This window comes from Carassius auratus, chromosome 50 (genome assembly GCF_003368295.1).
Source record: "Carassius auratus strain Wakin chromosome 50, ASM336829v1, whole genome shotgun sequence".
NCBI classification, from domain to species: domain Eukaryota; kingdom Metazoa; phylum Chordata; class Actinopteri; order Cypriniformes; family Cyprinidae; genus Carassius; species Carassius auratus.
In genome coordinates this window covers 17,773,814-17,845,902 of record NC_039292.1, presented here as the reverse complement: position 1 = coordinate 17,845,902, position 72,089 = coordinate 17,773,814, and the positions used below count along the sequence as shown (strand labels likewise).

Sequence of the window (72,089 nt, the reverse complement as noted above, 5' to 3'; positions counted from 1 at the left end):
ATTACTGTTTCCACACACATGTCCACTTTGGTTAAAGTCAAATCATGCTCACTGAAACCGATAAATTCCATCTGCAGTCCCATGACACAGTGTGCCTGGTTATGACACTCGGCTTGATGATGTGGCTCACAGATGCTGCACATGGGATGTGGGATTGGCTGAACACAACTGTGCGGGACGTCGGTCCAGAGTTGATGGATCATCATGATGGGTCTTTTTTTTCCTGTTTAAGATTCTTTTCTTCTTAAGATTAAGATTCATTTTTCTACTTTTTTCAAGCTATTACTATGAACATATTCGCACTCAGGTTTGCTGGAGGTGTGGTATAGTGGCAAGCATGTGACAGCTGTGGCACTCATTTGGGAGACTGGAGTTCAAGTCAATCCTATGACAAGTCCTGGTTCCATTTTTTATTTATTTTTTATTTTTGGCCAAAGAATTCCAAAGTTGATACTTAATTAAAGTCTGTGCGAACCAGAAGCCGTCAAACTGACATCATCAGAGAAGGAATGCCATTTCAAAGCCAAGCAAACAATTTTGATTATTGTATTTTTTGCAGTACATTCAATTTTTATTTTTTTTTCACTACAAGACTAGCAATGTGCACAAAGTAAATACATACATTTAGATTTCATGTAGACTTAACATTTTGTAAAATTGCATAAAAGAATTGGTTGCATCAGTATTTTTTATCATGAAATCTCAAAAACTGTCAGATCAAGATAGGTGGTGCTGGGGAGGAGGAGGGCTCAGACAGTTGTCATTGTATGCAGTGCTGAGGTGTACCAGATGAGATGGATGTAAATAAGATAAGAGACAGGAAAGAGTTGCCAGCTTAGAAGAACCAATCAGCTACTCTAAAGATTTTCTTGACAGATGATGTTTGACCAAACAGTGTCATTTATATGTTCTGTTCTGTTCTGGTTTTGTTGTAGGTTTTCTATTCGACCTAATTTCTTATGTCTTTTTTCCCCCACCACTAGTTTGTGACCTTAGTTACTCATTTATTTGATTAGTGTCTGCATCTGTGTGATTGGTTTGTGTCAGTGTTTTAAGCCGTGTTTTCTTCTGTTCATCGCCAGTTAATATGAGTTATGTGAGATGGAGTCGTATGTTCCGTTCTGGAGTTATTTTTTAACACAAACAAACAAAACGATGCTGCATTTAGATCTTGCACTTATCTTTATTTTGCAGACAAGCTGTGACAAGCAGAGGTTTTTCAACCTGTCTTTTTGAGGCTATAACTGTTTAAAAAATACTGTACCACAACGTTTATTTAAATATATTATTTTGCACCTCTGTGATGTTTCTAGAAAATGTATAGAACAGAAATTATATATAATATAGCACTTTTACGATAAAATTGACCTGCACTCAAAATGAGATGTGTTGACATATATATATATATATATATATATATATATATATATATATATATATATATATATATATATATATATATATATATATATATATTGAGAGAGAGAGAGAGAGAGAGAAAGAGAGATGGTGCAGGAAATATAAAAAGCAAATGTGCAAAGCGTGATGCACTAGAGAGGGAGGAGCAGATGGGTGTTGATTCCCCCTTCATTTATCAAATGTGGCCCACCAGTGCTTCTCTGCCTCCGCTCTCATCATCCTGCCCCCTGCTTGCCCTAAAGCCCCTCATCGTTTAGTTCAAATGCCCATTATCATGTAATAGCCTATCTTAAATAAGCCCACGTACCCCCTGCTGCTGGCTCCTCCAGATCGCTGTCCGCCCGGGCAGATGACAACCACCTTTAACTCGGGTTATTCAGAGCTTTATGCTGGCGGGTCAGTGTAAGGTCATTTCCTGGGTGGGTTTGGAGGTGTCAACCAGGGTCAGGGGTCACAGGTCACACACACACACACACACACACACACAAGACTTCATGGTGCGAGTGGGCCATAGTGAAAGGTGCTGTCACTAGACCAAACAAAGACACAAAGTCAAAGGTCTGTCGCAAGGGAAGAGATCTGTTTCTCAGATTTCCGTCACTTTCATGTGTAAAAGATAAATCGGATGCTGATGTGATTAACTCACAATTGCGCACTTGAACTAACAGAAGTTCTTTAAATTTCATATAATAACAAAATATAAATGATAAGATACATTTTATTATTGCAAATTAAGGGGGGGGGGGGGGCAATAAAAGTGATACATTTTAAACTTGATAAAGCTGTTTAAAGGAGGATTTGTCAAAAGGTGTTTTAAACCTCAGCATTGAATGTTTTGTAGTGGTATGTGACCCCTCTGTGAACCACACGTCCCATCCAAGCATGTCTAAACCATCGCAATAAGCCCGTTGACAGGCTTTGAGTAACGCTTGCTCATGCTCACACCAAACAGACACTGAATTGGTCTTAAGATATCCTCTGTCAGCACCAGCCTCTTTAGACACTGTGTTTATGGACAGATGACAATACCTGTCTTCTAGTGTAGACAGAAATGCAACTTTGTGACTCAGGATTGGGTTCAGGGAACGGCCATTCAATGTATGTATTTGTAAAATCCCATTTGCAGAATGCAATTAAATAAAATTCTGTTATAGTTTGAATTTATATCAAATGCATTTATCTGTGCTTTTATATTTACATAGTTTACATTCAATTTCATAATATACTATCATTATCTTGGAATATGGTATACTGCCAAATGTACAAACAATTATTTATGTTAAACTATGTAATTACATGTTAATTATGAAGGTGCAATTTAGTTACAATCACATGTGCATGTGATATGTTAGTCGACACATCAAATTAAGTGTACTTCTTTGAAGCATGAAAAAAGATTATTAAAATAATGATCAAAAATTGACTTTTGGGGATTCATAATACACTTTGACTAATGCAAACAAATGTGAACCTTATCAAATGTCACCTGACTAAACCTTAAGAAATGAATAGGCCTAATCAACAACATCTTTATTAAAAAACAAAAATAAAAAAAATTACATGGAAAATAAATTCCCACACAATGTATGCCTGCTTACTAGTTAGTCAAAAGGAAATCAAAATTGATCTGTAATTCTTAATATACAACACATTCAAATTATTCCAAAGTTCCAAAAACTCTATGTGTTTGTCAGTTTCAACCTGTAATTCAAATGTTATGACTCGCTTTCGTGTTGTGACTTTAATAGTAAAGCGTTTGAAGAATCTCCTCCAACAGCAGACGCTCTAAACTCAGCAGCGCTCCATCAGTGTCCAAGTGTGCCGGACACATTCAAAGCGTTAGATGAGGTGTAAAAGATTTAGAAACATGCTTCTGAATGCTGAAAGAGGCACAGACAAAAGTGTCTCTCAGTGGTCGATCATCAACAGACTGGCGCAGTTAAACATCATCCTCCTGTTTGAGATGCCAGTGAACAGGGCACTTCTCTTTGTCCACTTCTGGAGATCTTCACCGAACCAACTGTTGACCTCACGCTTTGCCATATGCTGCCTAAAGAAGAGCTCTTTTCTTCTCTTTTGTGCTTAGGAAAGAAAACCTGTTCAGGTTTCAGTCCAACAAGAGTTAGTGATGTTGAGTGAATGAAGTTTATAGAGCCTTTTCTGAAGAATCACAAAGAAGCACAATGTGAGATTCCAGGTTTATTGTCATTAGACACGGAAACCAAAAGTAACCTCTGATAGCGACTAGATAAGGACTATCAATAACAAATATGAATTTATAAAACATATTCTGACTTGGTGTGAGCTCCACAACCCCCCCCCCCCCCCCCCCCCCCAAAAAAAAAGAAAAGAAAAAAAATAACATTATGAAGTGCACATAGTGCAATTAAGGTAGTATAATTTTAATTATAATATATAATTATAACAACACAGTTCATCTACAGTACATTCCGCACTTCCAGGATTTCCCCATATCTTGACTGAATAGATACATATAGCAAACTACATTAAAGTATAAATGTGCCTAAGGACAGTCCTTAACCATGGAAAAATCACTGTGATGCTTGATTTGCGTCTCCACAATGCAAATGACATGTAGACTGCTATTCAGGAAACCATCAACAAAACATGAGTCGCAGAATATCAATCTCCATCAGCGACAAAAGCATGTTAAACACATTCGATTAAACTAGTTGTGCTGATATCTCGATACGTAGAGTTTGAATCGCTTGTTCCACTTGCGTGGACCAGGCATCAACGATACGATGGACATCACTGATGCTTACTTTAGACAGATCTCTAAAACATCTAGAAAATACTGACAATTAGGGCAACGTGAAAGTTAACCGGAAACTGATATCCCGACTTCTTCTTCCATAATGCTGTGATGTCGTGATAACCGTAATTATGAGATGACTTCCTTTGGTGTTCAGCTCAGAGTTGAATGAATCTGCTGAAGTCATGTGGTACAAAATACCGTACTTTCCGGACTAGAAGTCACACTTTTTTTCATAGTTTGGCTGGTACTGCGACTTATAGTCAGGTGCGACTTATTTATCAAAATTAATTTGACATGAACCGAGAAAAAATGAACCAAGAAAAATTAACAAATAGAAAACATTGCCGTCTACAGCCACAAGAGGGCGATACTGCTCCTGTAGTCTACACTGAAGACATAGAGCGCCCTCTCGTGGCTGTAGACGGTAATGTTTTCTCTTGGTTCGAAATAAATGCAACTTATAGTCCAGTGCGACTTATATATGTTTTTTTCCTCATCATGACGTATTTTTGGACTGATGCGACTTATACTCAGGTGCGACTTATAATCCGAAAAATACGGTATGTGTAACAATTTATGAATTGGAATTTTGTATTCTAGGTAATTCAAACAAAGTGTAAACACAGCTCTACAGCACAGCGCCCCCTATCTAGGGTAATTCTACAGGGTTGTTTCAAACAGGCTCTCGAATAAACTTTAAAGTTTTATTGTGCTGAGCATATCTAATTCTCTCTCTCTCTCTCTCTCTTTTGAAGCATCAGTCCATTATAAACAGCCTTATTATTGTTGACAACTCAAATTGACTATACTTGTTTCTCTGCACACACCAATTAAAAAGGATATCATCACATGAGCTTGTTTGTATTTGTGGAGTGCCAATCATGTTGCAATATTAGTTTGACGTCCCTGGCATCAACATCTCGGCAGGAGAACTGTCAAAACTGTCAAAGTGAGGAGACAAGCTGGCGCAGGGGCACCACATCAATCCCTGCCACGTGCACTTCCAGCGGATGAGAGACCGGGGTCGTCTGAAACAAACACTCACTCACTCTCAATTAACACACGCGCCTGTCAGACAACTGGCTAAAACACAAATGGAGCTCAAAACAGATCTGCATAGTCTGAAGAGTAAGAATGTATTTCGTTTCTGTCTATTCACAAAACTTTCCACATTTCCAGGCTTGTGTAAAAAAACAAAGCCCTTTCTACGTTTGCAAAATTAAATGTACCTACACATAAAATTCCCATGCAGTTCCCAGCTGGCATGAACATCAGCGGTCGTAGAAGCAACAACAAGTTTTATTCCTTTTCACAAAAATTATAATTACAGAGGCAGATTACTGATCAATAAAAACGTACTTTCACAAGCAGTTCTCATATGTATGGCCTCGCTGATGTGGTAAACTTGCTCGGTAGCGCACCTGGTACAGTTTAACACTAGCGATGAGGAGCATTCGAGTACGAGTCTGTGAAACACAAAACAAAAAAAAACAAAAAAAAAAAGCTTGAAGACTTGAAGCAATCCGAAATTGCTTGGTTGCTTTCAAATATATTTTTATCTCACGTCTGCTTTTCTTAACACTGTCGGTTTGATTTAGCGTAGGTGCTATGTTATTTTCACACGCGATAAAGCATTAAGACTTTACTCCTCTCACCAGACATGTCATTCCTTTTCAAAGTGCCACAATACGTATAATATAAAACTGAATGTGTTTTGGGTGCCACTCACCTTATTCCATTCCTGCGTCTAATATTATATACAGTGTGATTGCTTTAAAAAAGTAACAGCACAAACAGAGAAATGGTTCTGTTCTACTTTGCAGTCATTTACCATCATTAATTTCAATAATTACAATCTCCTAGGTTGTTAAGTTTAAAAATAAAATCCCATGTAGTTCTGTAGGTGAGGTGTGGAGTCGACCCCTGACCAGCTTACGTTTGATTTGATTGATTCTGTTGCTATATTTTCTCTCTGTTGTATCATTCTCTCAGTAGAGGTTTATGTCATAAAGGCAGGAGGAACACAAGGGCCAAGCGGGCGGCCCACCACACTAAGACAGCCATAAATAATGGATATACTGACTCTCTGCCCTCCAGGGTAAGTGGAAACAAACGGTTCAATCAATCATTCCAGCCAAGGATATAGTCTGCCGAGCTACTTTAGCTGCCGCGGCTAACCAAAACAAACACTTATCTACAGCACACTACTATCTGATAAGCATCTAGTGAAACCAGTAGATTTATTAAATAAAGAAAGAGAAGTATTGTGATTGGCTATTAACATTGATTAGTTAAATGCTACATTTGATTAAAATATTCTCGCAAATACTTCTTCTGTATGAGCTACTATATGTTTACATTGCAGCAACTCAAAAAAATACATTCTTATAGACTCTTACAGACAATTTCTGTTTAAGATTTTTTTGCAGTAGGATCCGAATATTTTCATTTACTCTTGTTGTCATTCCTATAATGTAAACGAACATTTGATTACCATCATTAAAACTGGAGGTTATTACAAATCAAAAAGGACAAAGATGCGCTATTTATTTTATTATTTTAATTGTATTCAAGAAAGTGTTTTATCCCCAGTGACAAATTGTCATTAAATTGTTTGTTTTTTTTTAGCATCAAAACATAGCATAGCAAAACACGCATTACAAAACTGATCACACTAATATGAATACATTACTCAATTAAATAATTTAAGGGAATATATTCATGAGCAGCTAGTTCAGTCATACAGAGTAACACACTGTAGATATAACTAGAATATTTCCAGTGTGATGTGACTTTGTTCCCAACACAGCTGTCATCACACACGAAGCTGGGTTAATAACACAAGTCTGCTAGCATGCTTCACATGTAGCTACCTCTGTACAAACAGGAAGGAAACCGAACCTGTAAGACACGCTAGAACACATTCAAACAGTTTGTTAAAGACAGAGTTTGTGTCCGTGAAGGCTTACAGACTTCTGAGAAATGTCTCAGCACTGCAGCTGGATCCTCCGTCCCCCGGCGCAGTGGGTGCCAGTAGATTGTGAGTGTGTTTGGCAGCTGGCAGACAGATCTCTGTATTTACTCAGTTAAGCTGTCATATACACTAGCTACCTGACACCCGTCCCAGAATCGCCCTGATCACATAAAGCTGTCAGTGGAGACAAACTGAAGGCTGAACCTACATCAAACCTGAAGTACATTTACCTCCTAGTTACTAGAAATGTGAGGCTAGTGCTACTGGAGACCACACACACACACGCACACACACACACAGAGAGAGAGATGCTCGCTGGGGTCTCAGGGGTCAGAGGTCATCAAACAATGTGAGACTGTGCAAGGTGTCAGTCAGATGACAGTGCTGATTTGAATGTTCACAAGACATTTAGAAAATCAAAAAAATGTAATATTACATGGGCAATTCTCAGGAAATGGTTTGACTGATAGAATTAATATCAGGTGTGTCTCCGTTCAACAACAATATGATGTAGCTTTCCCAGACATGATGTTTTAGGAAAGCTTTCAATCAAATATTTTTACTGCATGCTTCAAAATGTGGTAACTCTCTAGTAACAAGTATAGTCTTTATTGCCATTTCTTTATTTTTTCACTTATCTCAACCACGTGAATCTCAATAGTTCAGCTCTGTTGCATCTGGGATGGACCATCACACAGTGGAAACGTGAACTGTGGTCAGATGAATCCGTTTTTCAGGTATTTTTTGGGAAGAATGGACGCCGTGTGCTCCGGACCAAAGAAGAAAAGGATCATCCAGACTGTTACCAGCAACAAGTCCAAAAGCCAGGGTCTGTCATGGTATGGGGTTGTGTCCGTGCCCTTGGCAAAGGTAACTTGCACTTCTGTGAAGGCATCATTAATGCTGAAAAGTACATAGAGATTTTGAAGCATAATATGCTGCCTTCAAGAAGACATCTTTTCCAGGGACGTCCATGCATATTTCAACAAGACAATGCAAAACCACATTCTGCACACATTACAAAGTCCTGGCTGCGGAGGAAGAGGGTACGGGTACTTGACTGGCCTGCCTGCAGTCCCCACCTTTCTCCAATAGAGAATGTGTCAATGAAGACCCCGTACTGTTGCCCACCTTAAGACTTGTTTGCAGGAAGAATGGGACAAAATTACACCTGAAACACTTCATCACTTGAGCCCCTTTCACACTGCCATTCCGGCAAATACAGGGGTAAAGTGTTCCTGCAATTGTTCCCGGGTCACTAGATTTGGCACTTTCACACTGCCAGTGATGACCCGGGATATGTGCGTGCTTTCACACACAACCCTTGAAGATCCCGTAACGACACGTGACATCAGCGCGTGACGTGTAATGTACGAGTCGAAAACGCTAGGCACGTTATACTTTCACTGAAGCAAGCGAATGATCTCGGCGTCAGCGCAGAAAGTGAGGAACTCACTGATCTCTGCTTCATTACAGTTTGCACATATGTTTTCGTTGCGAACGTTGAACTTCCTTCAAAACAGCCGGTAAAAGAGTCACGCGATAACGCCCGTAATCACTTCGATACGGAATTAGATCTGGCTTTTGTTCACACAGCGCTTGTCCCGGGTCGAACCCAGCAATGTTACTAGGTCCCCGACCCGTATTCAATACGGTAATCAATCCCGGGACGTGGTTGCTTTCACACAGAAGGCGACCCGGCAATGTTCCCGAAATATTGCGGGTCCGCCGTGCAGTGTGAAAGGGGCTCTGGTGTCTTCAGTCCCTAAACGTCTTTTAAGTGTTGTGAAAAGGAATGGCAACATTACAAAGTGGTAAATGCTTTACTGTCCCAACTTTTTCTGATTTGGGGTTGTAGATAAAATATTGTGCTTGAAAAAAGAAAAACGAACACTGACTGTAATTCTAATAATTTTGCCAGCTAATGTTGTTACTAGTTGTTTTTGCACTGATATTCTCTCATTGACAGGAAGTAGAATTAATAGTAATAGAATTAAAATAGTAATAGTAGAATTTTAAAATAATATTGACTTCCCATATAAAAATTTGACAAATTGTCGTGTTATTATAAGCCACTACTAAATATTGTAGAAACATAATTTTCTGTAAAGTTGCTTTGTAACGATTTGTATTGTAAAAAGTGCTATACAAATAAAACAGTGGAGATGATCGTGGACTTCAGGAGAAACCCACCTGCACTCTCCCCACTCACCATCATGAACAGCACTGTGACTGCAGTGGAGTCATTCAGATTCCTGGGAACCACCATCTCTCAGGACCTGAAGTGGGACATTCACATTGACTCCATTGTGAAAAAGGCCCAACAAAGGTTGTATTTCCTTCGCCAGCTGAGGAAGTTTAACCTGCCACAGGAGCTGCTGAAACAGTTCTACTCAGCCGTCATTGAGTCTGTACTGTGTACCTCAATAACTGTCTGGTTTGGTTCAGCAACAAAATCAGACATCAGAAGACTACAGAGAACTGTTTGGACTGCTGAAAGGATTATTGGTGCTCCCCTGCCCACCCTTTAAGAATTATATACATCCAGCGTGAAGAAAGGGCTCAGAAAATCACTCTGGATCCCTCACATACAAGTCACCCCATCTTTGAACTTTTGCCATCTGGCCGGCAAATACCAGAACTATTTAACTATTTAACCCTGTTAGTTCAAGAAATTGTGCATAACATATTAACTATATTAATGTATATTACCTCAAACCAACATTTAGTTCTAGATTAGCTCACTTATCACAAGTGAGGTGATAGTTTAAGAATCAACAGTTTAAACCCCATTTTTGTTGAATACTAATCTGAAAATTGGGACGATGTGTTACAACCCTGATACTTTGGTCCTGAGGTGAGAAAATATGATTTCTCAAGAGTTCAGCTGTAATTTCTCAAAATCTTGTGTCCTAGAGAAGGTTCTAGTTTAGATGGATGGACCATTAAACAAAGCAAGCCACACACATTCATGTCCACATTCAGTTGAAATTAATAACTAACACTTAGTACCCTCTCGTCCGAAGCAAATATGTCTAATGTCTAACCCAAAAGGCAATAGCCTCCTTAATTTATTCTGCTTATTCTCTTAAGGTGTGAAAAGGCATATTTATTCATGCACGTAACCGTCACGAGCGCTATAATAACGCTAACTATCGGTCGTTCATTCACAGAGCTAGTGATACAGTTGAGAAGCATGCTGGCCCTTCTTCAGTGCAAGAACACCTTTTGAATGTTATGATCAAATGATTCAGCGTAAGCAAGTATGGTTTGTTTGGATTGTGAAATGAGAATAACGGAAGTATCACTTCCTGTTGCAGGCGTTAACAATTAACCACTGGATTGAAAATATGTCATTAAATTCAAACTGTGAGTTTGCACATAAAGTCATATCTCTGGTGATGAATCAAGTCTCATACTAAATAACCATCATTGCAAAGGAGGAAAAGCCATATATATATAATCAGCTCTGATTGGACAAATAAAAGGTGAATAAAATATCTTAAATAATCAGCATTTTTATTTATTTATTTATTTTTTTTTTGGAAAAATTGGCAATGTTAAATAGATTTTATTACATTTTTTTAATTGTTATTATTATTTTGACTTAAAAATTTTTTTAATTTTTTTTATAAATTTATTTGTAGGCAAGGTTTTTTTATTTTGTTTTTAAAAAGTTAAAAATATTAACCCCCTCCCCCCAAAATAAAAATTATTATTTTGTGTGGGGGGGGGGGTGTAATTTTTTTCAACTATATATATATATATATATATATATATATATATATATATATATATATATATATATATATATATATATATATATGTTAAATATATATACATTTAAAGAAAAAAAATGTCTAAAATTAAGAACAAAGGTAACAGAGTTGTGATTAACAGGGTTTTAGATTTAACTTAAATTAAGTGATCAATGATTACGCGCTAGATAATTTGGAAGCAAATGTTGGTTTCTAGTTAATAAACAAAAAAAATATTAGTTTCATGATTTTTCTTACAATAACAGGTTTGAATAGTTACATTTGATAAATGTATTAACACTACAATTTGTATAAAATTGACAGAGTTTAAAGCGATTATTACTTTATTATTACTAGAGGGTCCAATTATCACTTCTTCTTTTTTGCCATAATTTCATAAATGTATAATTTTTAATACAGAATATATATATATATATATATATATATATATATATATATATATATATATATATATATATATATATATATGTTCTAGAGTAAAAAATTTGAATCTATGCATGGTCTTTTCTATAATAGTTTGTATTTTATGAAAATATATCATTCACCTTTACACTTTCATAAATGCACATCTTTTAGCAAAACCTCCAGTTCATATATCACACACACACACACACATTCAGCCACTTGAAGTGTTAATCTCAGGTTAAACTAACCCAGGTGGCGATTGAGAAATGATTGCCAGCGGCGGCGGCGGCCAGCAGACAATGGGAGGGTATTTAAATGTGGATGGGGCAGAGTTCACCTGTCTCTGTAGAGATCATTAATATAAAGATTGATCTGTCAGTGCGTCTGTGTGTGTGTGTGTGTGTGTGTGTGTGTGCTGTACCTGTGGGGACTCCAGAGCTTTAACACAGCTGTAACATCCATCCCAATGAAAGCTGCACAGATCCATGGCTCTTGATCACTGAGGAATGCATCACTCAAACATCTTCTATCAACACAGATGCTAGAGAATCACACACGTGCATGGAGATTTGCATGTGTGAGTAAAATTGCACTAACCCTACATCTTCAAATTGTGATGTATTTCTGCAGTGGAAAATAACAGGATTCTGATTATAAAATATGACTGTGGACCCGTCTCAGTGGTCTTGGCATCCTCAACTGTATTAAAATCTTTTCATATTATTATCATTTTGAATTTTGTTCTATTTAATTCCCCAAAAAGTGATTTTTAGCTGTCCCACATTTTCTGTTCAACCCTGTTACTGCATGATTTTCCTGTATTAAAAATTATACATTTATGAAATTATGGCAAAAAAAGAAGTGATATTTGGACCCTCTAGTAATAATAAAGTAATAATCGCTTTAAACTGTCAATTTTATGCAAATTGTAGTGTTAATATATTTAGCAATTGTAACTATTCAAACCTGTTATTGTAAGAAAAATCCTGAAACAATTTTTTTTGGTTTATTAACTAGAAACCAACATTTGCTTCCAAATTATCTAGCGCATAATCATTGATCACTTAAATTAAGTTAAATCTAAAACCCTGTTAATCACAACTCTGTTACCTTTGTTCTTAATTTTAGACATTTTTTTCTTTAAATGTATACATTAATCATTTAATGCTTTATGATTATTTAACATTTAGTGCTTGAAAATCACACAGATCAGTCTATTCATTTTTTTGTGACGAGTAAAAAAAAAAATCTTATTTAAATAAACATAGAAATTTGAATATAGTTGAATGTTTAGTTCATAAGTGCAAGGAATTCACAATATTGACACTCACATTGGTGTAAAGTAATATTAACAATAATAATAATAATAATAATAATCACTTTTCATTTTCACTATGTCAGTTTCACAGAAATTGTACTGTAGACTGTATTCATAGTTTAACCATTCAACCCTGTTATCATAAGAAAAATTACAAAACTATATGTGGGATTCATTCTTTATGTCTATTAACTATAAACCAATGATTGGTTTAAAATGATCAAGTCTGTAATGAGTGATCAATTAATTTAAGCTAAATCAAACCTGTTACTCATTCTTAATTTTATAAATATTATACACTAAACGTTTTATTTTTATTTAATGTTTAGCATTAGAAAATAATGTGAAATCACACACGCAGGGCATTTATATTTCAAAATCTGTTAACAGGGCTGAAACTTTGCAAATCTCAAATAAAATCGAAAATGCCAAGCCTGTTTACATTAAACTTACATTGAACTCAGTTTAATGGCTTATTTTGTCCCTAAAGTGTCAAGTATACATTTTGTTCAATTAATTAATACATTATTTAATAATAATAATGAAACCACACATCACACAAATTTTAGTAACAGGGTTGAATAAATTGCAAATGAAAGTGGAAAATGAAAAGTTCATTTAATTTAGTAAATGCAGTTTGGATGCCATATATGTGTACTGAGCTGTTAATGATAGTATGACATCAATTACTGTTTTATTTCTTATTGTTGTTGGGTTATACAAAGGCAATCTATAAAAAATGTCATTTACAAAGCAATGCTTATACTGTATTCTGATTCAGACTTTCTGTGCCAATGGTCTCTAAGGACTGCTCTTCTTTTCTGGCTGTTAAGTGAATAATTGGCCTTGAACAGTATCACAGCCTGTGGTGTTAGCTAAGCATTGAGTGCAAAACAGATTAGTAACACAGTCCAATGAATTTAATGACTCCGATGGTGCAAGTGCAGTCAATAACATGCTAATGCTTTCACACTGCTCTTGATAAGAGTCTTTTTATGTCTGTGTTTAAATCAATAAGCTTGAATGAAACAGTGAAGGGCTTTGTAGCAGTGTGTGTGTGTGTGTGTGGGTGGCGTTGGGGATGGGGGGGGGGGTATGGATTGCGTGGTCTCAACACAAATATCACACAAACAGTGGAGTGAGTTAGTGCTGAGAGCTGTACAGTAGCTTAAACGCTGTGAACGATTAACAGTGAGATGAAGCATGACCGGGCTGATTTGAAAATGTAATTTCGGAGGTGACGTGCCACGCATACATTAAAGCGTTGTTAACAGAGAGCCAATGAAAACACAAGGTCAGGAACACATGGCATGAGAGTGCGTCACAGTTCTCAAACCTTAAACCAGGGCTCACTGGGCAAGAGGTGAACACATTACAATGTGTCTTGTGACAAAAATGCCATTGAGAAGCATTCAGTGTAAACGACTGAGAGGATGACAGGATCTCTATGGAAGAATGATGCTATAACGCCACCTAGAGGTGTTTCTGCACCTTCCATGAACCTCATTCAGTTCAGAGCACATCCCACAGTAACACCAGGTCTCCTGCCATGACTGTACCGTACCTTTAACAGTATAGCTGTTGAATGCTGATCAATATAGTACATTGTGCAACACAGTACAGTATACTGCCTTAATATAGTAGCATTTTAGTAGTATAGTACCATTTTTTTTTCATGGCAAAAACCATCATGCGTTTTTGAGTTTTTAATTATATTTTTCCATATTAATACATTTTCATATAAAAATTTGGGGCATGCAACATGTAATACCAAGATTTATTTTGGGTATGTATCATGGCATAACATCATTTATTCAAGCATTATTGTTAAACCATGTTTTCGTTTGTTATTTTGGCCATGTACCACAGCAATATACAGTATATGTTTTTTTGTTTTGTTTTTTGACACGCAAAATGGTAATATCATAGTTTTAGGAATGTATTATGGAATACCATGTGTTTGTAAAGGTTTACTGGGATAATACTTACGGGATAAATACCATGTTTTGGAAAGGTTTTTTTCATGATTAGCAGAATCACAAAATAGGTTTATAAGGAATATGTATACTTTTTTTGCAATTACTACGGTAATAGTTATGGGGTGTATACTATATTTTGGTGAATGCTATTTATTTATTCATTCATTCTCTGAATCATTTTTTTTTTTATCTTAAATTCTGGGGCATATCACCAACGACTAAGACCTCATTTTACTTTGAGATGCATGCACTTTTTATGTATGTACTGTTGCAAAAGATTAACCATGATAATACTGTGTTTTTGGAAGTATACCACAGCAATACTGTTTGTTTTGTTTTTTTGGATAGTAACTCCATGAAATTTGGACTATGGACGCTAGTTATTCCCAAAATAATGTGTAATGATAGTGTTATTACTGTGTTATTACATCTAATACCGCACTGAGCCGTGGCAATGCATCTTAAATGTGGTTTTATATTGTTTAAGTGATTATATAACTATTTTTGTTCCCACTTTCAAAACAAAAACAAAAGAACCTAGTTTTAACTGAAATATAAACCATTTATAAATGACCAGAAAGAGCTTAATAATGATGACCAGTCTGATCAGGTGTGTTTTGGACACTCTCACTCTGGTTCGTCTTCTTTGGCTCATCTAAATACACTTCCTCTACAGAATGAGCCATTTTAGGATAAATCTGCCTATATTAGGACAGAGGAAGTGTGATGTAGGCTCCTGTCTTCATGCACCCCTGATCATGCGGTTGACAGGCCTGCACCGCTGCTGGGCAGGAGCTTGAGTGAGAGTAATGAAACCCGCCGACAGGTCAGTCATATTTAGACAAGCTCGGACATACAGCTGGCCAGAACCAGAGCACTTCTGCTAAATACAGCACCGAGTCAAAGGTGAGGAGCCGGGGAGACAGCGGTGAGGGCAAACATCACGCCTCGGTCTGTCTGTCTCGGACATGCAAAGTGCTGCACGTTTGAGCTTTAAATAACACCACAAGCGATTCGCGAAAGGGTTAAGGAAAGTCCTGACCAGAAAAGCAACAACAAGTTATTTATCTGTCATTTATTGTAAAATGTAAAATAATCACAGCCAGTTAAAATGTACTTGTATTAGCATGTGATTTAGCATGGGTTTCAAATTTATGTGTAAATAAGGTCTGTGGTTAACACTTTCATGGACTGTAAATACCTCAGAACTGCTTTACAATACTGCTTTAAAACTGCTATTACATAAGCACTACAACTTTAATTGCGCTTAAAGCAAATTACACTATATACTGTTTGATAATAATGTAGCCACCTATGTAGCTAGGTGCTAGCAGCTAACAGTTAGCAGGTTGTGCTTACAAAAGTGCTTTCTTGATCCATTTAAGTACTTTATATACTTTCATAATTCCATTGTCTTTAAAATATCTTTAATAAACTTTATTTAACAGTACATGCACTTACCTGTACTTAAGAGTGGATTAAGAAAGTACTGGATTATAGAAGACACGGACATGGATTATACTGTATTTAATGGAAAGTTACATTGTAATTACTAAAGTAAACCATATGTTCACATACTTTACAATATACTTATAAAAATACGATGTATTTAAATATACATATCTGCAATGAAGATGCAATTTACAGTAGTAGCTACATTTAAAATAGATTAACTTGAAATAATACTGAATAACCTTCTACAGTCAAAACTAGTCAACAAATCAAAATAAGTGTACTTCTTTAAACAAAAGATTATTAAAACAAGGATTTAAAATGTACTTACTACAAATTTGACATTATAATAAAGAGCACTTTTTTCAAGTGTACTTAAGTGTGTTAAGAAACAGTCATGAAAGAGTTGTCACTTAAGTGGCCTTTTATTTAATTGATACTATATAAGCTTCACATAGAGTTTTTTTTTATTATTATTATTATTTAATTAATGATTTGATGTTCAGTGGCAGATTCAAATTGTAAAAATTCTTAATCTAACCTAAACGTTATCGCTTTTGTCACATTTTCACATATAAAGCTATGGGTTTGACAAAATGTAAGTGCAAGGTGCCTTCATCCGAGAGATGATTAAGTTGATATTTCTGTGACTCGCTCTACTCTAGATTCATTAGTGTCTGACGGCAGTAAGTGGCCTTTGTGGGCTAAAGTTATCCATGTCACCAAAATGACACTTCCCTCTTGTCCTAACACGTCTAATTGAGGAGAGGCCCTGTATATCATTTCCCAGAGTGCTTAGCGGTGATTTGACAGATGGGCCCAGAGTGGGGGGGGTGCTGGGGGCCACCCACCCGCATGTCACAGCTGTCAAAGGGCTGCGCTCCAATCATCTTCACATGACAAAACAACCCACCCCACATCTTAACTCTGAATGGCTAATGAGACCCCGTGGGACACCTTTTCTTGTCCTTTTTTTCAGGTGGAATGGTCATTTGCATGATAGCGGCGAGAGGGAACACACGAAAGACAGAGAAAGCTGACAGAACTGGGCGGCAATGCTAGTATCGACCGATGATATTGATCAAGTCATGTGCTCGAATAAAGATGATGCTTGGCTGAACACATGAACCCCGTTAGAGAGATCATTAGCCATCCAAGACCCAATACTGATGTACAGTAGCTCAGCCTCACTGAAAGCGCTGTCAAACCCACTAAAACATCTGCCAATATGTTTCTGGAGAAATACAAATTATTTTCCAAGGTTAGCATGTGTAAGCTTGTTAGCTATGGAATTTATTGACTTTTCTAGTATGTTCCTTCTTATTGTACATGACTGATCAGAGCATGTGATATACATTACCAAAAAAAAAAAGAAAAGTTTGTCTTCATTCATCAAACCTTGAAAACAATTTTGTTTGGGCTGATATCAGCTAGCCCTTGCTATGAGACTTAATAATGTAGCAAATAGCTATCAGTGGTCAGAGTTTGAATAGTTAATGTTTTTAGCATCATGCTTGGGTAATTGGCTCAAAATAAAGCCAATAAAGATTACTTACTGCCCTGGACTATATATCATTGATTCCCTTGGTTTTAGCAAACTCTCTAGTGATCTTCTTGTGTGTTCAGTAGAAGAAAGTAATACAAGTTTATAATAATGTGAAGTTTTCATTTTTTTAAGCAATCCCTTTAAATGACCTCAATTTTGGTATGGAACAACACTTTTCATCATCCAATCAATTTCCAATGTTTTTTTCTTGTTACGTTTCCTTACTTGGAAGTTACACGAAATTTAAATGGCCTAAAAATCATTTCTCAACTTTTAAGTATATATATATATATATATATATATATATATATATATTTATTTATTTTATTTATTTATTTTTTTTTTTAAAAGAAAATCATAGAACCAAATTGCATAACACTAAAACTCTTTAATACATTACTCTGAAATGTTGAAAAATATAAAACATTTACAAATATCTGTTTATAAGGCTGTCTAAAAAGGTACATTCAAAATAAAGCATCTGCCTCTCTACAAAATATACTAAATAATCTGAATTGTGCTCTCATATGCAGACATGTAAAGAAAATATCAAATGATCTGCAGTGCAGATAACAGTAACATTTCACACTCGATCGCACACACCACAGCAGAAGAAGTGTCTACGCGAGCGCCACAGCTCGACATGCGTGAAAATCTGCATTAGCATTTTAAAGAGCTTGATTTAATCCCATTAAATCCAGTTAGATTTCATTTCGCACCTTCAATAAAATATCGCCGCCTTCCACAGCGCTGCCTAACGAGGCTTAACAGCCTTTTCATTAAGCAAAGTTATTAAAGGTCTAAACATCAGCACTCCACCAAACGCAACACTGGAGGCCATAAAGAGAAACATTAGGATTTGATTTCACACCGTAAGGGATCAAAGCTGCGTGATGGCGCTTACATTAAGGACTGTTTGTTCCCATATGTTATACTGCCTGAAGTGTTTAAAACCAAACGGACCGCCCCATGCATTATTACATTTAACTTCGTTTTGGTGAATCTAATTAAAAACTAAAATGATTCAAGGAACATTTCACATTCCACAGTTGTAAAAAGTAAATCGTTGGTTTTGGTCAATTAAGCAAGTGTAGTTAGAGTTTGATCACGCTCTGGATCTTTCATGATGGATGTTAGAGCCTCCAGAGCTTCAACGGTCACAACTAGATGGCCAACAACTTCACTGCTGTCCTGAACGTCCACAACTACAGGGAGGGACAGAAAAAAAAACACAGAACGTTTTTATAGTCAGCAGATGGCACTTTCCATTAATAGGATACAAATTGTCCTTTCATTGCATAAAAAAGGCATGAATATCGTGTTCTTCAGAAAAAGAACTATTGCATATGTTTGATAAACATGTTTAAGAAATGTACAAATTTAAGCACATTACATATCTGTGCCCCATCGACATTTTCAGAGGTTAAACATCTCTTTTCAATGATACTTTGTTGAAAACAGTGTTCCAGGTCCTATTTAACATCCTATTTGTTGAAATGACCAAGTTTCCCAAGATTTGAGATCACATAAATAATCACCACTGTAATATTCACACTAAACTGAAAACTTTTGGGACTGGAATTTTGTCATGCCAAGTAAAACATACTTACCGTTGAGGCTGACGTCCTTCATGTCTCTGTGTTTCTCCATGATATCGAGAATACGCAGGTAGGCCACGCCCACATCCTCACACTCCTCGTCCTGCTCCTCTTCTTCAGGAGGGTCACTCACCACCGTGAACTTTATGCTGTCACAGCCAATGAAAGAGTCAGTGTAGTATACAGGTCCTTCTCAAAAAATGTGCATATTGTGGTAAAAGTTCATTATTTTCCATAATGTAATGATAAAAATTTAACTATCATATATTTTAGATTCATTGCACACCAACTGAAATATTTCAGGACTTTTATTGTTTTAATACTGATGATTTTGGCATACAACTCATGAAAACTCAAAATTCCTATTTCAAAAAATTAGCATATCATGAAAAGGTTCTCTAAACGAGCTATTAACCTAATCATTTGAATCAACTAACTCTAAACAACTGCAAAAGATTCCTGAGGCTTTTAAAAACTCAGCCTGGTTCATTACTAAAACCACAATCATGGGTAAGACTGCCGACCTGACTACTGTCCAGAAGGCCATCATTGACACCCTCAAGCGAGAGGGTAAGACACAGAAAGAAATTTCTGAATGAAGAGGCTGTTCCCAGAGTGCTGTATCAAGGCACCTCAGTGGGAAGTCTGTGGGAAGGAAAAAGTGTGGCAAAAAAACGGTGCACAACGAGAAGCGGTGACCGGACCCTGAGGAAGATTGCGGAGAAGGACCGATCCCAGACCTTGGGGGAGCTGCGGAAGCAGTGGACTGAGTCTGGAGTAGAAACATCCAGAGCCACCGTGCACAGGCGTGTGCAGGAAATGGGCTTCAGAGAAGCAGCACTGGACTGTTGCTCAGTGGTCCAAAGTACTTTTTTTGGATGAAATCAAATTTTGCATGTCATTCGGAAATCAAGGTGCCAGAGTCTGGAGGAAGACTGGGGAGAAGGAAATGCCAAAATGCCTGAAGTCCAGTGTCAAGTACCCAGAGTCAGTGATGGTCTAGGGTGCCATGTCAGCTGCTGGTGTTGGTCCACTGTGTTTTATCAAGGGCAGGGTCAATGCAGCTATCTATCAGGAGATTTTGGAGCACTTCATGCTTCCATCTGCTGAAAAGCTTTATGGAGATGAAGATTTCGTTTTTCAGCACGACCTGGCACCTGCTCACAGTGCCAAAACCACTGGTAAATGGTTTACTGATCATGGTATTACTGTGCTCCACTGGCCTGCCAACTCTCCTGACCTGAACCCCATAGAGAATCTGTGGGATATTGTGAAGAGAAAGTTGAGAGACGCAAGACCCAACACTCTGGATGAGCTGAAGGCTGCTATCGAAGCATCCTGGGCCTCCATAACACCTCAGCAGTGCCACAGGCTGATTGCCTCCATGCCACGCCACATTGAAGCAGTCATTTCTGCAAAAGGATTCCAGACCAAGTATTGAGTGCATAACTGAACATAATTATTTGAAGGTTGACTTTTTTGTATTAAAAACACTTTTCTTTTATTGGTCGGATGAAATATGCTAATTTTGGGGGGTTTTCATGAGCTGTATGCCAAAATCATCAGTATTAAAACAATAAAAGACCTGAAATATTTCAGTTGGTGTTCAATGAATCTAAAATATATGAAAATTTAATTTTTATCAGTACATTATGGAAAATAATGAACTTTTATCACAATATGCTAATTTTTTGAGAAGGACCTGTATGCTACAACTATATACTTTACATGACAAATTAATAAGCAAATGATTATAGATGGGAAAGAGTCTCACTGCTCTAGTTGTCTGTTCCGACCCTCCAGCACTGTCCTCAGAGTTTGCCGTCTGAGCTGGTTACTCTCCTTATCCACATGGATCACTGTCACAACATTGTATGTTGTTTAGGTCCCTTTCTTTATTTTGATGAATTACTAATGAAGATTATGTTTATTTGGCATTGTTTAGTAAAATAATACAGGGACAAAAAACATTTATGAGGCCAAGCAAAGTATTAAACAGTATAAAATTCAAAGTGGTGGGCAGTCAACATGGCTGATAAACGTACTTTGGATTACCCCAGTGTTTCTCAACCCTATTTGAGAAATTGCACCCCCCCCCCCACCAATATCTGACCCATTCGTTTCAGAGTTGCTACTAATGATCTGGTGATTTGATTCAGATACGGTTGATTAGGAAAAGTTAAAAAATGTGCAATGTTGAGGTGCCTCAAAGAACAGGGTTGGGAAACACTGGATTACCCAAGTAATCTAAATGGAGCAGAGTCATGACTTTAAATCAGGGTCTCCAACCCTGCTCCTGGAGACTCCAATCCCAAACAAACACACCTGAACCATCTAATCAAGGTGTTCAGGGCTACTTGATAATTGCAGGCAAGTGTGTCGGAGCAGATTTGGAACTTAAGTCTCCAGGATGGTAGCTAGATTGGAGATCCCTTCTTTAGATCAAGCTATCCAAGTAATCTAGTTGGCCAGCAACTGAAACCACTTTTTATTGAGCTTGGCATTAAACCCGAGGAAAACCCTGCTCCTGGAGGGCCAACATCCTGCAGAGTTGGAAGATTCAAGAAGACTTTGCTAGTTCAGGTGTGTTTGAAAGGGATTGGAGCTAAACTCTGCAGGACAGTTACTCTTCAGGAGCAAGACTGAAGACCCCTGTTGTAGACCAGTGGTTCCCAGTCTGGGTACTGGAGAACCCCCAACATGGCACATTTTACGCCTCCCTAATCAAGACTCCAAGACCTCAAATATTTGTAACAGATAACAGACACATCCAGGGTCTCCAGGACCAGGAACCACTGTTGTAGACCAAAGCAGAAAAGTGTAACTTTGGGTCTATGGTGGCTCTAGAAGGTTTGAGGTGTAGACCCCAAAATTTAGAGTCTTCCTAATCAATGCAACGATTCTCACAACTTTTACTATAAGGCTCAATACACTGCTATATACTTTAATAGAAAAAGTAAAACAATTACAATGGTTGGTTTTTCATGCAAATTAGTTTGAATGTTGTTCACCATTGCTGAAGTTGTAGGAGACGCTGTGTCCAGGCAGAGGTTTCTTTAGAGACAGTGGGGTCTCGACTGATGGCAGGCCCAGGAAAGAGTACTCCACAAACAGTCGGACAATCGCACCGTCTTCCGCCACTCTTGATCCTGGCTTCAGACTCATTGAAACGATCTCCACACGAATGCACTCGGACGGCTGGTGAAGCAAAGCATCACATGACCTGATCACAACTGACACCTCACACCAGCTGACATGGTGAGACTCGCTCTGAATCTTCAGGGACTCTCTACATCTGACAGGACACCAGCAAAAAATAGTCCACCATTTCAAAACTATCTCTCTTTCCTGATGAAGACATGTAACCTACAGTTATAATGATGGGGGTTTGAGATGCTTTGTCAATCCGTGTATCATTTGATTTAATCAGTCAAACATGCCGTCCACATTGCTGGAGTGTTTAGGCCATGAAGTTTGTGCGGACAGTAGTTGTTAGATCTCTGTTTCTTTTCACAATCCTCTTAAAACAAAACGTGAGCGAACACTAAGCTGACCATTGAAATCTCTGAATGTACATCACCCTGTTCATACAGATGTGTGTTCATTTGTGATTGGTACTTGATTAATTAAAGTTTGGGATCAGTATGATTGTTAATATTCTTTAATAAGTCTCTTACGCTTATCAAGGCTAATAAGTTAAAAAGTTTAAAAAGATCAGCATTTAATTCAAATATAAATCTATTGTAACAATGCAGTTCTTTGCTATCACTTTTAATCCATTTAACATAATCCCTGCTGAATAAAAGTATTCCATTCTTGAAAACAAATGCAGACCCAGAATTTTGAGTGGTAGTGTGAATATATATTGTTACAAAGATAATCATTGATAATAAATCAGCATATTAGACCGATTTCTGAAAGATCATGTGTCACTAAAGACTGGTGTAATGATCACAGCAATAAACTGCAATTTAACGTGTATTAAAAGTATAAAGTATAAGAAAGAAAGAAAAAAAAGAGCTTTCTGATCTCAGATTTTATTTTCTTATTATTTTTAAATGAGTAGACATGTTAAAAAGAAAAGTTAAGCTAAAAATCTATTTCTGTTTATCTGTAGTGTCTTGCATATATATATATATATATATATATATATATATATATATATATATATACACAGCACAACACAAATATGAGAAAATATATTTCATATATTGGTCAAGCACAGAAAAACACTGTTCAGTTGTCAAACACACTCAGATGCAAAGTGATACAACACACCTGTTTTTTATGCTGTGAGCTCTGAGCAGGAACAATGCAGTCATCGCTATCATCATCCTCACCCTGTATGTCTGCAGAGACAACAGAGCAATCTTTATTATGCTCACTTGATAGTACAGAATGTAAAGCACTAGAGGATCATTGGTAGTGGTTGACCGATATATCGCCACAACCGATAATGGATAAACCATATGCTCACTTTTTTCAAACCAACTCGTCTAGATACTCCAACTCCTCTTTTATTAATCTACTTAATCATTAATTTATTTGTTTATTCACAAAGTTATTTAATATTTATTCAATGTTATTATCAAAGGAAATGTTAATTATTTTCCATCATTTTGCAATTTACTGACAAAGACAAACACTTTTTTTTGAAGATTTCTCTGGCTACTGTCCATACACGGTGTCATCATTTGTACAACCCAACTATTTTACACGTATAATGTGAACACATAAATCATGCTCGACAATCAGACTGTATAGTGTGTCTCTAGAACCACTGCTGGCCATCAAATCATTAATTATTCAAGATCTAAACCTACTTTTGCAAACTAGTCCTAGGTTTTTGTTTAATCTAAACCAAACCACTGCAGTTAAATTCTCTGGAGTCTCTACGTAAAAATGATCAAAAAAATAAAAATAAAAATGATAGAACTTTTGCATTTTAACAAGTGTAACATTTCTAAACAAACATGCAAAGTTATATGCAGATTTGACCATGGGTGGCGCTATAACCACCAAAGTCAAAGTTAATGTCACCATAAATGTTAATAAACATCATATTTCTTTGGTAAATTACCTGGAATTGACCAAAATGCTCTTTTTAATAACTAATTAAACTTGTTACAGGCTTGCTAAATAATATGTTTTTTCATACCTGCTCAAATGCCTTAAAGTCCTCAAACCCCGATATATTTTTAAATATTTATTTATTCGTGAAAAATACTGTCATAGGATAACAGAATCAAGAAGTTGTCACCTAAAGTGTAAGTAAGTTTATTTGACACATTTTTAATCCATTTTCAAATTATTTCAAATTTCCTTAATATTAATAAAAAAAATAATATATATATATATATATATATATATATATATATATATATATATATATATATATATATATATATATTATTAAGTACTGTGTGTATATATACCAGCTTTATCTCAGCTATCAGTCACCCTGCTATCAACAAACCAATATCAGTTGACCACTAATCATTAGATGGATAACTCCTGGCCTGGTTTCATATGGAAGGTGTTTGTGAAGGGTTTGGGTTGTTTATTTATTTGTCATCCATCTCTCGCTTTGGTCTCAAGTGGCCCGCAGCAGGTAAGAGAGAGACATTAGACAGGAACACTTTAAAGACTGCCTCTTGGCCAAGGTCAACACACATTAACATCTATGTTGTGGGATGTCAACAGAAAAAAAACACATCAGATTATTGGCAGCACCAAATGAAATATTAATGACAATAGCACAGCTGCTTCCTCATATGAAACTGAATACTACCGCACAGCACTAAGTATTGGTTCACCAAAACATTCATATGTGGCTCTACTGAATACAAGTTCTGAGGGCCGAAGCACAGGGGCCTTCCTGCCCACAATAACACAAACAAAACATAAACTTTATTTGTTTATATACTAGAAGCACTTTAAGTTTGTGGTAACACGGAATCTAATTAGAGTTTAAATTAAACACTGAACTTAAAGCTTTCATAAAAATGAAGTCGCATTTCGTCAGTAAAGCCGGTTCCCTGATTAGCGGTAAATTGCCATCACCTGCTTTTAAATGTAGCGGCATTTAATAGACAGAGCCGTAGTTCACTGACAAGCTACGCAATAAATTTAATCTGTCTATTAAATGCCGCTCCATTTGAAAGCAGGTGATGGCGATTTACCATTAATCACAGAACCAGATTTACTGACTAAATGCGCATGATCATATCATTAGATATATCGCCCAGCCCTTTTTTGAGTTATAGTCAAGCTGCTCTTTTCCATACAATGAAACTGAATTGTGGCAAAATGCTCCAGTGCTTGAAATATGATATAATATTCAAACGCAAATGAGCTTTTATAATGAAAGAGTGCAAGATTTTTTGCAAATAAGAAAATTTTGTCCATCTGCATTGACTTTATTTCTTTTTTTAAGAAAAGATCAGTATGAACATTTTCTAAGAAAAAAAATATTATGCGTTTTACACAAAAAAGTGCGGGTTTAGAATTATGTAAAGCTGATAAAATATTATAAAACAAAAAAATATATATAAAATAAATAAATGAATAAATAACATTTTAGCACAAAACTTGTTTAAATATCATAGCCTGGCATGCTTAGACAAAACAAATACTAATGGATAAAATGAAAACATTATTTCTGACTTAATTATTTTCTATTATTTTCATTATTTTCTATTTTAGTTTTACTTGGAAATGTAAAAAAATAAAATAAAATAAAAATTATAGCCTGAATGCACTGTAAGGCGCTTTGGATACAAGCGTCTGCTAAATGCATAAATGTAAAATGTATAACCTTACCAATGTAAAATTATGTTTTAAGCTTTAAAAGGATTTTATTTCCGTAACTCTAAACAGACACACCTGCTAGTGGCTCCTGCAGCTCCTCAGAGATCTCCGACTCGTCAGACTGAGAGCTGGCGGTGATCACCTGACCCTCGGAGAAATGAGACTCTTCCTCATCCTCTTCCTCACTGATCGCAGTGGCCTCCCCTGCTTCCATCACTAGGACACTCTGAGGAACACAGCGTCACATATTGTTCATTCCTGAACTTTATCGTCTATTATATTCCTATTAAACTGTAAATTTCACAGTATAATGAGTGTACCTTTGGTGCAGGGGTCAAAGTTGATTTCGGCTCTTCATCATCACCTTCATCAGAGGCTGTAGTCTGGTCCATCTTGTGATTATTAATACAAACATGCAAAATACATCACCAAAACACCACATCCAGAAGTGCACGCATGGTACAGGAGAATACTCAGGGTTAATTAATGCCTTAATGTGAGCAACAGTATTAGCAATGCTTGACTTAGCAAACACCATTAATTAAACCAGAGCAGACTTTTCTTTTACCTTTCTTTCAAGCTCTGTAACATCCACGAACGAAACTCTTTTAGCAGTTGATTTTGGTAGCGTTCGCTGCCTTGGTTTGGGCATTGGAGCCTATAGCATGAAGAACAAGAACAAATACATATACTCTACATTGACAAAACAGCAAAATGCATTCAGCAGTGATTTATGTATGGACTGGGATGTTTTTGGGACACATTACCTCAGACATAGTGGGCTGAGGTATTAGTGGAGGGTCTCTGGTCATCGGTTGTGTCTCTGTGTGGGTCTTCTCCTTGTTTTGGGATGTCTGTCTGTCCGGTGTCGTGGTCTGTAGTGTGGTGATAGCCGAGGATGTTGGAGGAAGGTACGGGAACTTCCATTTCAAAGTCACACTGATTTGGCCGCTCGGACGTCCCTCAGGGTCTGTGAGCTCAAACATACCTAAAAAAAAGATACAAATCACAATACAAAAATCTATTTTAAAAGGTGTCTTCATGTCGAAATAAATAAAACTAATCTTAATCAGCAGTCTTGTCGTATATAAACATCTCTATAACAAGATAAACTTGCCTAAATGCCTGTTCACACCAAGGATAACTATAAAGATTTAGATAAAGGTATAGATCTAAAAATCCACACCACAACTATGACGATAAAGGCACAGAGAACGGTATAACCACTGACAGCCAATCAGATGCAGTAACGAGCTGGAGTATTTAAAGCGGCAGACGTGCGTGGGCCCAGAATAAAGAGACGATATCGTTCGCTGGTGTGGACACTAATATCGTTATCGTTCTTGGTGTGAACTGGCATTAAGAAGCAATTGCATAGGCTAGTGTTTTTTTAGAAAATCATCTTGAATTTATTTATTTATTTTTATTGTTCCATTTGGACAATTTTTACCCAACCTGTTTTAAATAGAAACCTCAATAAATATATTATTCTTCTACTGCATATTTTTATATTTTTTGCAGTGTTCCTAAACAAACACTTAATATTTTTTTGCTTTTTTGACACAATCTGTATTGTAAAAAACACAAATGAAATAAAGGTGACTTGACTTGAAATAAAAATGCAATAAATAAAAAACAATGCACATAATATAAAATATTTTATGTATTTATTCATTCAGAACATTTAGCTCAAAATATTTCCTTAATATTAATGTTATCCTTGTTTTACAAATTCTAAGAATTCTTAAAAAATGTAAATTAACTCCATGAAATAGATTAATAAACATCTTTTTTATAAATAAATACTAGTGCTGTACAATTAATGGCGATTAATCACATCCAAAATAAAAGTTTTTGTTTACATAATATATGTGTGTGTACGGTATATATATATATATATATATATATATATATATATATATATATATATATATATATACATGCATGTGTGTATTTATATATACATAATAAATATACACAGTACACACATATGTTATGTTAACAAATTTGTTTTTATTTTGGATGCGATTAATCATTGCCCAGCACTAATAAATACATAAATACTTTATTTTCCATTTTATTGGGCCTTTAACACTGAAAAAATCAATCAAATTCCATCAGTAGAATTGTTGCGAGTGTTTGTCCTCACCAGTGATGGTTTTATCGTGAGCCAGCGAGATGAGCGGTACTCTGGCCTTCCCCAGATACAGCTGGTTCTCAACATCCAAATCATCAAACACATAAAACACCAGAGCCTCTGACCTCAGGAGCGCATCCAGGTCAGAGTTCATGGCCACCGGGAAGACCATGTGATCTTCGAACTGCGGCTCATTGGTGGAGGATATGATTGGAGTATCATGGTCAGGGAAGTGGTAGAGTTTGTAGATGATGTAGGGGCTGGGTTGGGTGTGAGGACCTCTGGATCTGAGATCACAGCAGGAGTGTATGGTGATGTTTAGTTCATTTAGATCGCCATCCATCAATGATGGGGAACTAGGGACCAAAGCCTGAAGAATAAACCAGAAAGATCAAGTAATTCTAGCATGTTTGAAACAGGAAATGGTGCCCTAGATGGGGTTGTAAACAGTACCTGGCTGTCCCTCATGCTTGTGTTGAGGTAACCAAGTGCTTTGACTCTCTCCTTATAAAGGCGAATGGCTTGTTCCATAGGAACCCTGAGTTTGAGCCAGTACTCTAGAGCACCGAACACCTGGATCTCATCTGTAACACCTACAAACAGATGGAAACCACTTTACTGAAAGCTTCAGGGTCTGTCCCAGTTTAAATCACTTTCTACTTTCATTAATTCTTCAAAAAAATAAAGGTTTCAGGGCTCACCAACTAACTGAATGGTGCCAAACACCTTCCCGTCTCGTTCCAGCAGCTGATTCAACCTGAGCTGACCAGCAGCCACCGTGCGGAAGCTCAGACCCTCAGCGAGCTGAACCTCCACCGTAACTGAGCTGCTGTGGAGATAGTTCAAGAAGAGGTCGTCCACCCTCACCAGATACTGAGACGTGAGGCTGTACGCTGGATGGGTACCACGAACCACAGCCGTGGACTGCAGCTCAAAGTCGTAGAAGGCGTACGTGCAGAAGGTGGACGGATCTTTGTCCTTAAGACTTTCTACAGCTTCGGGAGAGAACTGCGCTTTCCCCAAGTGAATTTCCAGAAGGTTCTCGCCTCGAGCCAAGCGGAGGCTTTCATCAAACTCATCTGTAACATCATCGCTGGTCACATCCGGTCTGAACACATGGGTCTTGGTTCCATATGCAATGTCCTTTAGCTGGGCTGGAAGGACACCGGTAGAATTAGTTTTACTGAACATAACTGCAACACAGGAAATCTGAAGATAAAGTGTTGGATGCAGCTAAACCTTCAAGTTTCTTTATCTTGGCAGCTCTCATGTCCAGAAGCTGAGCCATCTTCTCAGCCTTCATTTCATGTTCAAGTTTCAGATCGTCCATCGCTCGAGTGACCGCTTCAACCTCACCCTACAACAATACAGACTTTTAAAGACATTAGCCATGGTCAAGTGCCAAAAATAGGGTTTCTTTCAAATCTACTGATATTTTCTATTATTTCTGAACATTAAATCACTGTGGTACCTATGAAGATTTTCGAAATACTGACCAGGAATATGTTTTAATGACTGAAGTAAAGAAGGTAAATTGATTATACATTGAGTTCTTGATGACAGATAGTGATGGTTTTCTAAGGTCTGTTAGTCTATCAGTGCGAACCTGATAGTCTTTATTGATCTTGTGTTGGATGATGAGCATGTTCCTTGTCTTCTCCAGCTCTTGGATGGTCTCAGCATGAGAGGCCTGCAGTTCCCTCAAAGATCGCTCCACATCCACTTTCACATCTTCCTCCACCTTCTCCAGAAACCCAAGCTCTCCACTCTTCTGACTCCTACGAACCTAAACGTCATTTATAACAAATTACTGACCCACCAAATCATTTGACCAGTAGTGTATGTTAGTTAGTCATCTAGTCATTTGTAAAACAGATGTTCAGAGTGTACCTTTATAAGCATGAGGGCTTCACTGAGTTCAGCTGCATCTATTTCACTTTCCTTTAAAACACAGTATAAGATTTAGGCAATAATGGGAAACAAATAAAATCCTCTGTATAGTAAAAGTTGTTTCATGGTCATTTTTTTTTTTGGGTGATCTATTTCTTCAAAGTGCTATGTTTCCTCTCTACTGCTACAAATGGTATAACAGTAATACTCACTCTCTCAAGAAAGTAACTCGTAGTCTTGAACGCAAATGGAGAAAAACTAACCTAGAAGTTTTTAGAATTGCATGGAAAAACAGTATGTCCAGCTATAGACAGGCTCTAAAAACTGCTAGGGCAGAGCATATACACAAACTCATTGAAAATAACCAAAACAATCCTAGGTTTTTATTTAGCACAGTGGCTAAGTTAACAAATTACCAGATGCCACCTGATTCAAATATTCCACCAACGTTTAATAGTAATGACTTTATGAATTTCTTCACTGATAAAATAGATAACATTAGAAATACAATAGCGAATGTAGATTCTACAGCGTCTAACACTTCAGTTTCATCCATCGCACCCAAACATAAACTGCAGTGCTTTACAACCATAGGACAGGAGGAGCTAAATAAACTTATCACTGTATCTAAACCAACAACATGTTTATTAGATCCTGTACCCACTAAATTACTGAAAGAGCTGTTACCTGTAGCAGAAGAAACGCTTCTCAATATCATAAACTCGTCGTTAACTTTAGGACACGTCCCAAAACCATTCAAGCTGGCGGTTATCAAGCCTCTTATTAAGAAACCAAAACTAGATCCTAGTGTACTGGCAAATTATAGGCCTATTTCAAATCTTCCATTTATGTCTAAAATTTTAGAGAAAGTTGTGTCTGCTCAATTGAGCACCTTCCTGCATAAAAATGATATGTATGAAGAATTTCAGTCAGGTTTTAGGCCCCACCATAGCACAGAAACTGCACTTGTTAAAATTACAAATGACCTGCTCCTTGCGTCAGACCAAGGCTGCATCTCATTTCTAGTCTTACTTGATCTTAGTGCTGCGTTCGACACCATAGATCATGACATACTCATAGATCGATTACAAAACTATACAGGTATTCAAGGGTAGGCTCTAAGATGGTTTAGATCCTACCTGTCCGATCGCTACCATTTTGTTTACTTAAATGGGGAGTCATCTCATTTATCATCAGTAAAATATGGAGTGCCACAAGGATCCGTCCTAGGTCCCCTTCTATTTTCAATATATATGTTGCCCCTTGGTAATATTATTAGAAAATACGGAATTAGCTTCCACTGTTATGCTGATGATACTCAGCTATATATCTCAACGAGACCAGATGAAACTTCCCAATTATCTAAGCTAACAGAGTGTGTTAAAAATGTAAAAGATTGGATGACACACAATTTTCTCCAATTAAATTCGGATAAGACCGAGATACTAATTATTGGACCAAAAAACACTACACAGAATCTTGTAGATTACAATCTGCAACTAGACGGATGTACTGTTACTTCCTCTACAGTCAGAAATCTGGGTGTTATATTAGACAGCAATTTGTCTTTTGAAAATCATATTTCCAATGTTACAAAAACTGCATTCTTCCATCTTAGAAACATTGCCAAGCTACGAAACATGTTATCTGTTTCTGATGCAGAAAAGCTAGTTCATGCATTTATGACCTCTAGACTGGACTATTGTAATGCACTTCTAGGTGGTTGTCCTGCTTCTTCAATAAACAAGCTACAGGTAGTCCAAAATGCAGCAGCTAGAGTCCTTATGAGGTCAAGAAAATATGATCATATTACCCCAATTTTACAGTCTCTGCACTGGCTACCTATTAAGTTCCGTATCATTTACAAATTATCATTACTTACCTATAAGGCCCTAAATGGTTTAGCTCCTGCGTACCTAACTAGCCTTCTACCACGCTACAACCCATCACGCACCCTAAGGTCACAAAACGCTGGACTTTTGGTCGTTCCTAGGATAGCAAAGTCCACTAAAGGAGGTAGAGCTTTCTCACATTTGGCTCCCAAACTCTGGAATAGCCTTCCTGATAATGTGCGGGGTTCAGACACACTCTCTCTGTTTAAATCTAGATTAAAAACACATCTTTTTCGCCAAGCATTCGAATAATGTTTCTTTTTTTAATTGTGAGTGTAGTTGCATCTGTTCAAAGTTGCATTTTTATTCATTAGCTTGGGTTAAACTAATTTTACTTTGTTGGATCAGCAGCTATGCTAATGATGTCTGTATTTTGTTTCTATGTTTCGCCACGGGATTTACATCCCGTGGTAACTAGGATTTAAACAAGCTCCAGTCTGGATCCAGAACACCTGAGAAGAGATGATGCTGACCCTCAGAGGACCCCAGATGATGCTAACCTTGAATCAACAAACAGAACTAACAATTATTGCTAAATGTGTGACTGAATCATATAATAACTTAATAATATTGATAGTTCATCGTCTATCTGACTACGTCTTGTATTATTATTATTATTTTTTCTAAAATCCTGTCAAATGTGCACAAACTACTAGCTACTACTAAATATTGTAGAAACATAATTTTCTGTAAAGTTGCTTTGTAACGATTTATTTTGTAAAAAGCGCTATACAAATAAACTTGAATTGAATTGAATTGACAAATATTGCACTTTACCTTGGTGAAGTACTTCATGCGCTCTTTAATTTCATCCAGTTGTTGTTTCTGCTCGAGATAACGCAGCTGAAGTTCCCTGTTTTCTTGCATCAGTTTTTCATTTAAATCTTCAGTTAAAAAAAAAAAAAAACAGTGAGTCTAAGGGGCTGTTTACAAGACAATGGTTTTTGGGGACTGAAAATGCATATTTTTGAAAACGGTTTTCAAAGTGCAGGTTTTTGAAAACAGTACTGTTATTGAGTCAGTGTAAACACCCAATACAGGAATCTGAAAACGGTGACGTCATGCGCATGCAGAGTACGTATTAGTTATGTAGACATGTGCAGTAAATGCCGATTCTAAAGGCAAGTGTGAACAAACATTCACAACACTGTCGGAGTATATGATACTGTTGTTGCTGTTCAAGAGTTTGCTAACGCTTCTTCAGCAAAGTGTGGATTTACTTCATCAATATTACAACCAACAGCGGAAAAGCATCCTATCATATGATCATCACTTCCCTACAGGTACTGTTTACTAACAAGGTGACAGTGCCAACTACTTGCCTGGCATACGTAATACAGCATGATGTTTGTGGATACGTGTAAACGCGAATCATTTTGAAAATGTTGCTGTGTATACATGAACATTTTTTAAACGCAAAGGAAAAAACTTTTCAGTTTTTGACTACATCGTTTTCGTGTAAACATAGTTGAACACACCAGCAGTTTTAAAGCACCTGCGGTCGTGTGTGGTTACCTCTCTCTGTCTTGATCTTATCCAGGATCTGGTTTTTATCACCGAGGTCAGATTTTAATGCCATCTCTAGCTGGGCGACCTGTAGTTTGAGCTGCTGTTCTCTCGTCTTCCATTTCTGCTCCTGACTCACATCAAACGCACTATTACAACAGACAAAAAGAAATTCAGTGATCTGCTCCCCCACAATGCTAGGGATTTGTTTAAACCCTTAATACTAAGCATGAGCAATAACAATATTGATTTTTATTTTATCTTCTCACCTTTTCACTAATTTATCACAGTTTTCCTTGAGCAGGTCTTTCTCCTTCTCCAAATCTTGGATTCTCTCTTGTAACTGAAAAAATCAGAAAATCAACTGGTGAGAGAGAGAGAGAGAGAGAGAGATAGGTAGATAGATACAAAGGTTACATTTTCTACTTGTTCTCGTTACATATTCTACGTAACATTTTAAATTCTATTTTATTTGTATATGTTCTGCTCATATTAATTTTAATTTAAGTTGTAGTGTTTTTATGTGCTTTTGTCATTTTTATTATATTTAAGTATTTCTATATATCATTGATTCATTTTTATTTATGTTTAAATCAATTCAATACTTCATCTTATATTTACAATATTTACATTTTATTTCAGCTTTATTTCAACTGTCAAAGAAAAACTATGTTTAATAGTATTTGTTAACACTGCTGGCTGTGATAATGTTGCCATCATGTGTATAATGTGTATGATGTTTAAGATGGCAGCTGTACCTCTTGTGTGCGTCTCTGGTCCAGAGCTCTGGTCTGAATCTGTGTCTCCAGCTGTAAACTCTTTAATCTCTCCTCCTTCAGCTGTCGGCTCACTTCATCCACCTTCACCAGCGCTGCATCATGACTGGCCTTCAGAGTCTTCATACTCTACAAAAACACATACACTCTACAAAAACTGCAGTTGCTCTTGACATGATCACCAGCAGAGGGCACAATAAATGAGACACAGACGTTGATGTCAATGAATTGTGTTTAAAGGTAGAGACGTAAATTTTTTTATTTTTATTATATTTAGATATTGTAAGATAGTGTTTTATTTAGGTGATTTTATCAAGGTAGGAAAATATCATGTTTTTAAAGGGGTCATATAATTTTGCCAAAAATAACATTATTTGGTGTATTTGGTGTAATGAAATGTGTTTATGTGGTTTAAGGTTCCAAAAATTCATTGGCCAGCTATCCAGTGCGTTGTGATTGGCCGAATACCTCAAGCATGTGGCGGAAATGTTACGCCCCTCACCATACCATGACAGACAAAAACAATGAAACCCATTACAGATGAGCCATTTGTTGCATCCAGTGGGGACAGAATTATGGATTATAATGACTAATACTGTATTCTTACGCGTTGCATTGTATCGCATCACGTAAACATAAAACTATGTCTGCATTTGTGAATGAAGAACAGACAAACAACAAGCGCTACTCTCTCATCGGTTCTCAATTCCAGTCCTCACGTCCCCCAGCTGAACTGTGTTCCCATTGACATGGTCCCTACACAGTGTTCATTACTCCCTACTCCCTGAGCAGGGGGAATCTTTTGAAGTTTACCTCACTTCAGAACATTCATTCACGGATATGTGCTGTGCAAACATCTTCACACAAGTGTGACATTATATACCTTGGTAAATAAATACAATTTAAAATCACGTCTCGTACACTCCAATGCACCTTGAATGGAACATATACATTCGCTTCGAACTGGACTCATGGCAGAACATCCTGTGATGTCCACTTCGCAGGGCACTTACGTCCGAATAGAACAAACGTCTGAAGCCATTAAAGAAACAAATTGTGCAGAGCAGGGGGAGCGAGGACTGGAATTGAGAACCGCTACTCTACACTGCTCAGCTTTTAACACTCTTTGGAGTGTTAAAAGCTGTTCATGAACAGATAAGATCCACAAAGTTGTAAAGACTAAAGTCTCAAACCCAAGATATTCTTTATAAAAAGTTAAAACTCATCCACGCCCTCCTAAAACACCTCATTTAAACACAGCCCCACAGATTTGCATAAGACTGGACAAATGTTTACGCAATAAAAGAAGGCATAACTTTCATTTTCCCTGTAGTATTGTTGATGCCGCCACCATGTTGTGAAGACACTGTGTTTCATTGTGAAAGCAAAATTACTTTCTTTATTCTTGCAGAAGAGGACACAACTAGAAATCAGTGGTTAATAACCCGTTTAATCCCACCGGTCAAAATAGTGACCGTAAAAAAGGTTCCTCTTCAGCAATCGTGTGTAATCAGTCCAATGGATGGACGAGACACCAAAAGCAGGTGACGTCAGAGACCAGGAGGCTTAAAGCATGTGCGGTGAAGCCGGCATTCAACCTTCTGTCATTCAGCAAGCACTCTGAGTGTGTGTGTGTCAGTTGCTATCCGTTTAGGCCGTTTCAGGGAACCGAGTCAACTGCTCTGATGACACCAGAGATCAGTCTCGAGAGGCTGATTCCCTTAGTAGACTATTTGGCATCATGAAAACTACTGCAAAACGTGTCTCAATGGGTCCTGCACACTGTAGTGAGAGGCCACAGAATCCAGTTCGGTTCTCCTCCTCCTCAATTCAATAGGACCTTTCCCACCCTGGTGGGCCCCGAGCAGGCTCTGGTAATGGAACAGAAGTAGACACTCTCTGTGGACGGAGGCCATCAAGGTGGTCTCTCCTCGAGTTGCAGAGTCCTGGTCCTACAGCCGGTACTTCACCATTCCTCATCATAGGAAGTTCCTGAGGTTTGCTTTTGGGGGCAAAAGCCTACCAATACCGGTTCTTCCTATGGCCTTGCACTCTATCCCCACACTTTCACAACTCAACCACATTGATGATAGGTTGATATTAGGTCAATCAGAGCGGATAGCTGTTCGGCATTAAGGTGTCGTTCTTGCTCAAATGAAAGAGCTGGGGTTAAGACTTCACGCCAAGAAAAGTGTGCTTTCTACAGTACAGAGAAGCACTTATCTGGGCGTGGTGTGAGATTCTACAACGATGCAGGCACATATGTCTCCTGCTCAGAGCGAGTTGATCCTTACCGCAGTCACGAGAGTGAGAGAAGGCCGGTCACTCACTGTCAAGCAGTCTCGGAGATTGCTGGGTCTGATGGCAGCTGTGTCCAACGTGAAAACTCTTGGCCTGCTGTACATGAGACCCCTACAGTGGTGCCTCAAGACCAAGGGGTCCTCCCCAAGGGGGAACCTGCTTTGCATGCTAAAGGTCCAACGTGCCTTAGACATGTGGAGGAGACCTTGGTTCTTGTCTTAGGGCCCGATGCTGGGAGCTCGCGACGGACGCGTCCCTCAAAGGTTTGGGTGCGGTCATGAGTGGCCACCCTGCCCGCAGTCTGTGTACACCACAGACCTAAGAGGTCACCATGTGTTGGTACGCACTGACAACACGGTGGTCTCTTATCGACCAAGGGGGTCTGCGCTCACGCCGTTTGTACAAATCCTTGGGTGGTCCCAGGGCAAACTCCTCTTCCCGAGGTGGTCAAGCAGATTGGAGAATGCTTGGCCAGGTTCAGGTGGACCAGTTTGCGACTCAAGAGACATTGCACTGTCCCCTCTGGTTCGCTCTCTGACTCATCCAGCTCAATTGGGGCTGGATGCCATGGTACAGATGTGGCAGAGGCTTCATATGTATGCCTTTTCCCTGATTGCTCTGCTCTGTGGTGGATCAGGATGCTATCCTGAAGCCTTGAGTCCTCTGATCTCCCCTCTCTTGGGGGTCAAGACTCACCCCTTCTGAAGTATGGCCATTGGGTGGTATGTCCCCGATTACTTATCAGGCTCCTGGCTCCTTCTCTCACTTTAGCTGTGCTCTTCCACACTAGGCAGAGATTTGAAAGTCTGGCGGCATGGGCATAGTCGTTTCCAAAGCGTCCTCCGACGAGATGCTGCATCTCAGGGCCATACTTCCTGATTCCTTGAGGAACCATGGTTACAAGCGTAACCTGAGACGTATTCATTTATAAAGCTCTAAAAACCTTACTGATGTTTTAGTGTACTTCCTACAAATATGGAAAAAATAAAGGGTCTCAATTTAATTTGTGCAGCTTCACATGATTAGTGCAAACTGTCACATGACCATAGCAGCTCATTTCCTGTTTGCACCTTGAGAAGATAATGGCTTCATCAAATCTCCAAAACTAAAGTAGTAAAGTGTCTTAACAGTAATATATGACAATAAATTTGTGTACACATGATCTTAACGATGACAAAAGCTTGTACGCATGATATTTAGAGTGTCTAGTATTAATATATGCATTCACATATATTTAGTTTTGTTGAGTGTGGCTATAAAATGAGCAAACATGTTGATGGTCACAATAGTGTGGAATAACATGTTTTTATTTTATCTCCGTGTTCCTATCAATGTTGCATACGTTTTTTATGCACAATAGTAACCCTAGAATGTGATCAAACAGTTTAAAATAGCTGGGCAAAGATATCTAACCAAATACTGGATGAGGACTGTTTCCTGGGAGAGAAGTCCATAATGCTGGTGTACTGACAAATAATGCTGACTCACAGCCTGTAAATACGCTTTCTTATATAAAGAATTTGCCAATGACTATTCAAACGTGAATTTTGAGCACTGTAGCACTTGTTGTTTGTTCCACATAAACACATTTCATTACACAGAATACACAAAATAATGTTCTTTTTTAGCAACTTCATATGACGGCTTTAAATTAAATCTTACTGATCACAAACTTCTGAACAGTAGTATGCAAACACATGCAAGTGTGCTGGATGAAATATAGGTAAAGAGAAAAAGCAAAGAGAGCAAAGAATCCAGGAAAAAGCAAAGAATACGCCCACAATTCTAATAACAGATAAATTATAATTGGCTGAAAAGCAATAATTTGGTGACTGGGGTACTGACGGTCAGTCGTACCTCCTGTTGCTGTAGAAATCTGCCCTCCAGCACTGTGAGTGTGTTTGCTTTCTCAGACAACAGCTTCTGTAGTTTGATCATCTCCACATTATCCTTTATAGTTAACCTGCAAAACACACATTTGTCATGAGTACAAGAGGGTTTCCAGTTCAAACTATGCTGTAGTCATATTTATTTATATGCAGCACCTCTGTCCACTGGCCTGATGCTCTCTCATCTGGAGGAGTGATTCCTCAAACTCTCTCTCTTTCCTCTTCAGTTGATCTCTCAGCATCTCCGCTGATCTCTCCAACTCCTCCATCTGAGCTTGCTGGCTTTCAATTATATTCTCTCTGTTATCAGATAAAACAAGTCAAAAATGTTGAATGTTTTCCAGTTCTGTTGGCAGGTCTGTCAATAGAGATTATGCAACATCTATTGGGCACTCACAGGTTGCGGATTTCAGCACGGGCCTCATCCAGCAGACTATGTCCATAGCGGGGCAACAAACCCTGAGGTGGTTTTGCACTCAAGTCCCCTTCAACAGGCCCAATACCTTTGAAAAAAAAATTCAAACATAATTTAAATCTCTTCATAATTTTCTCCAGTACCAGTATTTGTTTTTACATATTCTAGTAAACACTAAATGGACACAAGAATTTATTAAAACATTCTCACCACCAACAAAGTTCTAGCGATTACTAAATTGGACTAGAATTAATTAATAACACAGAACATAACATAATTTAGATTACAGAATAGGACAGAACAGAATAGAACAGAATATAATATAAATGGCAAAATATAATAGTTTGCATGATAGGACTAGGTGTTATGATCCCAAAATTCAGCACCATTTAGCAACACCAAAGAACATTTTCTCCTTTGCTGTGAGCACAGCGAGACGCAGTAATTGTTACACTATGATTTTGGTTTCATGTCCGTGGTTCTTTTACTCAATACCCAATAATCAGTCATGAAATAACAATTTGTTTAAGCATGACTAGTGAATAATAAGAAAAAGGACTAAGGTGTCCTTAATATGGTAAGATGGATAAATGAAGATGCTTAAATTTCTTCAATGCCGTCATCGGGTGGGGATCGTTGTCGTTTAGATGATAGGTTATGATGTACATGATGTGTACTTCTCTTTCATAGATGTTACGAGTGCGACACCTTATTCAATGTCCATCAGATCCCAGTTTCTGTGCAAACTTTAGCCTGGGTGAAGGATTTCTTTTGTGGAGGTGATGTTGCCAATGACCTTTGTATGGTGTTTCCACCAATGCAACACATCATCAGTTGTGTACCCCAGCCACATCGGGTGTTTTGGCCCTTTATCACAAACACCCTCATTCAAGGCAGGCCCACCCTGGTGTGTGTCACTTTGTTACATGGTCATTTGGCAGCCCACACTATGTCCATTCACTTCAACCAGAGCCAGTGGCTGGTTCTTTTAGTGACAGTGGCCAGTTTACTGACTATCCTCCACTGGACCTGTCCTCTGATGCCCAACGCCTTCTGCAGGCTTATAGTGGAGCTAGCCACAAAGCCCCTGCAGCCCACTTCCACTGGGTACACTGACTGTCCATCCCCGCCCCTCTACCTCAGCTTCCATGTTGGCATATCGCAGCTTCTTCTTGTTAATGGCCTCTTCCCAAGGGACTGTAAGTTGGACTATTATGACGATCCTACTGGAGGTGGATCAGAGAACCAGATCTGGATGCAGATTGGTGACTGCAATTTAAAATGGTAAAGTGAGTCTGTGGATTAAGTCAACTCGTATTCCCCAGTCCCTGGTTATATTCAGCTGGCCTGCGTCAGGGGACAGGCACCTAGACCGCTTTTTTTCCCCTTCCCTAACAAAGGACTGCCACATTTTAGTATCGCCTCAGTTTGCACAGAACCTCGCCAAAGGTGATACGAAAAAAGGTTACTACAGTACCTCCTCTACCACCAGGTGTAACTGTTCCTTTACTGTTGTCTTTTGCCATTTAGATGTTTTTATTCCCAACCCAAGTCCCCCTCTACCATATTTGACTTGCTCGGGGTGTCTGAGGGCTGCCTTTGCATCAGCAACTGCTGTAACTGGATTCCATTTCCTCCCGGTCACCAATGTTGGAGCAGCATCTCTTAAGCAGAGATCACAGGATTCTTCAAGCATTATCTTAGGCCTTTTTTTTGGCACATTTGTACTCCTCCACAAGGCTTGAAATAGGAAGATAGAGAGCTCCATTACCATACAGTCTTATGCTGTGAAGGTATTTTGGTAGCCCAATCCATTTCCTCAACTGTGTACTCACCAGGCTCTCCAGGTGCTTGGTGTGAGATAAAGTGAGTTTGCATATGGAAATTGGCCGTATAAGGAAGCACCACAGCTTCAACTTCCCTGGAAGGGCTGTACCATTGATTCTCTTGAGTCCACTGACTGTCTCTTGCCTGAGTTGTTCCATCAGTTTTGAGTCTTTAAGGTCTGCGGTGTACCAGCGTCCAAGGTTTTTGATGGGCTTTACCATGACCATTGGTATGCGCTCTCCCGCTATAAATAACCTGTCATTAGTAAATTGGTCTCTGACAATGGAGATTCTGCGTGATTTTCCGGGTTTAATCTCCATTGGTGCCCATCTGATGTTTTCCTGGAGCTCATCCAGTAGCCGCTTGGTACATGCTTTAGTCCTTTTGATGGTAGTCAATCCATCTATGCCCAGATTGGAGGGAGCTAAAACCCATTTTTTAAATGTTCCTCTCCAACAACCCAACGGGATGCCCGAATTATGATCTCCACTGTCAAAGTGAATACCAGTGGAGAGATAGTACAACCTGACATTATACCAACCTCCAGCTGTGGCCAGTATGGTAATATTATTGATTATTGTATGATAATAATGCCCATTCTTTATATGGTAAAGAATTACAGTAGAACACAGAATTGTTTTCAGAATCTAAAAGAAAATAGAACATAACTGATAAATCACAGACAAGAATAGATTAGAATTAAAAATAGAACAGAATATAGATATATAACACATAACATGACAGAATAAAGAATAGAATAGAATAATATAATATAAACTGAAATATAATAGAGCAGAATTACTATAGAGCACTTTTTTTGCAGAATAGAAAAGAAAACAGAACATAACAGATAAATTACAGAGGAGAATACAGTAGAATTAAAATAGAACAAAATATAGATATATAGCAGAATTAAATACAATACAGAAAATAATATAGAATAGAATATAATAGAAATAATAAATAAGAATATAGTGAAGAATAGAACAGAACTGCAGAACAGAATAAAATATACATTATAAATCATAGTACAGAATGGAATATGATATAATAACATACAATAAAAGAACAGAATGTGGAATAGGACACATTAAAAATAGAATGTACAGTAGATTACAGAACAGAACAGAACAGAATAGAACAGAATAGAATAGAAATGAGTAGAAATGAATGATACCTGCTTTGGGAGTGTGTGGTCGTGATGATGCCATAGGCATGACGTCTCTGAGTCTGCGGAGGCCAGAGTTGATGCGTGGTTGGATGTGGCTGTAGGGAGTGTGTCTGCGGCTCTGCACCTGCAGCTGCTGTTTGGTTGCTAACAGACGCCGTTTGAGCCCTTCGTTCTGTTTCTCCAGATCCTGAACCTTCTCCTGCAGCTCCTCCATCATCTCCTCCATCTCCACATCTCGACTGCCCACTACACGACCCCCCTCGCTCTGCTTACGGTCCTTAACCAGACGAATCAACTTGGTGGCCATCCTGAAGCACCAAAAACATTTGCAAACGTACTACATTGTTGTTGTTATTGATCCATTCTTGATGAGAATGGGTAATCTACATGTTTAAAATCGAATGATTGATCAAACCTGCGGATCTTGTCTTCTTGTTTGCATGTATGTTGTTTAAGCGTGAGGTTTTCATCCTGCAGCCGTAGAAATTTGTCCTCCAGCTCCTCCCTGCTGAATTTAGACACGTTCTGTCTCTCTCTGACATTCTGAGACAGTAGGGCCTCTGAAACAGTTTCAAACAGGATTGTTCATTTACCTGCCCTTAACTTAAGCAACTGCTGTCAATTATAATAATACTTTTGTTTAAATACCGACCAGGCAATGTAGCGGCTCCATTTGGGCTGACAGTGATGTCTTTCACAGGAATATCGCCAGCTGTCTCATCAGCACGAGCAAACATCATTCAGACTGAAATCAAACAAATCCCACAGCAAATACACACGTGAAGAACATTGAAAGTATGAATTATAGTAATTTATTTTAGTAAAACTTAACTTTAAACACTAAAGAATACAACGTATCACCATGTTTATTTTAGACATGTATTATGGTATTAATTTCATAAGTAAATATTAACACAAATAAATATGGTAAACATTTAGCACCATGTTATGTATCAATGTAGCAAGGCATTACCATCTGATACTTGTGTAACGTTACTTGATACCTTCATTGATACTGATATCAGAATTACATTCTCAAGTCCTTTGTATCGGAAATGCAGAAACGTTATCTCGGAAATACAAACTAAAATTAGAATTAAACCCAAAAAACAACGTTACCGTAGACGAACGTATAAGCACTCAGGGTACTTTAAACCTTTCACAAGACAAAAATATTTAAATCCAAACACGATCTCACCGATTCAAAAGCATCACACAGACCACAGCGACTGTTGCTAACAAACAACTCACCCACTTCCGCTTCAACTGACTCCACTTCCGGCAACTGGCTCATGGGAAATTGAGTTTTTACGGCGTGACGTATTCGCGTGCCTAGAACTGCGCTCAAAAAACATCTGTTGCGTCTACTTTTAAATGCTAGTGTAAAGTAACCATTCGTTCCCTTCACGACAATATGTCACCCATTCGTCTGAATGCCAGAACAAATCTTGCAGGGAATAGCGGCGTAATGTGCTTAGACAGTATACAGTAGAGAAAACAGACTATTGAACAAAACACAGCAACGGTCTGATTTACTCTTTGACCTATATTAAAATTGTATCGAAAAGCTGAAATGCAGGCTGTCGGGTTTAGAGTCTTAAAACAGCCATTTATGAGTTAAGTCAAGGGGAAATGGCATATTGAAGTCAGAAAGTGGGCGGGACCTCCACTTCCGTGTGACAGGCTCTACGCACAGATCGGCATTCGCTTTTATACTTACGTCAGAAACTCGTCGTAAGTTCTCATTCCGTCTGCATCGACACGAGCTCAGCGTAACTCAAGTAAGGCAGACGCCAGCTGTCAGTCAAAGGACATTTAAATGGCTACACCGTGCAAGAACTGTACAGTCGCTCGCGCTGTCATGAAATAAATAACTTCATTCTTATTTCACCCCCGTTAATTTAATAGCGGTTTGCTTTTCTTGTATCGCAAACAAAGAAACAAATCACTCGTATATTTCTACATCTACGCGCTCACGAAAAACCCCAAAAATGAGCGAGGAAGAAGATACGTTGGTGAAAACTAGACATGCATTTGAAGATCTGTGTCGAGCTCTGAATATGGATGAGGAGTCGAGTAACGAGGCATGGAGGAGTTATGAAAATATCAGCAAAAATTACACTCTGGAGGTAAAGCGAGCTCATAATATAGGCTACAGGCCCAGTGCACGCATCTATAAACGCAAATATGCATGCATTCAGTAGTATTCGTTTCGAATGGACATGTTAACATCTTATTTCTATATTTTGTGTACAAATAATGCGCTTTAATGTGTCAAAGAATGTTTAAATATGTGTATGTGCACATTCCGCATTCGACCTGAGTGCATAATGCGCGTGAGAGGCTGAGTTACGTGTGACATCATCAGCGGCTTTATCTGAATGGACACCTTTACAGCCAAACGATCTTAATAATGTACAGAAACACTAAAGGACAAGCTGTGCTTATACGTAAAAGTGCATCTGCACCACTTATGCCATGTATGTCACCTTATTGAACTTGTGCAGAAAGAAAATAATATATATAAACATTACAGCATTGATACTGTATGGTGCAGTTACAGTAAATGGTAAAAGCACGATTTCTGTCAAATACCATGTTACAGAATTATTATCATCCGTGCTACTTTTAAGAATCCAGTTCTGTTTTCATGGTACATATCCAACATTGTCAACCAACCCAGGTAGCACACATACATCTCCAAGATACATCTGTCTATTAAAGATCGCTTCATCTGGAAAGCATTTGCTGTGTAGAAACACTTGATAGATGTCTGTAAGATGTTTAACATGCATTCTGAATCATAAAGACATCTAATAAACGTCTGTTTGACATCTGATAAGATATAGACGTACTATATTGCAGGTGAGCATATACTGTAAAAAATATGTCTTGCAGGTGTAAATGCAGACATCAAATAGACGTTTCCATGATTTACGTCTGTTATCAGGGAAGAAAGATATTTTGGTTGTCTCAAAAACCTTCCTGCAACTTTCTGAGAATATTATTTTATGTTTGGGCCTTAAAAGAACACTCTTGCAACCAAATAAGACTAAATGCTATTGTTAGAGGAACCACCTGTCTGTTTTAGCATGGTGATATGAGGGCAATGGTGTTTGGTTAGCGTAGGCTAATTGTAGCTAAAGCTGTTTTATCTGGTGTCTGTGTGTCTCAGGGCAGTGAACTGCACTGGTTGGCGTGTGCTCTGTATGTGGCGTGTCGCTCATCGGTGCCCACTATAGGTAAAGGCACAGCCGAGGGCAACTATGTGTCTCTGACCCGGATCCTGCGCTCTTCACAACAGAGGTCAGTCACAGAACGAGATATATTGTTGTTAATATAGATAGAGTTAAAGAGGTATAAAAGACACGGTTCAGTAATTGTTGCACACACACACACACACACAGAGAGAGAGAGAGACATGTTTTGATGTTCCCAGGACAACTTAAAGATCAGCTGGGGATTTAAAGAGCTGCATTTCTGTTTGTAATGTGCTTGCAGCTTCTTGTTTGTAAGCCACAGAGAAGTTGTGTAATGTTACTATTAAATAATCAACATAAGAGAATATAAAGTAATTTTTATATATTAGTCTTAATAATAATATCCATACAGTACATGGCTGATGCCTAAATACCAGAAGTACATGATATGTTAAAACATGCATAGCTCTTATATCAACCCCAAATCAAAAGTAATATTTTGCTTCAATAAATTAAGCATGCTGTGATGAATTTATGGTCTTCCTAAAAAAAAAGGAATTCATCTTGTTTATGCTAAATATGATTTTAGTCACACTTTATTTTTTAAGAGTCGTTGGTATAGTGTAATTACACAAATACGTCCTCAGAAAAATAATGTAACATCATGTACAGGTTTGAGTTTAGGGTTAGGTTTTAATTGCTGGCGATTATGCATCAAATATTGATTGATGGATTTTCTTGATCAGGTTAACCTTAAATTTGAATATATATTTGAACTGAAATCGTAAAATATTGCTAACAGTCCGTTTATATACTCCTTAACGATAGGTTATTGTAGATAAAATATTGAGTTGGGGTGGGGGTGACAAGAATTTTATGTTGTGATAAATATTTTTTTAGTTGCATTGTGTTTGGTTAGTAACACAGTCGATGTTTTGCAGACATTAGAAAAATAATATAATATTTTTTTCTATATAAATTGAATTTTTTGCACTAAAGAAAAAAATATACACTGCAAAAACTGGATTTCATTGATTATTTCTGTGATATTAATATGCTGAGAAATATGTTAAAATGTGATTTTTGTTGTTAGAAAGTGATATAACAACCATAAATGGACATGAAACGTGCCCTGAAATGTAGAATGACTCATGTGTGTCAGGGACACATTAACATGAAGTTTTCCGAAATAGCTTGAGGGGTATTGTAATATACTGTGCTGGACTGAGCTTTAAATAAGGTGATTTTACATTTCAGCCTGATTGAGTTTTTCAGTAAGATAAAGAAATGGCAGGACATGGCCAGCCTGCCCAAGGACTTCCAGCAGAGCACTGAGAAACTAGAGAGGAACTTCACCGTCACCTCCGTCATCTTTAAGAAATACGTGCCCTTGTTCAAAGACATCTTCAAGGCGCCCACAGATGAATTACCCAGAACGCACCGGGGCAGGAAACAGAGGTACTTCAACCTGACCTGTCCACTTCATGTGTTGTGAAGCACATGGTCATATGATAAATAATATCAGGACAGGTCACTGGAGATCCATATAGACCTGATTTGTGTTTGACTGAGAATTAAAATGTGACACGTTGCATAAAAAATAGTGTTTGATGGAAACAAACGGCTGTAGCCGGTAATGAGTGTTTGTGAGAAGCCTGTGCTGACAGATCTTTCCTCTGTCCTCAGACGACATCCCTGCACCGTCACTGAGGTCTTCAACTTCTGCTGGATCCTGTTCATACATGCTAAAGGTGAAGAGCTCTTTAACATGCCATACATTTACAGGGTCCTCCTCGTACACTGTAACATTAATTACAGCTTCAGACTGGTGAAAACATGCATGTCTTTATATACTGTAACTCAGAATTACAATGTGGAAGTTCAGAATTGAATGAAGGTTAACCTTCTCTCATTTGTTGTGATGCCGAAACGTCTGGGGTCGATAAGAAATTTTCATATTTTTGAAAAGAAGTCTCTTAAACTTACCAATGTTGAATTTGTTTGATGCAGTAAAACAGTAATATAGTCATATGTGTGTGTGTGTGTGTGTGTGTGTGTGTGTGTGTGTGTGTGTGTGTGTGTGTGTGTGTGTGTGTGTGTGTGTGTCTGTTCGTGAACTTTCAACAACAACAAAAAAGCATTTACATATATATTTACATACAGATACAGTACAGACCAAAAGTTTGGAAACATTACTATTTTTAATGTTTTTGAAAGAAGTTTCTTCTGCTCATCAAGCCTGCATTTATTTGATCAAAAATACAGAAAAACATGTAATATTGTGAAATATTATTACAATTTAAAATAATTGTTTTTAAATGTATTATACTTTAAATTATCATTTATTTCTGTGATGCAAAGCCGAATTTTTAGGATCATTATCACATGATCCTTTAGAAATCATTTGAATATGATGATTGATTATCAAAGTTGGAAACAGTTCTGCTGCTTAATATTTTTTATCCTAATACTTTAGGATACTCTGATGAATAAAAAGTAAAAAAAAAAAAAAAAAGAAGCTATGTTTTTAAAATATAAATATTTTGTAATAACAATACACACTACAGGCGCCTGTACCATGATGGTAGCTGAACAAATTCAGAGTTACAGGATTAGTTTTGAGTTGACAAAACCAAACCTCTCCAATCCGGCTCTGTTGGTACCATGATTTGATTTTTTGATACCAAGTTTGATTTACTTCTCGCGAGAGACCCAGCGAGAATCAAAACTAAAGGTTAAAGGTTTTGCTAAAGGTTAAGAGACTGAAGAATATGACAAATTTAACCAGGACAAATAAAATAAATAATCTTTCTCTATCAGTGAAGTCACAAGTGAAACTTGTTAACTTAGTTCATACATTTGAAAATTTATAGTGGTAGAGACTAGAACATGTAAGGTCAGATTTTTTTATTTTTTAAAATAGTGCAATCTTTTGATACTACAGCTTATTTATAGCACATGATCGGTATACATTTATATTTATTTAAAATAAACGATTTATAATAACTGTTTAACGAAAATTGCTTGTGTGTAAAAGATAAATAATAATAATAATAATATGAACCACAATAATTATATAAATCATAAAATGACCAAAAAACTTTCAAAGACTTCAATTTTTTTTATTTTTTATTATTATTATTATTTTTTTAGCATTAGTGACATTTAATTTAGAGCAAGATAAACTAGAGTGACTTTGTGTCAGACATGTGTCACTTTTCTCACATCTGATTGGTCCAGCTTCAGTTTGAGATCTCTAACCCAGAACATAACCTGCCCTGGAGCAGATTAGCCGTGGAGTGTAAGTTACTATGGCAATAAATGCAGCTAAAAGCCAAGTCACTTACATGGCAAACTAAACTGAAACTTACCTGGCTAACCAGCTAATCCAGCTTCATGGTACAGGCCCCTGGTCAGTAATTTGGGGTCAGTCGTTTTTCTTTCTTTTTTTTAATAAAATCAATACTTTTATTCAGCAAGGATGTGTTAAATTGAAAAAAAGTGATAGGAAAGAAAATATATTATTAGAATTATTTTATTTTGAATAAATGCAGTTCTTTTTAACCTTTTATTGATCAAATATATTAGACAGCAGAACTGTTTCCAACACTCATAATAATCAGAATATTAGAATGATTTCTAAATGATCATGTGATCGACTGATGTTACATGTGACACTGAAGGCTGGAGGAATGATGCTGAAAATTCAGCTGTGCATCACAGGAATACATTATTTTTTTAAAGTATATTCAAATAGAAAACTATTATTTTAAATTGCAATAATATTTCACAATATTACTGTTTATTTCTGTATTTTTGATCAAATAAATGCAGGCTTGATGAGCAGAAGAAACTTCTTTCAAAAACATTATAAATAGTAATGTTTCCAAACTTTTGGTCTGTACTGTATCTCTCTCTCTCTCTCTCTCTCTCTCTCTCTCTCTCTCTCTCTCTCTCTCTCTCTCTCTCTCTCTCTCTCTCTCTATATATATATATATATATATATATATATTGACCCCACACTTTTGAACAGTCAGCTACATACAACAAACTATAAAAGAGCAGCAGTATTAGTACTGTTTGTTATCTCTGATGTAGGTAGAGATTGCTACTGTACCTTTAAGAGTTCTATATGCAGATGACCTCCAGTGACTGTAGCCCTCACATACAGACACAGTTTATACTGAATACACAATTGATGTGTAAACGGACATAGTAATGGCATCATCATAAAGCCTTTCAAGTGCTTTTTTTTTTGTCGTTTCGGTAAATATTTTGGGTATCATGTTTACATAGTACATCACATATATATTTCATGAGAACAAGAAAAAAATCTATTTTATTTCTACTTGATAGGTGCTTAACATGGCGTAGTCCTCACAGCAGCTTTTTGCAGTTTCATAGATTCAGCGTTTATCTGCTGGACGTTTTTATGGGTCTTTTTATGGGCTAAATAATGTTGGGCTGACGTTAGAGAGGAGCTGCTGTAATGAGAGAGGAGGAGGTGCAGGGCTTCATGGGATTGTTCCTCCTGTAGTGTCCCTCAAGAGTCTGACAGAAGGACAGGCCGTCATTGGCTGAGAGCGCAGAGAGCTTGATCATGTGACCTGTGCTCATTATGTGGGCCTGTGCAGGCATGTTTGATCCGGTCAGGGGCCAGCAGGGACAGAGCACATCAACACAAGCCCATCACTTCGTTTAATGCTGTGGCTGAACTTGGCTTGTTGAGTGATTGAGCTGCAAGATCAGACATGCTGCAATAAGATCTCATTTATATTGAGAAATATAAAACTAGGAGATTCAGTTCCACTCATGTGCGGTATACTGAACCGAAATGTAATGTAAATACATTGTATGTAATTATACATTATAAATTATTATTATTATTATCAGGAGATATAAGAAATGTCATTTTGATGATTAAATTCTATCATTAATATATATATATTTTTTTAATTGTTGTTATTATAATTATTCTTTTTTCATTATTGAAACAAAATGTATCACATCTTGAAACTTGACCTGAATATGGTCTTAAACGTTTTCCTGAGATTCACCTGATTTGTAATATTTACACTTATTTTTATATACCGTAAATATTTTTTTGTAAATATAAATATTTCTGATTAATTTTCCTTCCCTTCATCTTGAGAAACAAATAACAGTTTTATCTGGATACATTTACTCAGATCCTGTTTCTCAGCCGCAGTTTCTTTTTTTTTTTTTCTTTTTTTAAATAATCTTCTGAGCAATTCATGAATGATTCATTTGTAAATCTTTATGAACTTTGGCATTATTGATGCCATATAATAACAATGTTCATGTGGCTCAGTGATAGAGCATTGCATTGACAACACAAGGTTGTGGGTTTGATTCCCAGGGAACGCGTGTTAGGTAAAAAATGTTAGCCTGAATACAGTGTTAGTCGCTTTGGATAAAAGCATCTGCTAAATGCATCATTTTAATTGAATATAATTCTGCACATCATGCAATTAGCAATGCATGAAGCTCAAACCTAAATTGAGCAGACATTCCTTTTTATACGAGAAAATATAAAAATATTTAAGAAGCAAATTGTGAAAGTCAAGCCTAAAAAGCAGAGAGCAGCAGAGCAAGAGGACACCGGCTGAGTGCATTATTTCCTCGTGTGCTGCGTGCGTCACTTAACATAGCAACAGCCCAGATGACAAGTCAGGACTTGTCTGTGTTTGAGGAAAGCTCAGCGGGCCACTGGGGCAGATCTGTGTCCCTCTATATCCCATCCTGGAGGAAAATCCCTCATTCTGCAGAACTCAATGCAGGGAAAAGAGCCTGCCGCTGTTTAAAGATCAAAAGTCATGTTATTTGAGGAATGAAGTGAGAAACTGCATGTAAGTACCAAGTGCAGCAAACTTAATTCAGCTTAACTTGATATTGTGTTTTATTGTGCACTGGAAATCTGATGTATAGTGTAATGTGAAAACTGTATGTTTTCTGGCCTGCGTGTAGCATGCATTCAGGTGAGTGACAGTTAGATTATTATCTTGGAAAGTAATCTAGAAAATAAAAACATGTATTTTATGTTTGTTTGTAATATATAAGTCAAGTAGTTTCCAGTTAAGCTCAAAATCACTGCTGGTTTCATTCGTCACACTTTAAATGGAAGGGATTTAATTGAATGCATTGCATTGTGGGATACAGTATTCAGTGCAATTTTCCACTGTAACCTAAATTTGTTATCTGGTTGAGATTGATTTGAGATTTGTTATTACTGTATATCGCTTTATAGGCTTAATGCTGTGCAATGTACAGGCTGGTACTGTAACTCTTGAAATGAATTAAACAGGAAATGATAAATCCAGGCATTGTGGCCTAACAGCACATGTTCATTTTTTGCAGACTTTTCCTGTTGTTGCAGTAAAGTTGGCCACCTGTCTGCTTGATATATGTTTTTAGACTGATCGGCTGTGTTTTCCTGCCCAGGATTATTGCGCTCGGCTCTTTTCCGTAACACATTTGAAAGATTGTTTAGTTTAGTTTCACATTCATAGCAAAGTATAAAGGTTCCAACCATAACCAGTCAATTGTCATAAGAGACCCTGGAAGAACCACCACTAAACCCTCATTTATTATTATTATTTACATTTTTTTATCACATGATTTTAATTTTTTTCTCCTCTGTCCTGTAGGAAACTTTCCAATGATCAGTGATGATCTGGTGAACTCGTATCATCTGCTCCTATGTGCTCTGGATCTGGTTTACTGCAACGCTCTCCTTTGCTCTAGTCGTAAAGATCTGCTCAACCCATCTTTTAAAGGTCCCACACAGCATTCATTCTTCTTAAAAACCAAAATGAGACATTTCTTATGGGATCAGATGTCCAGACAGAAGGAGATCACAGAAGGTCAAACAAACATTGGTTTGTGCTCGTTTTGTGTGCAGGGCTGCCTGAGGACTTCAACAGTAAAGATTATAAGCCCGGCCCGGGTTCATTATGTTTCATAGAGAAGCTGTGTGAGCTTCATGATGGGCTGGTGCTGGAGGCCAAAGGAGCAAAGGAGCATTTCTGGAAACCCTTCATCAAGAAACTCTTTGAGCGCAAGGTACTGGAAATACACTAGATATTCAGTATGATTGATACTTTTGGGCTTTTTGCTCACCAAGGCTGCATCTGTCAAAATTGCAATAAAAAACAATATATAAAAGCATTATAATATAGTTTAAATTTTAATATCTCTAAAATGTATTTTATCCATATCTCCAGTTTTCATTGTCACATGATCCTTCAGAAATCATTATAATATGCTGATTTCTTAAATCAGTTCACCCACATATAATGTTATTTGAGTGTATCCAAATACACTACCATTATATTAAATATAATGTTACAAAAGATTTCTGTTTAAAAAATTGCTGTTCATTGAACTTTATATTCATCAAAAAAAAAATGTTTCCATAACAAAAGGGATGTTTTAACCACTGAACACAAATCATTTTTATCATTTTTACTGTATTGTTGTATTGGTTGGCATAATAGACTTCTTTTAAAAACCTTAATCTTAATTATTTAGAAATTGACTCTTCCAACAATTCAGAGTTTTCATTAGATATTCTGAATATTTAGTGTTAAACATGTTAAATGTGTTGCAAATTATATTTCATGTTTTCTTTAAACTGGCTTTAAAAAGTACTGTGATATTTTTAGGACTGTAACATTTATTATTATTATTATTATTTCTTTATTTAAATAGTTTGGCAAAGTATATGCAACATTTCCTACCTTTTCTCTTTCACAGGTTTTGAAAGGGAAAGAGGACACGCTGACAGGGTTTTTAGAGCCGGTGAATTTTGGTGACAGTCTGTGAGTGTCTCTTTTCAGTTCAACACTTACTCCACATGAAGCTGCTCAAACGTTTCTCCTGTAGTTCACAATATCCTCGATCTCTCCGTTTCTTCAGTGCTTCGCTGAACCGTGTGTATGAGGAACACGTGTTATCATCTGGTTCTCTGGATGAGAGGATATTTCTGGGAGAAGCGGCCAGAGAAGACATTGGCACCCCAGGACCTTGTTTGTGTGAAGGGACAGAGAACCAGGAACGACTGACCAACCTCCTCCAGAACTCAATGACGGTATGTATGCCCAACAAACATAAATACACATAAAAATGATTCTCAACAATGAGCAATGATGTTATCAGTAAACATGTGTGTTTGTTTCACAGGCATCTGCTCTGAAAGTGTCCACTCCTTTGACTGGAAGGAGGTACGTGCCAGAGAGCAGCGTGGGTACTCCCGTTTCCACAGCGATCCAGAGCGTGGGCCGTCTGCACACTCTGCTGACAGGATTCAAATACAGACCCAGCATGAGACTCAGAGACATATTCAGGTGAGGGCATATTACCTTTTGTTATGCGAAACACTGTGAGATAGTTAGTCACTATCTGCTACATATACCCAAATACAAGAAGCAGACTATCTGCAATCACAGTTTGATGTAATCAGATAGAATTTTGTTGTATTGATTCCACTGTCCTTTGATTCCAACAAGCTTTACATTCCAGGTATTTCAGTAAACTGTGATTCCAAAGAGTCCAGTAAAACTGTTCTTCCAGATTCCAGTAATATTTTAATTCCAGGGAGTCCAGGAAAACTGTTCTTCCAGAATCAATTAACATTTTGATTCCAGAGAGTCGAGTAAAAATGTGATTCCAGAGAGTCCAGTAAAACTGTTCTTCCATAGTCCAATAATATTTTGATTCCAGAGAGTCCAGTAAAACTGTGATTCCAGAGTCAAGTGAAACTGTAATTCCAGTGAGTCCAGTAAAACTGTTCTTCCAGAGTCCAGTAATACTTTGATTCCCGAGAGTCCAGTAAAACTGTGATTCCAGAGAGTCCAGTGTAACTGTGATTCCAGAGAGTCCAGTAGAACTGTGATTCCAGAGAGTCCAGTAGAACTGTGATTCCAGAGAGTCCAGTAGAACTGTGATTCCAGAGAGTCCAGTAAAACTGTGATTCCAGAGAGTCCAGTAAAACTGTGATTCCAGAGAGTCCAGTAAAACTGTGATTCCAGAGAGTCCAGTAGAACTGTGATTCCAGAGAGTCCAGTAAAACTGTGATTCCAGAGAGTCCAGTAAAACTGTGATTCCAGAGAGTCCAGTAAAACTGTGATTCCAGAGAGTCCAGTAAAACTGTGATTCCAGAGAGTCCAGTAAAACTGTGATTCCAGAGAGTCCAGTAAAACTGTGATTCCAGAGAGTCCAGTAGAACTGTGATTCCAGAGAGTCCAGTGTAACTGTGATTCCAGAGAGTCCAGTAAAACTGTGATTCCAGAGAGTCCAGTAAAACTGTGATTCCAGAGAGTCCAGTAGAACTGTGATTCCAGAGAGTCCAGTAAAACTGTGATTCCAGAGAGTCCAGTAAAACTGTGATTCCAGAGAGTCCAGTAGAACTGTGATTCCAGAGAGTCAAGTGAAACTGTAATTCCAGTGAGTCCAGTGAAACTGTGATTCCAGAGTCCAGTAATATTTTGATTCCCCTCAGGTGACACAGCCATAACATCCACAGCTCTGTAAGGGATGGAATATCGTACCCTCCATCTGTGAGAGGAGATCACTCCTAAAGGAAATCTCCCATGCAGTGTCGTCGAGGAGAGAAATCAGGTCCGAGAATCATACTCGGCCCAGCCAGAGTGGGGCTACTAGCAGAAGATGGACCCCATCCTAGCGCATTCTCTCCAGAACTCTGTACAGACAAAGCCTCGGCCACGTCTGTATCATAGCATCCAGCCCCAGAGTCAGAGAGAACCAAAAGGGACAGTGCAATGTAGGGCTGTCAATGAATATTCTAAATTCGAATATACATTTGAATAGTTAAAAAGTTGAAAATTAATATTCATATTCACCTGCGGTAGTAGAGGCATGGCTGTCTGCCTTGCGAGTGGGCTCGCTAGTGCGCCTGAGCGTTCAGGGACAGGTCACAGGAGTCGCACTGTCTAGCACAGGGTCAATGCTGAAAGTTGACGCGTCTTGCATGGAAGATTTTGCTATTCTAGGTATGATCAAATTGCCTGAGTTTTGAGAACGTAGCGAACGTAAAGGAGTATAATGTAAAAGGAGCTCAGTCAAATACTGAGGTGCTAAACCATTCAGGGATTTATAAGTAATAAGCAATATTTTAAAATCTATACGATGTTTGATAGGGAGCCAGTGCAGTGTTGACAGGACCGGGCTATGGTCATACTTCCTGGTTCTAGTAAGAACTCTTGCTGCTGCATTTTGGACTAGCTGTAGTTTGTTTATTAAGGGTGCAGAACAACTACCCAATTAAGCATTACAATAATCTAACCTTGAGGTCATAAATGCATGGATTAACATTTCTGCATTTGACATTAAATGACTATGACATCTCGCCCTTCCATTTGACTTATTACACATAAAATTCAGAGCATGGTCATGCTGGGGGTGTTTCCAAAGTGTCTTCAGATGCAGCTCGAGTTCCTGAATGGGAACTGTGATCCCAGAGAGTTCCATAAAAAAGTGATTCCAGAGTCCGGTAAAAACTGATTCCAGAGAGTCCAGTAAAACTGTGATTCCAGAGAGTCCAATCAAAAAGTGAGTCCAGAGAGTCTGGTAAAACTGTGATTCCAGAGTCAAGTGAAACTGTAATTCCAGTGAGTCCAGTAAAACTGTTCTTCCAGAGTCCAGTAATACTTTGATTCCAGAGAGTTCAGTAAAACTGTGATTCCCGAGAGTCCAGTAAAACTGTGATTCCAGAGAGTCCAGTGTAACTGTGATTCCAGAGAGTCCAGTAAAACTGTGATTCCAGAGAGTCCAGTAGAACTGTGATTCCAGAGAGTCAAGTGAAACTGTAATTCCAGTGAGTCCAGTAAAACTGTTCTTCCAGAGTCCAGTAATATTTTGATTCCAGAGAGTCCAGTAAAACTGTGATTCCAGAGAGTCCAGTAAAACTGTAATTCCAGAGAGTCCAGTAAAACTGTGATTCCAGAGAGTCCAGTAAAACTGTGATTCCAGAGAGTCCAGTAAAACTGTAATTCCAGAGAGTCCAGTAAAACTGTGATTCCAGAGAGTCCAGTAAAACTGTGATTCCAGAGAGTCCAGTAAAACTGTGATTCCAGAGAGTCCATTAGAACTGTGATTCCAGAGAGTCCAGTGTAACTGTGATTCCAGAGAGTCCCGTAAAACTGTGATTCCAGAGAGTCCCGTAAAACTGTGATTCCAGAGAGTCCAGTAAAACTGTGATTCCAGAGAGTCCAGTAAAACTGTGATTCCAGAGAGTCCATTAGAACTGTGATTCCAGAGAGTCCAGTGTAACTGTGATTCCAGAGAGTCCCGTAAAACTGTGATTCCAGAGAGTCCAGTAAAACTGTGATTCCAGAGAGTCCAGTAAAACTGTGATTCCAGTAAAATGTCTCCAGGTTACTTATGTAATCCGGATTCCCAGAGGTAACGAGACGCTGTGTCTGAAGACACTTTGAGAACACTCCCTGCGAGACCATGCTCTGAATCTTATGTGTAATCAGTCCAAAGGAAGGGCAAGACGTCATAGGCGGGAGACATAGCGACCAGGAAACTATAAAAGCATGTGATGTGGAACCAGCGTCATCTTCTAGGAATGAAGTGCTCGCAGGAATTCCGGTAGTATGGCCTTGAGATGCAGTGTCCCATTACCTCTGGGAACCAGGGTTACATACATAACCTGGAGATGTTCCCCTTCAGGACCTTGAGCTGTGTCTGAAGACACTTTGGGAACGATAATCCCCTCACCTCCAGACTTGCAAATCCCTGCCTAGTGTGGAAGAGCACAACTAAGATGGGAGTAAAGGGAGCTAGAAGTGGCTAAAGTAAGCTGAATCAGCTGTCCCAAAGGCCAACTTCTGGAGGAGTGAGCCTTGACCCCCAAAGGAGAGGGGAGATCAGAGGACTCAAGGCTATGGACTAGCATTCTAACCCACCACTTATTATAATTTATGATTCCAGTAAAACTGTTTCCAGAGGGTACAGTAAAAAATATGATTCCAGAGTCTGGTAAAACTGTGATTCCAAAGAGTCCAGTAAAACTGTGATTCCAGTAAAATGTCTCCAGGTTACTTATGTAATCCGGATTCCCAGAGGTAACGAGACGCTGTGTCTGAAGACACTTTGAGAACACTCCCTGCGAGACCATGCTCTGAATCTTATGTGTAATCAGTCCAAAGGAAGGGTAAGACGTCATAGGCGGGAGACATAGCGACCAGGAAACTAGAAAAGCATGTGATGTGGAACCAGCGTCATCTTCTAGGAATGAAGTGCTCGCAGGAATTCCGGTAGTATGGCCTTGAGATGCAGTGTCCCATTACCTCTGGGAACCAGGGTTACATACATAACCTGGAGATGTTCCCCTTCAGGACCTTGAGCTGTGTCTGAAGACACTTTGGGAACGATAATCCCCTCACCTCCAGACTTGCAAATCCCTGCCTAGTGTGGAAGAGCACAACTAAGATGGGAGTAAAGGGAGCTAGAAGTGGCTAAAGTAAGCTGAATCAGCTGTCCCAAAGGCCAACTTCTGGAGGAGTGAGCCTTGACCCCCAAAGGAGAGGGGAGATCAGAGGACTCAAGGCTATGGACTAGCATTCTAACCCACCACTTATTATAATTTATGATTCCAGTAAAACTGTTTCCAGAGGGTACAGTAAAAAATATGATTCCAGAGTCTGGTAAAACTGTGATTCCAAAGAGTCCAGTAAAACTGTGATTCCAGAGTCCAATATCATTGTGATTCCAGAGAGTCTGGGAAAACTGTGATTCCAATAACATTGTAATTCAAGAGAGTCCAATAAAAATGTGATTCCATAGTCCGGTGAAACTGTGATTCCAGAGACTCCAGTAAAACTGTGATTCAAGAGTCTAGTAATATTCTGATTCCAGAGAGTCCAGTAAAACGGTGATTCCAGAGAGTCCAGTAAAACTGTGATTCTAGAGAGTCCAATAAAACTGTGATTCAAGAGTCTAGTAATATTCTGATTCCAGAGAGTGTAGTAATAAATGTGTTATTATCCAGTAAAACTGTGATCCAGAGAGTCCAGTAAATCTGTGATTCCAGAGAGTCAAGCAAAACGGCAATTCCAATACATTGTTTGTCCAATAAATTGACATAATTCCAGATATTTCCATGAGAGCCCAGTAAATCTGACTCCAGAGAGTCTAGTAAAATGTTGATTCCAGAAAGTCGTTTGTCCAGTGATTCCAGATGATCAAGGAAACTGATTCCAGTGATTCCAAGGAATTGTGAACTCAGTAAAAAGTGATAATAGTGTTTAATGGAATCGTGATACAAATAAAATGTGATACTACTGTTTCCAGTAAAATGTGACACAAGTTATTCCTGTGAAATGTGATATTAAAAGTTGCAGTGAAATGGGATTCTAGTGATTGTGATTCCAGTGATCACTGGTATTTTCTGTTTAAAAAAAAACAGATCATGTGTAAGAGACCCCAGCGAGTCCATAGCAGCCAGACTGAAGGAGATGTCAGAGATTTTTCTTAAGAATTACGAGGGAACAGGAGAGGAAAACAAGAGTCTGGCAAGAGGTGTGAATCTTCATACTTCCTTATGTCATATTTTTCTCATTTTCTTTAATTTGTAGTTCATTTGTAGTTTCCCACAATTCAGACACTGATCATTTGTTGATTTATCAAATAATTTGGGCCATCCTTTTCCACAGATGTTGCAGTGAAGTATTTTTGCTTGGCTGAAGCACTTTATTACAAATCACTGGAAGTGATCATCAACCAGGAGAAGAAACGGCTTGGAGACATGGACCTGTCTGTAGGTGTCATCTTCATACAAATCTCACTATTTGCCCTAAATAAGCCATGAATAGAATGTTTACCCTACTGCAAAACTACTGAATATAAGCAGCACACTTTAGATAATTCTGTCTGCTGAATGTTATATCATGCTTCTCAGGGCATTCTAGAGCAGGATTTACTTCACCGATCACTGATCGTCTGCTGCCTGGAGATCATCATCTTCTCATATCGACCCCCGGGAGAGTTTCCCAGAGTCCTGCAAATCTTTGACCTTCCTGCTTATCATTTTTATAAGGTAACTGAATATAGAGAAAGACAATAACCTTGAAAATTGTATGCATTCATTTACAAGAGCCTCTCTATCTCACTCACAGGTGATTGAGTTGTTGGTACGGGCGGAGGAGGGTCTTTTCCGGGAGGTAGTCAAACATCTGAACCATGTTGAGGAGCAGGTATTAGAATCTTTGGCGTGGAAAGGAAATTCCCCACTTTGGGAGAGCATCCGAGAGGCCAAGAACTGCGTCCCTGCCTGCCAGGAGGTCAGAACAATATAACGGCTTATAACCACATAAACAAGATCAATGATGTTTGCTGTCCCTTGTGAAAAAAGAAGTACATTTTAGGATACTTTTTAAAATAGTAAATGAATAATGCACTTTTAAAGAATATACTTATGTGCAAAATGAATTGCAGGTAATGCCTCCTCAACACCTGGAAGACAGTTCAGGAAACAACACACACACTCCCAGCAAGAGTGGGTTCAGCAGTAATATCTCAGTAAAAGGTATTTTACTGAGAATTAAACAAGCACTGTGATTGAATACAATATATATTTTTTTTTTCGTATATTTATTGAAACAAACTCAATGTGCATATTTTAATATGTTGTTTCTTTTCTTCCTGTAGGAGTTTCTCCATCCCCTACATCTCTCCATGACCGTTACAACTCGCCTCCTACTGGTACGGCCTGTCGCCGCCTCTTCGTTGACGGAGATTCAACCTCTGAGCCTGCTCAACCTGTTAAAGTGGCACAGCCATCTCTGGTCAGCCCCATCCCAGCCGGACAGACTGTGGTCACCATGGCAACAGCAACAGTCACAGCAAACAATGGCCAGACGGTCACCATACCGGTCCAAGGTGCAAAATAATCTATTATCATCCTTTATCATCAGTACCTTTATGTGTCGGTTATTAAGTTTAAAAAATGCTACTGTGAGCACGTAAGATATGCTGCTACTCCATGAATAGACATACATAAATCCCTAAGCATATCTAGACAGGTGGTGCTGGGGGAGGTGGAGGGTTTCAGGGCTTAAAGCAAACACTGAATCAGACTAAAAGTTGAGCAAGCATTCTCATTGGTTGCAGAATGAGCAGAGGCCAATCAGCCGGTGCCATATAGAGTTCCCGACTGAACTAGTTATAACTTGCTAGTTATGACGCTGGCACCGATACAGGATGGCTGCCTCCGTGATGAGCTCCGCATATGTTTTTGAGTTTTTGTTAGTTTGTCCTGTCTTTAGTTATATTCCTGCCATCAGTTTCACCAGGGAAGAACTGCTGAACATTCGGCAGAACGCACCACAAGATGTTTTTCCGGATTTCAATTATTCAGATGTTTTACTGAACGTTGTTATCGGAGGAGCGGCGGCGCTGATCAAGCGCTTCAGGACGCGCAGACGGGGGAAGCGAGCGGGAGCGCTCGTCAGACTCAGGAAGCGCGGATTTCGAACGCCGTTGCCTAGCATCCATCTGGCAAATCTCCGCTCTCTACCCAACAAAACGGACGAACTCCTTCTGCTTTCTCGGACAAATAAGGATTTCACACACTCTGCTGCTCTGTGTTTCACGGAAACCTGGCTGAATGACACCATACCGGACAGCCGCGCTCCATTTGCCGGACTTTCAGCTGTTTAGAGCGGATCGCGAATCAGAATCCACTGGAAAATCGCGCGGCGGCAGGACATGCTTTTACATCAATGAACGGTGGTGTACAGATGTAACTGTGTTAAAGAAGACGTGCTGCTCAAATCTCGAAACACTCTTCATTAACTGCAAGCCATTCTATTCGCCGCGGGAGTTTCACTCGTTCATTCTGGTCAGTGTTTACATCCATCCTCAAGCGCATGTGAGCTCAGCTTTACAGAAACTCGCTGATCAGATCACAGAGACAGAACAACAACACCCGGACTCTGTTTTAATCATTCTCGGGGACTTTAATAAAGCCAATCTGTCCCGTGAACTGCCAAAATACAGACAGCATGTTACTTGTCCCACAAGAGACAGTAATATATTGGATCACTGTTACACCACAATAAAGGATGCATTTCACTCTGTTCAACGAGCAGCTTTGGGACGTTCTGATCACCTTCTGGTTCATCTTATACCGTCCTACAGGCAGAAACTAAAATCAGCTAAACCTGTATCAAGGACTGTAAAAAGATGGACTAATGAAGCAGAGCAGGATTTACAATCTTGTTTTGACCTCACTGATTGGAGTGTTTTTGAAGCTGCTGCCACTGATCTGGACGAACTCACAGAGACCGTAACCTCATATATCAGTTTCTGTGAGGATATGTGTATTCCTACAAAGACTCAAATAATTTACAATAATGACAAACCGTGGTTCACTGCAAAACTCAGACAGCTCCGTCAGGCCAAAGAAGATGCTTACGTGAAGGGGGACAATGTCTTGTATAAACAGGCTAAATACACATTGGAAAAGGAGATCAAAGTGGCAAAGAGGAATTATTCTGAAAAAATAAGGACTCAGTTCACTTCCAACGACTCCGCATCAGTGTGGAAAAGTCTAAAGAAGATCACCAATTACAAGACACCACCCCCCAGCACTGTAGAGAATCAACGACTGGCAGACGATCTGAACGAGTTTTACTGCAGGTTTGAAAGAACACCCATCACCTGCCCTGAACGCCTCCCCACACAACCATTCACACCCTTCACAACTCCTGCAACCAGCCCTGAATGCCTCTCCAAACTACCGTTCACACCATTAACAGCTCCTGCAACCCATACTGAACACCTCTCCAATCAAGCACTCTCACCATTCTCACCTCCTGCATCCCCCCTCTCCCCCACACCTGCAATTCAGATCAGCGAGGATGCGGTGCGCCAGGTCTTCCGGAAGCAGAAAAGGAAAAAAGCACCAGGCCCAGATTGTGTTACACCAGCCTGTCTGAAATCCTGTGCTGACCAGCTGGCCCCCATCTTCACACAGATCTTCAACAGATCGCTGGAGCTGTGCGAAGTCCCTTCATGCCTCAAACGTTCCACCATCATCCCCATCCCTAAGAAACCCCAAATTACAGGACTAAATGACTACAGGCCTGTGGCTCTAACGTCTGTAGTCATGAAGTCATTTGAAAAACTGGTGCTGGGCCACCTGAAGGACATCACTGGGCTCTTGCTGGATCCTCTTCAGTTTGCCTACAGAGCAAACAGGTTTGTGGACGATGCAGTAAACATTGGACTGCATTATGTTCTGCAACACCTAGACAGACCGGGGACTTATGTGAGGATCCTGTTTGTGGACTTCAGCTCGGCCTTCAACACGATCATCCCAAACCTCCTCCTGCCCAAACTAAATCAACTATCCGTGCCCACCTCCGTCTGTCAGTGGATCAACAGCTTCCTGACAGACAGGCAGCAGCTAGTGAGGCTGGGAAAATACACATCCAGCACCCGTACAATCAGCACCGGAGCTCCCCAGGGCTGTGTTCTCTCCCCTCTGCTCTTCTCCCTGTACACCAACGATTGCACATCTAAAGACCCCTCTGTCAAGCTCCTGAAGTTTGCAGATGACACCACACTCATCGGCCTCATTCAGGACGGTGACGAGTCTGCTTACAGACAGGAGGTAAAAGAGCTGGCTGTCTGGTGCAGTCTCAACAACCTGGAGCTTAACACGCTCAAAACAGTGGAGATGATCGTGGACTTCAGGAGAAACCCCCCTGCACTCCCCCCACTCACCATCATGAACAGCACTGTGACTGCAGTGGAGTCATTCAGGTTCCTGGGAACCACCATCTCTCAGGACCTGAAGTGGGACATTCACATTGACTCCATTGTGAAAAAGGCCCAGCAGAGGTTGTACTTCCTTCGCCAGCTGAGGAAGTTTAACCTGCCACAGGAGCTGCTGAAACAGTTCTACTCCACCATCATTGAATCCATCCTCTGCACTTCAGTAACTGTCTGGTTCAGCTCAGCTTCTAAATCTGACCTCAGAAGACTACAGAGGGTAGTCCGGACTGCTGAGCGAATCATTGGTACAACCCTGCCCTCTATTCAAGAACTGTACTTATCCAGAGTGAGAAAAAGGGCTGTCAAAATCACTTTGGACCCCTCACATCCAGCACACTCCCTCTTTGAACTGTTGCCATCTGGTCGACGCTACAGAGCACTGAGCACTAGAACGACCAGACACAGGACCAGTTTCTTCCCTCAGGCAATCCATCTTATGAACAGCTGACAATAACGGCGAACACACTACACTTTATATTTATATACACACACACTTTATTTATCTAACACACATACTTAGTATACACTTAAATTTTGCACACAATATATATGTACATACATAACTTAATTTTGTAATATACCTGCCTACAATTGTCATTTGTATATTGTCATTCACTATCTACCTATTTGTATTTTTTTATTCTTTTATTATGTGTTTTATGTTCTGTCGCTGTCATTCTGTTGTACTGCGGAGCTTCTGTCACGAAAACAAATTCCTCGTATGTGTAAACATACCTGGCAATAAAGCTCATTCTGATTCTGATTCTGATTCTGATAGATATATACTAGATAAATAAAATAATAATATTAAGTCGTATAATATACATTTTCTTAAATTGCACAAAAAAAGTTAATTTCCACACACATAACATGGTATCTTGCAATTAAAATTTCGATTCTTAACGTTTTTTAACTGTTTGCAGGGATAGCAAATGAAAGCGGTGGGATCACATTTATCCCGGTGCAAGTGAGCGTGACAGGTCAGAGTGGGGGGGCTCTGCCAACCCTCAGTGCCCAGGCTCTGACAGGTACCCTGACTGCCCAGCAGCTGACGGCAACACCCACAGGCACAGTCCAGAACAACCCCAGCCCTGCCAAACCAGACAGGAAGAGTCCTCAGCAGGGAACACCCACCAAACGAGCACAAAAGACTGGCTCCCTCTGCCTTTTCTTCCGCAAGGTACAGTGAGATCTGTTCTTCTGAATCCCTCCACCTCCCCCAGCACCACCTGTCTACATGTTAGAGGTGCCTATTTATGCAGCAGCAGCATATCTAACATGTTCCCAGTAGTGTGTCTATTGGCAGCAGCAATGTGTGTAGCAGATCTAGTCCACCAAAACCCCAAAATCAATAGATGTCATTCAACCCTAAATAATGCCCCTTTCCCCCATCAGGTGTATCACCTTGCTAGTGTGCGTCTCAGAGACTTGTGTGCTAAATTGGACATTAGCACAGATTTGCGCAGGAAAATCTGGACATGTTTTGAGTATTCACTAGTGCACTGCACTGACCTCATGATGGACCGACATCTGGACCAGCTCCTCATGTGTGCCATCTATGTCATGACTAAGGTATTTAAACAAACGTTATAGCCATTTATATTGGTGTTAAATATTGGTGTATCTATATGCAACTGGTCATTTTCATAAAGTGTAGATTAACGTATGTCAAAATTTTATTAATGCAATGCAATGATGTGTGAAATCTTGGTTGCGTGTTACAGTATTTCAAAAGAGCAGGAAAAATGGCTGCTTTAATGTTTTTGTTAATTGTTCAGGTGACGAAAGAGGACAAGTCCTTTCAGAACATCATGAAGTGCTACAGATCTCAACCTCAGGCCAGCAGCAGTGTGAGTGTAACTTCAGCGCATGTGTAAAACAATCACATGATAAACATATTAATAAAGATGACAATGGTATCTCAGGTATACAGGAGCGTGCTGATCTCTGGAAGAAAGAGATGCCACTCAGGAAACAGTGAAAACACCCACAGACAGTGCTCACCCACAGAGGGAGGACAAGAACAAGGTAAGACACACGTTACAGAGCTTTTGTCACTGGACTGTCTGCTGTCTTGGTAGTTTTTTAATTTACACACCCACAGAATCACATGATGCACCCACTAGAATCCGGTGAAGAGTAAATCCAGTGATAAAACAATGCTGACATAGTGCAAACAAACACCACTAACAACAGCCGTGCATTTCATTCTTAGTGAATGTTTTCCAGATGTTTTGTTCTGTGTTCGAGCCCTTGAACCCATATGATGCATTCTGGTCTGTTTTTGACCCAGAAGAGATAAGCTACATGAAATTTCTGAAGAATGCATTACTATTATATTATATTACTATAATATTAGAATTACAATTACAATTATACGATTTAATAGTCTTATAAATTTCATTTTTAATACATTTGGTTTCTTGCATCACAGTGGTATTTCTGTAGTTCATGTAAAATGAGAAATGTAAAAAAACATGTGAAACTTTTGCATATGCACTCATTATTGATGATATACAGCATGTTGTTAGTTGAAAAATTTTTTTTTGTTATGACTGTATTATTTAATTCCACCAGGTCCAAACCGCCCCAGGAATGCAGAAATCATTTGAAGGTTGTTGATTCATTTCAGTAACTCCCTGTTATTCTGCTTTACAGGCAGCGGTGAGAGCAGTCCCGTGTCCATGCGCTCCAGCAGCACTCTGCCCATTCCCCAGCCCAGCAGCACCCCATCCACCCCGACCCGGGCCCCTGGGGTCCCCCAAGAGCAGGAGGAGGAGAGGGGAGACCTCATCTGTTTCTACAACAACGTCTATATCAAACAGATCAAACCGTTCGCTCTGCGTTACTCCAGCAACTCGCCGAAAAACGGGGTAACTTTCTGTGTTACTGTGGTCTCAAGTCAAGTTACCTTTTTTTCTATAGCACTTCATAAAATACAAATTTTCAAAACGGCTTCACAGTGATAAACAAGAGACAAATTCAAATTCTGCTGTAAAGCAGCTGTCTAAAAGACATTGTGAGTTCAGTGTTGATTCAGATTTATATCTGCAGATGTATGTGGGTTTGCAGGCTGAAGCTCCGCCCCTCTGTCCGTATCCCTCTGTCCGCATTGGCTCTCCACGCCGGGTGCTCCTGTCCCACAATCACTCCATCTACATCTCTCCACACAAGACCGGCAGCCCAATTACTCCTCGAGACAAGATCTTCTACTACGTCAGCTCAAGCCCATCCAATGTAAAAAAACTTAATATATAAAAAAACATTTCCTTTTCAGATTCACTCTTTAGATTCATCAAAATTATCACTTTATCTCACAGCGGCTGCGAGAGATTAACAGCATGATCCGAACGGGCGAGACGCCCACCAAGAAGCGAAGTATCGCCCTGGAGGAAGAGCAGCAGTCTCCCGCCAAAAGGCTCTGCCAGGAGAATCAGACGGCTCTGCTCAGACGCCTGCAGGATGTGGCCAACGACCGAAGCTCCTCCCACTGATGTGGCCACAGCATCAACACCCGTAAAGATACAAGTCAGCCACAATACCGACGCTACGTTCCCAGTGTCAGTGTTTTGGACTGACAACTGTATTTACTCCTGTCCACACAACAGCTTACAATAGAGGATTGAATACTGTCCGTTTGAGTGTGCAACTCAAGTCAAGCCTGTATTCTATAGAGCATTGGTTCTGGAAGTAAAAAAAATTACACCAATTAAAGAGTCGCAGTGAAAAAATTGTCTCAAAGGAGCACTGGGCTCCACCCACTCCCATGAAGCACTGCAGATTTGTAATTGGGACTCTTAAAAAACTTAAATATTCCGATATATATATATATATATATATATATATATATATATATATATATATACATATTTATACGATCATATTCGATTCAAGATTTAAAAAAAAAATTAGATTTAAGTAACAAATAAAATTACTATCTTCATATAAACAAACCAATGTTTTGTCTGAGCTCTTTCCATTTAAAATGATAGGCAACCACTGCATTTTAATCATGATCCAAACAAAGATTTGATACATGCAAACATGAGCAGTTTTTAATCTAAATTAGACCGTATAATTTCAAAATTTAAAGCAAAACCAGAATGATTTAACATCAGTTTTATGAAACTAAACATAAAAAGTATCTGCGTGAAACAGAAACAGCAGATGAGCTGAATGAGACGCAGATTCACTCTCTGCCAGCAGTAATGCGTTTCCTTGGTTACCGCTGTAAACAAAGCAGCACTGCACTTATGAACTTTAATTTGCTTTATACAGAGGGAAGATTGAAATAAAAATACCATCTAAACTTTTCTAAAGACAGTGAGTTACCCTTAGACATACATTCATATAAACTCTACCCCTAATTGAATTGCTATTGTTTAACATCTAAACCGTCACATATTTTAAAAGATTTTTAACCGACTCGCTGGCAATCGTTACATCCCTAATATTTTATATATATATATATATATATATATATATATATATATATATATATATATATAATCAACAGCTTTAAATGAACAGTTTGTTTTTATTCAGTTCTTTTCATTCACAGTTCTCCTCATAGCTGGTTGATCTGATTCATGGCTCTTAATGCTTTAGTGAAGATATTTTTTTAATCGCTTTTGGAAAAAATGAGTGGAAAAAAATACTTCCAGAACCAGTGTTGCTGAAAAAGTGGGCAAGCCCTGTAAAGAAAGTATCAGTGTGATTAATTGTGATTTAACTACCGCACTGTGTGAACGTAACCGTATAAAGGACTGATAACCGTATTCTGCTGCTGTCTGAATGTGGCCATAGATTACTTTATGAGATTCTTTTACCCAAAAAAAACATGCATTTATATTTGAAGGAATCTAAAAAATACTCCAAATCCACTATTATGCTGTTGTTACTTGCGTAAAATAAAAGAAATGTTTGTTTTTCCAATCAATTTTGGAATATGGCACGCCGCCCTGCACATGACAGAAAAGAGTAAGAACCGTGTCCACAAATTAAGACTGTTTTCCCACTTCTTATTTATTTGTGACCATGTGTACCAGTTTGTTCCCTCAGTTTTGGTAAATCTTGGTCATGTTGCACTTATTTTTTTCATGTCAGAAAATTCTGGGAAGGTTTGGAACGACACAAGTTTTTTTTCGGTTAAACTTCATTTAGTGGCCAAATTATTTTAATGAATACCTTTTAATTTAATTTAATGTAATTTTATAGCATGATTTAACCAAAAGGAGGAAACAAATTAGTACGTTCAGACAATTAACTGAAAACAAGGGCTCAAACTAATAATTTGTGGGAAATAAATCTTAAATCCATGATATCTTTTGTTTCCCTGCATGTCATGTGCGGAGCAGCGTGAACATTTGTCAAAATATCTAATTTGTGTTCGAAAGACTTGATCATGTTATTTTTGAGAGGAACATTGCTTTAAAGCCATTTTCAGTAAATAAAAGGTAATGGCTATAAAAAGATCACATCTAATTAATCACAATCAAAACAATCAACCAATGATCTCAGCTCAGATATTTTTGAAGCTAAAAGAGTATTTTGCAGACACAGAAATGCTCAGATGTGTCATAAAACTGAAGAAGATTTGAAGCACTTGACGACAGATTTGTTTGCTCTGAGTTTACGGTGTGTGTTTTATAAAGAGTTATTTTTCATAAAGAGTTTTATAATGTATAGAGATGTATGTGAACTCGGTGTGTCCGTGGATTTGCTGTCTTTTATGTGTGTAAGCCTGGCTTATATATTTATGCTGTTTTTCTAACTTTAGTTTGTTAGACGAATAACTTCAGGTAACAATTATGTTAGACGCTGAGTGCTGTTTCGATGTATTTATTTGCCCATGTTGTTTTCTGCATGTATTAGATGTGTTCAGTTCTGAAAGGAGTTTATTCACTAGTTTCTGCTCGTTGACATGAGATCATGCTTTCTTCCCTTACTTTTGAAAGATGATGTGTTTGTTGTAAGTGCCTTTTCTCCTGAACCCTTTGCCTTTCCTGTTAATATCTCAAAATGATCGTCCAACATTAATAAATCTGTTTGTAAACAAACAAAAAAACATAAGTTGTGCTATTCTGCTTTACTCTAGGCTGTTTTAACCTGGTTAGCATGAAATATTCATTTAAATATGCCATTATTTCTGACGGCTTTCCAATGATTATGATTGCTAGTACAGTGTTATTTTGGTATTTTATACTATATACTTAGTATTATTTACTTTATGTATTATTATATAAACTTGCAATGAATTGCATTTATACACACACACACACACACACACACACACATAGCTTTAGTTTTAGTAATATTTAGTTTAGGTTAAAAAGTACACAGTATTAATAAAGATGAAAACAAACACACAAAATAATAAATAATGACAAATCTATGTAAGAAATGTATTGCATGATTGCTGTGTTAAGTTTTTAGTAGTAGCCATTATTTCCATTCTGTGATTGGCATTAATAAACAGATAAAACCATGAACAGAAAAATGATGATTTGCAGTGTAGGCTTAATATATGTTTAACATTATGGCTTTCAAATATGTTAAATAACTATAAACTTTCTCAATTTCTGCCATATGGGTCTTGAAATTGAAAAAAAAAAAAAAAAAAAAAAATAAGTTGCCTTGGAGTCATTTAGTATAATAGATCTTTACCAGCAGATGGAGCACTAGAGTTATGGATTTGTATTATCATATGTTCACACAAAGGCTTGTAAACATGACCTTTGAAGATGTTTCTAGTGTGATGAAGCAGTGCTTTAAAATACTGTGTAAAAAGCACCAAGCTTGCTATAAAACCAGACCTGGGCAGGAGCTGCTCTTGTATTGAAGTGTGGACTGAAGCCACGTGTGTGTGTCACCCAACTTCAAAGCGTGTGAAGCAGACACAGAGTGTCCTGCCTCTAGGCTCAGATATCAGGGTTATAGAGCACACTATTATAATACTAATCATACAATAAGCCGGACGACCTGAATCATCTCACGTGATTCAGCATTACTCACAAACCAACTGTATGAATTTAATATCGAAACCTCCCTCAGCTAGAGAAACAAAGTCTACTCACATTGATGTTTATCTTCTCAGGGGAAACAGGAATCCTGTGTTTACATTTGTTCTGAGTGAGTGAAGGGTTTTAACTGCTTGTCTGGGAAAACGTCACAATCTAAATCAATTACTAATAATGAAAATAACGAAACCCTTCATAACTCCAGTTCCCTTTTGTTTTTGGGGAGTCTACATTGCTATGGAAATTACCTTTTTTCTCCGAATACTACTGAAGCCTAATTGAATCACGCCGGTGAAACTGGCCAATGGCGTTCAAGCGTGCGAAATATGAGGGGCTCTGCGAGTTCTGCGAGAGGAAATACACAACCTCCTCACAAAACACGCTGTAGATGCTCCTAGCAGACTGCTACAGTCGCTCTCTTCTGGTACCAAAGAAAGACGGTGGTCTCCGGTCAATCTTGGACCTGAGGCCGCTGAATCGTGTGCTTTTGAAGGGCTCATTAAAAAAGATTATGCTGAGACAAATCCTTTCTCATATATCAGACTGAGAGATTGGTTTATCTCTGTGGATTTAAAGGATGCTTATTTTCAGATTCAGGTAGCCCCTCGCCACAGGCGTTTCCTGGGATTTGCATTTGAGGGGATAGTGTACCAATTCACGGTCCTACCCTTAGGTTTCACGGGCACTTGTGTATCAAAGTGATGCACGACTGCTGGGAGGCACTAACCATTTGGCGTGATATGACTCTGTATCGCAAGGGTTTTCTTGTATCGATAAACTTTGCTGTGCCCTGTACGTGCAGTGCACATTTATACCAAGCACTCTGTACAGTTCAGGCTCTTGGAGAAGCTGAATATTCAATGAGGAAAGAATAAGGCCGTTTTTTGATTGGTTGAGGCTGAATCTATCACAATTCTGTACTGTATAGACGGCAAATGTTCCCCTGCCGTTTCCTTGATAATTATTTATTTATTTTATTAGTATTATTTTTTAAATGGATGAATACATACGTACATACATGTGAAACATCACCCAGAAAAGCATATCTGTAGGCATACGGGCAGCATGCATTCAAGTCTCTTCAACATCTGATGTTGTGTAATTATTCACTTCATTGTCATATGGACTTCTGCTAAAAAATCAGTTCTTAGTCACGCAGGGCTCATTTATGGAGTCTGTTATTAGTGATCAAACATCAAGACATTATCTAATGGCTGAAGAGAAGGGCTGAGGGACACCTGTGTTGATTTGACCTCCATCATCATCATCATCATCATCATCCTCATCACTGTGGAAATGACTCAGAGCTTCTGGGAACTGTGTGTGTGAGTCTGAATGAGGCTGTGAGTCAGTGTGTGATCTCAGCGTCTGAAATATGAGCACACACACACACACGGCTCGTTCAGCATCACTAAGAGCCCGGGACGGTTAATATGCTGCGTTTCATCTCTAAGTGGAATCTGGGTCTGAATCTCAGGGGATAAAATATAATAGCAAGTGGTATTTATTTGTTCATTGAAGCAAAACATTTTACAAAAAGAAATAAAAGGAGTGATTTGAAGATTGATTCTGTCATTTCCTCTTACTATCTGTGACACTCCCTCTCATTCAGTCGAAAATGCTATTTTCTGCATATCCTATCACAAATTAAATGATTCAGCCATACACACAAAACCAACAATATGCAAGTAAAAAATGAATAGTTTGAGCATTTTATATTAAATTGCATTCATATCTTCACTGTTCCAAAGTTTCCTTCGTGCATTATATTATTAATGCATTCAGTATCATTGTCAAAATTAAATATGATTAAAATGTAAAATAGCAATAGCAATGCATTGTCAAATGTAATTTATTTCTGTGATTTACTCCAGTCTTCAGTGTCACATGATCTTCAGAAATCATTCTGATATGCTGATTTGTGAAAGAAACAGTTATGGTTGTTATCAATGTTGAAAACAATTATGCGGCTGAATATTTTTGTGCAACCATTCAGGATTTTTTTTAAACAAGATGGATGGATGGATGGATGGATTGATAGATGGATAGATAGATCTGTTTCTATCTATCTAAGTTTGACCGGATGAAGTCTATAGCATACAATTGTGTTCACACAAGCATCTTCAGTTCTTCTCTTCTCTTTAATATATAACCTCTCATTCTTTACAATCCCAGCAGCGG

At 38.3% G+C, this 72,089-nt stretch overlaps 2 protein-coding genes across 8 annotated transcripts; one reads left to right on the top strand and one right to left on the bottom strand.

Annotated features, from left to right (window-relative positions):
* Positions 1-18,019: 18,019 nt before the first annotated feature.
* On the bottom strand, positions 18,020-43,497 carry LOC113067216 (protein fantom). Of its 5 annotated transcripts, none has more exons than XM_026239539.1 (26): positions 43,115-43,497; positions 42,516-42,608; positions 42,279-42,423; positions 41,870-42,171; positions 38,848-38,953; positions 38,607-38,750; positions 38,419-38,524; positions 34,243-34,389; positions 33,754-33,827; positions 33,494-33,633; positions 32,756-32,862; positions 30,087-30,137; positions 29,803-29,982; positions 29,436-29,553; positions 28,898-29,350; positions 28,650-28,789; positions 28,209-28,566; positions 26,827-27,047; positions 26,628-26,717; positions 26,380-26,451; positions 26,135-26,285; positions 23,528-23,598; positions 22,261-22,447; positions 21,024-21,108; positions 19,262-19,398; positions 18,020-18,856 (listed from the first exon to the last, which is right to left on the bottom strand). In XM_026239539.1, exons 2-26 carry the CDS (start codon positions 42,601-42,603, stop codon positions 18,732-18,734), a joined length of 3,798 nt encoding a protein of 1,265 aa, XP_026095324.1. In that variant the 5' UTR covers positions 42,604-42,608; positions 43,115-43,497; the 3' UTR covers positions 18,020-18,731. The 5 variants fall into 5 exon arrangements, with proteins under 5 accessions (XP_026095324.1, XP_026095320.1, XP_026095323.1 ...); XM_026239535.1 differs by lacking the exon at positions 43,115-43,497 and adding an exon at positions 42,983-43,094; XM_026239538.1 differs by lacking the exon at positions 43,115-43,497 and adding an exon at positions 43,062-43,082.
* A 357-nt stretch (positions 43,498-43,854) lies between these two features.
* Positions 43,855-66,726, top strand: LOC113067217 (retinoblastoma-like 2 (p130)). 3 transcript variants are annotated; one of them, XM_026239540.1, is made up of 22 exons: positions 43,855-43,992; positions 45,039-45,169; positions 46,321-46,521; positions 46,750-46,814; positions 51,732-51,860; positions 51,986-52,146; positions 52,840-52,904; positions 53,002-53,173; positions 53,266-53,429; positions 58,517-58,629; positions 58,764-58,867; positions 59,009-59,146; positions 59,226-59,390; positions 59,545-59,635; positions 59,758-59,988; positions 63,813-64,069; positions 64,285-64,461; positions 64,668-64,739; positions 64,815-64,917; positions 65,548-65,762; positions 65,944-66,126; positions 66,210-66,726. In XM_026239540.1, the coding sequence occupies exons 1-22, from the start codon at positions 43,855-43,857 to the stop codon at positions 66,381-66,383; spliced, it is 3,249 nt and encodes a 1,082-aa protein (XP_026095325.1). In that variant the 3' UTR covers positions 66,384-66,726. The 3 variants fall into 3 exon arrangements, with proteins under 3 accessions (XP_026095325.1, XP_026095326.1, XP_026095327.1); XM_026239541.1 differs by having other exon boundaries at positions 65,962-66,126; positions 66,210-66,383; XM_026239542.1 differs by lacking the exons at positions 43,855-43,992; positions 45,039-45,169; positions 46,321-46,521; positions 46,750-46,814 and adding an exon at positions 50,358-50,933.
* Positions 66,727-72,089: the final 5,363 nt, after the last annotated feature.

Coding starts and splice junctions, on each gene's coding strand:
- LOC113067216 (XM_026239539.1), bottom strand. CDS start 42,603: ATGATGTTTGCTCGTGCTGATGAGACAGCTGGCGATATTCCTGTGAAA. Junction 38,751..38,847: donor CGTGCTGAAATCCGCAACCT/GTGAGTGCCCAA, acceptor ATCTGATAACAG/AGAGAATATAATTGAAAGCC. Junction 30,138..32,755: donor GCATGAAGTACTTCACCAAG/GTAAAGTGCAAT, acceptor TGTGTTTTAAAG/GAAAGTGAAATAGATGCAGC.
- LOC113067217 (XM_026239540.1), top strand. CDS start 43,855: ATGAGCGAGGAAGAAGATACGTTGGTGAAAACTAGACATGCATTTGAA. Junction 45,170..46,320: donor CTGCGCTCTTCACAACAGAG/GTCAGTCACAGA, acceptor TTTACATTTCAG/CCTGATTGAGTTTTTCAGTA. Junction 53,174..53,265: donor TCCTCCAGAACTCAATGACG/GTATGTATGCCC, acceptor TTTGTTTCACAG/GCATCTGCTCTGAAAGTGTC.